The sequence below is a fragment of the Chamaea fasciata genome, unplaced genomic scaffold (genome assembly GCF_029207755.1).
Source record: "Chamaea fasciata isolate MVZ Bird 193981 ecotype frontalis unplaced genomic scaffold, bChaFas1.0.hap1 SCAF_3, whole genome shotgun sequence".
In the NCBI taxonomy this organism is placed as follows: Eukaryota; Metazoa; Chordata; class Aves; order Passeriformes; family Sylviidae; genus Chamaea; species Chamaea fasciata.
In genome coordinates this window covers 77255911-77327999 of record NW_027094088.1, presented here as the reverse complement: position 1 = coordinate 77327999, position 72089 = coordinate 77255911, and the positions used below count along the sequence as shown (strand labels likewise).

At 38.2% G+C, this 72089-nt stretch overlaps 1 protein-coding gene across 7 annotated transcripts; it reads right to left on the bottom strand.

The window, feature by feature from the left end:
* Positions 1 to 17737: 17737 nt before the first annotated feature.
* Positions 17738 to 65179, bottom strand: MAP3K7 (mitogen-activated protein kinase kinase kinase 7). 7 transcript variants are annotated; one of them, XM_066179549.1, is made up of 18 exons: positions 64757 to 65179; positions 53666 to 53776; positions 51994 to 52059; positions 51082 to 51127; positions 50302 to 50440; positions 49040 to 49164; positions 45809 to 45937; positions 43468 to 43598; positions 42953 to 43034; positions 41608 to 41759; positions 40826 to 40985; positions 38165 to 38245; positions 31981 to 32048; positions 26351 to 26459; positions 24445 to 24531; positions 23567 to 23628; positions 22911 to 23026; positions 17738 to 20816 (listed from the first exon to the last, which is right to left on the bottom strand). In XM_066179549.1, exons 1-18 carry the CDS (start codon positions 64844 to 64846, stop codon positions 20636 to 20638), a joined length of 1935 nt encoding a protein of 644 aa, XP_066035646.1. In that variant the 5' UTR covers positions 64847 to 65179; the 3' UTR covers positions 17738 to 20635. The 7 variants fall into 7 exon arrangements, with proteins under 7 accessions (XP_066035646.1, XP_066035639.1, XP_066035640.1 ...); XM_066179542.1 differs by lacking the exon at positions 24445 to 24531 and having other exon boundaries at positions 64757 to 65176; XM_066179543.1 differs by lacking the exon at positions 24445 to 24531 and having other exon boundaries at positions 31981 to 32045; positions 64757 to 65176.
* Positions 65180 to 72089: the final 6910 nt, after the last annotated feature.

Below are 72089 nucleotides of genomic sequence, written 5' to 3'. Positions count from 1 at the left end.
TGTGTCAGGAAAGGGAAATCCACACGGACATATTTACTAAAGGGCATGTGAGCTGGATTCTGGCTTTGCCCCTCCTCATGCACCCTGGAGTCCACCCAGTGGCACAGAGTCAGGGCATTTGGTGAGAGATGGGGCTGTGCCTTCTCCTGCTAGTGAACACCCTTTGCAGGACACTGGCAGCCGGGCTGCTGATAAAATGACCCAGAAAATGCTCTCAAGAGACTAATCTTGCAGGAGACATCTTCCCACAAGACAGAAAGAAGAATGAGAGAGGTCAATGTGACCTCTCTCATGCCTGTGGCGTGGCTGCCTGTCTCCTGCCCCTGTCCTCCATCTGCAGCCACCTGACATGGACTCTTTCCTGCTTCTCCTCTTGGTTGTCTGCTGGCCTTGCCTCCAGTGCAGCCTTCCCCTGACCCTTCTCAGTGCCTCACCAGGGACCCCAGCTTCCCTAATCCTGTCACCCCAGCTCTTCTCAGACCTCCAACTTGCCAGCTCCTCACTGCTCAAAGCTCCTGGCATTTCTTTACCCCCCGCTCAACCTGCTCCCCAGTTGTGTTTGTCTCTTTCCAGTTCTGTGGACATCACCAACAGAAATATTAGGGTTATGTTGAGTTTTCCCAGTTCAGGTTCCTCTTCTGTTTTATCTATCTTTGCACTAGCTGGTCTTTCTGCCTGCATTGAGACCTACACCAGCAGTTTCAGCTGCTCCTTTGGTCCAAGCTTACGTCTTCCCCTGTGGCCCTTTCTGCTGTCCCTTTCTGCAGAGCTCAGCAGGTTTTGCTAAGAAAACCAGTGAGCTCTGCTCTGACCTACCACCTCTCCTGTTCGACCCACTCTGCCTTTTACACAAGCACAGCTTTGATTAACACAGGCATTTTGGGGACTGCAACCTCTCCCTCTGTGAAGGTCAGACACAACAGCCATGCCTCTGCTGCAGAATTCCAGTGGCCAATGAACAGGGCCTTGAGCAGGGACATGTCATGGTCTGTATGGTTAATTAGCAAGGTCGTGACACACCAGAACACTCTCCTCAGTGCTGAGATGTACTCCAGGAGTATTCCTAGCAGACTGCAACAGCTGGACAAGGTTACCTGGTTGCTGTGAGAGGGTGGGTGTTGGACTCTGAAAGTAGTCTCAGGCAACATTTTATTTACTGAGGTAGCTGTAATCAGTCTGATCAAAGCTGTTATGATGAATGACTCACTCATCAGCCAGAAGATGAAACAACTCCTCACTGAATAGTTCTCTGCTTCTTTCCACTCAGCAAACAAGGGCTGTGCTGGCATGGCTGTGCACATCCCATGAGACCTGCCCTTCCCTGACATGCCTGTCAAAAAGGTGTCACACATTTGGGGAAGCATTGAGATAAACTCGCACCAAAAAGACCCACCAAGGAGCTTCAGACCCTTCACTCTTTCTTCGGAGATTCCCAGGCAACTCTGAGGTGAGAGGAGGATCACCTCATACCTGCCCTGTTTCTGGCATGGCTCACCAAGCATCCCCCACTGGCCAGTCTCAGAGTGTGGATGTGCCCTCCATGGCTGCTCCTCTTCACTTGCCCTGTATGCAGCTACAAAAGCAAGTCCAGAAACAAGAGTACTAAGGGGGATGTTTTCTTCAGTGTGAGGACAGATAGAATTATACACAATAAATGTCAATGTTAAAACAAGTCAGGCAACAACATTGGGGAAGACTCAGAGAGCTCATGTGCTGCAAAAGCCCAAGGGAGTTTTTTCTTATGTGCATACCTTATATTGTAAAGTATGAAATATTGTAGCTAATGAGTCCCATTTACCTGAGATGTTAATACATCCACATCCTGTGCCTCTTTATCTTTTGACATTTTAGAGCTTCCTTTTTTTTTAATGGAAGCCATAATTTTCTTGAGTGTATTATCATGAATTCATTTAAACACCTAAAAGCTCAGCTATACTTTAATTGTGACATAGATATTGGCAATGTGAAATCTGATTTTGCAATGCAAATGCCTGTCTATTAGCAGAATATTGTAAATTTGATTTGGAGTCTGGAGCAGCAGATGTTTATTCAGTTCGCAGGTTTCTTGCGGTTTGTGGTTTCTTGTGGTTTAAACATTTGCAGGGTGTAGACACTAACGAGAGCACTGAATTGTTTACGGTGATCTTTGAAGCAGAATTGCAGATTTGTTATGAATTTTTGCCAGGCCAGCAGAAACATATTAACCTCTCCTTATGCAAAGTCCCACATGCAGAGTAACCTCTCTAATCCAGCACTTTGGGACCATGACATCATGCAGGTCAGTGAGAGTTTATGCTGCTACTGTATGGCAGCTGGTCATGTCCTTTCTGCACATCTCTTATCTGGAGGATGGGCTTTTTCCCAGAATACATCATTCAGGCATTAAGCCAAAACCCTCAACAAGCCAACAACTACCCCAATTTATAAAAGTGCTCACAGCAGAAGCCCATGTAAGAGCACTGGATAAGGCAGCAGGTTAGTAGTCATCTCAGCAACTCATGATCTAGCTTTGTAAAGCCAACTCCGCACTGGGGATGAAGGGATGCATGAAGGGATCCCCCTCAAGGGGAACATGCAATTGTCAAAAAAATATTGCCCTGTGGAGGAATGGGAAAGTTATTCTCACAAGCCTTTTCTACCTAATTCTTAATGACATGCCTTTTTCCTTTAGGTACGTTGCAAAAGGGAGCCCTCTAGATTAAGTGTCATGTGGGAAGATCTTGGTTTCCAGATGCTTTGTAGTTGGTTTCATTTTGTGCTTCAGCATCTGTGAAGGTTCATGGAACTTGGTGATTTATGTTGCAACCTCCAGCTCAAAGGGAAGTACAAACTGTTCACATGGGCCCAGGACATCCTGCCAGCAGAAAGATCTCATCATCTGTGCCCTGTTTCTCTAAGTATCCATCAAAGACAGGCTGGAAGGGTTGGGAGACCTTTGTATTGGCTTTGACTGGCCATTCTCATGCTCCCTAAAATGAACGCGTGAATGAATGCTAGGGAGGAGACACCCCTTTTACCATGCTAGCTTTCACTTTTTGCATTTCTATGAATCTTTCACAGCTGCTGAAGTCCCATGTAAATGCAATGCTTCTCCTTTTCTCATTGTTATCCATCATGCTTTGTTCCCAGTCCCACTTACCTATGTGCTGCCAGTACTGCCAGGTGTCATGTCCTGTTTACTTCCTTTTTCTGTAAATGACCATGCCTTTTTCTCCCCCTGCTCTCAGACTCCTCCAATAAATCAGCAAATCCAAGCTGCTGGGCTTGTGTCAGCTGCAATGGAGGGGAGGAGCAGAAGGGCAGGAAGAGGAGTCCTCATGGTATTGGTGCTGTGCCAAGGAGAGACCTAAAGGAGGATAAAGGAGCAGCTAGAAGGAGTGGGATGAAAATTGGAACTAGAACTTTGGCCTTAGCAAATCAAGTGGCTTCTGGTTTGTGTATGGTTTCTTCCTTGCTGTTGACTGAATGCCAGACTCAGACCTGCTCTGCTCCTGTGACAGCAGCCCCAAGGGCAGGGGGGTGCAACAAGACCCTCAGTGCCCAGTAGAATGGACATCCTTCAAAGGGGGCACAGCAGACCTCAGCCAGCTACAGCCCTCCTGAGCTGCCTCTCCATCCCACCCATCCCAGAGGCACCACATCTGATGGGCCCCACAGCTTCCTGACGTGTCCTCAGCACAGAACTGCTGCTGTGCCAAGGCTAACAATGCCCCCTCCATTCCCCCTGCCATTTTGGCTAAAGCACAGAGCAGCAGCTCAGGTAAATTACAGGCCTGCACCAAAAATTACTGGGTGTAACTCCCTGGCCTGAGTTAAAAGGATGATAGACCTGGGGATTGCAGAGCTTCCTTGTGAGCCTGGGAAACCATAAATCACCCTGTGGAGCCTGTGGCTTTACACAGTATTGCAAAGTCGTCTCTTTTCCCAGTCCCTTTTGTTTACAACCCCAGTGGCAGTGCTTTCACTGTCTTGGGCAGCTGCACAGCTAAAGGGTTACGTGTCTGTTTATTCTCTGGTCTTTCTTTCTAACCCAAAACCACCATAGAGAGTAAGAAATTCTTGCTCAGAAATTACTCTCAGGGAGGCAGTGTAAGGCATTTTCATTTTAATGGGATTTCCCATTTCTTCTTTTTCAACTCTCACATCAAAGTAACAGAAACAAGCAATTTTTCCTTGGGTGCCAGCCTGTCGTGGCTTCTCCATCACGTGTGGTAGCTTGGCCTTAGGCTTCCACCAGGACTGAGTTCTCTGCACAGTGACTCCAGGCAATGAAATATGTGAGAGAATGAAGTTGGTTGGGTGAGAAAGACACCACAACTTCTGTTATTGTTGTCCTTTTTAATATTGGACTAGAACAAGGGTAACAACAGCATAACTAATTCCCATTTCTTTCCTCATCAGATGCCTCAGCAGAATCAGAGATAGTTATGTGAAAGCTTCCTCTCAGACTTCATTGCTGACCTGGAGTGGGCCTCAGATTTCAATGTTTTAATTCCTCCAAAATTTTTATCCAGTTTTGTCATGGCTTAACTTGGGAGACAACCCTGTGCCAATATGCCCCTCTGCTCTCTGCTGGGGTGCCTGGTGGGTGCTGTGGGCTAAGCCCATCGTGCTTCGCCCTCTGCAGGGATGCATCTCCTGTCACTCCTCACTCTCCCATCTGACTGAATTTCTGAGCTGCATCCTGGTTAACACACAAACACAGAGCGACTCCAGGCATGGGAACATGGCTCACAGGAGCTGGAAGTGCTCCACTGGTACAGCTTATAATGAGATCCATCTGGAAGAGAAGGCAAAGGGAGCACTGACTGGCAGGGCAAAACATTTTCAGGAGCTGTCATCTGGCACAGTGCCCTTACCTTCTCCTGATGGGAACAGCCTGTCTTTGTCAGAGAGGCATAAAAGGCTTCGTCTTGAGTCACCAATGGCATCAGTCTCCAAAAATACCTTCCTGCTTTTGGCACAGACCTGGTTATTAGGTCAAGCATATTCAATACCCAGTAACTAATACAGGAGTTTGGCTGTGACACATGCTGATTGCAAAAGGCATCAGGCTTCACCTGATGAAGAATTGCTCAATTAGTTAATGAGTTACTCTGAAGGAACAGAGAGTGTCAAAAGACCAGATTTTGAGGTATTAGCTGCCACTTCTGGAGAGACAAAAATCAGAGTATAAAATGGTGTACATAGACAAGTTACACTGTTTCCAACCAGTGTCCTTCTCTCTGGACCAGAACAAGGGAGGTGGGGATCAGGTATGACTGTCTTTTCTTTCAAAAAGGTCTTTCCATCCCAGAAAGTTCAGTGTTCCCAACACTTATGCTCTTTTCTATCCAAATGCTCCTTCTCTGTAAGAAAGTACTTTTAAAAGGATTTGGCAAAAACCCACCCAAGAACAACCAAAGACACCAGCAAGCAGAAACTTTGGGAGCTCTCTCAGGACATTTCTACTGCCTCCTGAGTTTGTGAGGCTTGTTTCCCATGGCAGTGGAGCGACACTGTAATGCTGAGCTGGGCAGGGATGATGCCACTTGCAAACTAGCATCAACCACTGTATTACAAAAATTGGTTTGTCAGATGCTCATACAGATGTTGTAGTGCCAGAGCATTTAAAGAGGCAAGGCGTAACTCAACAGCTCCAAATTGGCTTTTAGAGGAGGAAGCACTGTGCTTAAGCTTCGCCAAGAAAAGCAGCATAAGCAAGTCTTCTGAAAAAGCAATGTTGCTACGCCTCATGATGCTTGAGCCTCCTGCGGTGCCAGATGTAGCTAGTGTTTTACTATTTCTTTCTTCAAATAGCGGTGCTCAGGGGGGATAAACTTTACTTAACCTAATTAATTTTAATCACAGCTTTCAAATCTCATACTGTGCAAAGAATTACAAATTGGAATACATTAATAGAAGCCATGGTTTATGCTGCAAGCTAATCGGGAAGTGTGCATTTACATTTTCTGCATGAGTTTGCAATTACCATTAAAATAAAATTCAGTTATGTCCTTTTAAATTACTAAAATGTGAAGAACAGATTGAGCTGGTCCCATTTGTTGTAGAAAATTACTTGAAAATGGACTAGATTTCAAAGAATTAAATGATTCTTAGTGAATAAAAGGTTTTAGAAAATGATTTCCAGTCATCTAGAGTTAAGGTGCTTCCAGGCATTCTGGTTTGAACAATCTTTCTTTAAAAATGATTGATTGCCTACCTACCTCAGTATAGGTTCATGGAAGGTACAAAGACTTCTCCCATGAAGCCTTGGCTGTATCTTCCTTTAACAGTTAACCAGAGATGTAAGCTGGCCACATGCAAAATCTAACTCCAAAACACCACAGTACTGAGCACTAGGTTAGGAAATTTTCTTCCCAGTAGGGGGGTTCCTTTTCATGTTATGAAAGAGGGGTGGGTTGGGAATAAAAATACCCTCAAATACTAAAATAAAGCAGCTCTCTATTATCATTACTAACATGAAACTCCCCCATATGTCTTTGAAATAGTAATTCTGGTAGGACCAGGCAAAAAATTTTACATACACCCAATGATTTAAGAACCTTTGTCCCATTTAAAAAGAATAAATATATGTTCTTGGAAGATTGATCCCTCTGCCTGCTGATGGTGACTGGCGCCCATTCCCCAGTGCCTGGCTATGGGATCTGTGGACCACTTTTCAGCAATGCCCACTCTTGTGGGAAGTTGGATGTAAACTTCTGAGGTCCATGTCACCCCAAGTCCAGGGGCACCAATGACCACAGAAGAAGTAATAATAATGAGGCCCAGGCTTTGCTGATACATTTGCCAAGAGACCTGCATTTTTTTAATGGGACTGTTACTCCAGATAATAATGGTTTGGCCAACTGGCATTCATCTTCAAAAGCAACTTGATCTTTTAGGAATGCAAGTCCCATCCACTTCAGTGAAATGTAGGTTTCAGGGTGCCAAACACTCTGCTGAGCATGGAGCTCAGATCCCCAAGTTGTCCAGTTCTTTGAGAAAGTGTTATCACATTAGAAATGGTCTCATTTGCTAGAAAAGTTGAATTGTTTTGACAGGAACATTGTCCTGAGGAGTGTATAGTGGTGCAGTCTGACAGTGTGCAAAATTGGTTTTAATATAAAGATTTACATCATAGTGACGATGCTCAAGAGAGTATGGCAGTGTTTGTATTTATTTTCTGGCATAAACCTGCTGCTGCAATTTTTATTTTTTTTAAATTCAAGATCATGTAAAACTAAACAATACAAACTCTACAGGGAAAACCACAATGTCATCATAGTTTGTACAGAGGCAGAAACAGTTCATTCTTTTCTATAGGAAAAAAGTCAAAGTGCACAACTTGGAGTAAAACACAAGCAGATGTATCTATTATAGATTATAACCTTGAGCTCAGCTGTAAGCTCCACACTTATTAAATAATTGATGTTACATCACAACTTCAGGAAAGACTTGTTTAACATGCTGAGTTTAAATAAAACGGTTTGTCATAATACTTTTTTCTAAAGCATAATCTAAAGAACAAACACTGACATGGAGACCAACAGGATGAAACATTTCCATGAAATTAAACAGATCACTGTACCTAAAATAGCACTAAACCTCACTAAAATCCCTGAAAGAGAAAAATTAACCATGTTTTCATGGTGAAATATCACTTCAAACTTGTATTTGCAAGAGGAATCTTGCTGAGGGTTTCTACTCTTCAAAAATGCAGCCTAAATGCCCTATAGAGTGCTCATAACCACAGAAAGATATAAGTAGCTTTAAAGGAAATGATGAGCTGATTCTTAACTGATGTAAATCGCCAGAGCTCTGCTAGAGTAAATGGAAATTTATTCAGTGGACAATTTTAATTTTAAATAAGATACAGATTGCAGATCCACCAAAATAGTTTCCATATACTTTCTTGAAATTGCAATGAGAAAAGGAAAATTCACTTTTCCACCCTCCCAGTTTCCATAGGTGACTGTGAGACTGTGTGCTCATTTAGCAGAAGGAAATGTAAAAACACACCTCATTTTCCTCCCTGTCACGCTCTGGTAAACTGTTGGTAAATTTAAAAAGGTTGCAGTGCTTCAAAAAGGTAGTCAGAAGAAGCATGTAGATAAATGCAGAGATGCTTCACCTCCATGTGATTCATCTGCATCTTTTAAGCCAGGTAGGAGGATGAGAGCGGTGCAAAAGTCCCACTTCTGTCTTCTAAAGAGCCCTGCCCACTGCTGGAACAGAAGCTGGACTCCAGCAAGTGCTTTTTGAACTTTTCAGGGTTAGAGGTAAGCAGCCCCTATGGATATGGAGGCTTACACCAGGGCTTATGATGGAGCAGGAGAGCCCTGCACTTGTCCTTCTGCTCTTTGGCAGCTACTGCAAATACTTCAAGCATCCTTTGGTCATTTCAAAGGCTACTCTAGTGATTTATCTTTGTGACTTTAGGTTCTGTGCTGTGGTTTGGTCAGGTTTTTTAAATGTGGAATTTAGTAAACCAAAAGAAACACACAAGGTATTTATTAAAAAAAATACAGGTTAATTTCAGATACCTCTGAGATGAATGCTTCTTAATGGCTATAATCCAACTTTTTTTAAGTTCAAGCCTGTCCAACTGCAATCGAGGTCAGCCTAGATTTTAAGTAGGCTCTTTGTAGCAACTGCAAAGCCCAGCCTCTCCCCAAGAGCACATTTTCCTTGTTCTTACATAATTAGCAATGTCTGATTTCAGATACAAAAAGAACCGAAACAATTTTGCACTCGTTAGAGAGACTTTGTGCATAGAATAGGCTCCTTGTGATGTTCCTTCCCAACAATTCCAAACCATAAGGAGGAAACAACTGCAATTCCCATTTCCAAGTGGTAAAGCAGCTTTCAGCACCACCAGCTGACTACTTAGTGTATTTTAATTAGCTCAAGAACGTTCCCAGGCCACTGCGTTGAAATGAAATGTGCACACAACTGAAGACCTGCTCATTGGCAATCAAATTTTTAAGTTCCCAAGCCTACTGGGTTCTCTTTGCAGAGCAAAGCCGCTTCTTCAGAAGCAGTGATATTCCTCTGGGGGCAAGGGGGTGGAAAAAGGCCATATTTTTGCATAATCTCAGCTTTCAGCAGTACAAAATTCACGGCTCTGTGGGAAATGGCAAGACAAAAAAGTCTTAGTAAATACGAAGTCCTCAGTGCTCTGGCATGTTAATGCAAGGGAAAAATTGCCTTGCACAAAAGAGATTATGAGGGCTATTTGGCAGCATTTCTCTGTCCCCAGGTCATTACTCAGGGTCTCATCACTGTTGCAGAGCAGAATGCCAGGGTTTGAAGGGTTCTGTGAGTAGTATAGCTCAGAGAAAGGGCTTTGTCCTGCTGCTCAGCTCTCCTTCTGCAGAAGTCTCTCACCTCCAGGAAATCCAGGTTATAGCATGACATAATTTAGTCCCTGCTGGCAGCCTCAGTATTGTTTAATTAATTTTTTCAAATTTATTGCAGTTTCGTGCAGATCCAGCATAAATGGTGTCTGCGTCTTGGCTACTGCAAAGCTGACACTGAGAAATTTTGCAGAAAAACTACTTGCACTAATGATCACTCGCATAGTGAAAAAATATAGCTTCTGTGTACTGGTGTGCTCAATGAAGAAGGAATAGTGCATTTTTCTTTTTCACTTTGCCTGAATTGAGAGGCTAATGTGTGTCTATCATATGTTTATGTCTTGGCAAATAAGGTCATTGATTAGCTAGTTAAAAACTCACGTGTGCCCATATCCAGTTTTACAACAAAGATTACAGGCAGAGGGTGACTCAAAGCCTCTGTACTCAAGTAAGCTTCAACAGTGAAAAATACGGGAAAAAGAAACCAGAGCTGGGCATGAAGAAAACATTGATCAAAACATCAACTGCTCCTTTCAATCAGTTTAGGGTATAGGTGGCAGAGGTTGTGGGCATGTTCATCTGGACAGACATTGGCCTTGGCTGCCTCACTGGCCAGGATGGGTAAGAGAACCCCAAGATGAGCATGCACAGAAATTTCTGCAGGACCCAAAGAGGTCCTCCTGGAGAGGTCAATTCTCCCAGTAAGAGATGATAAATCAGATCTTCACTAACACAGCAATGATACACTGGGAGTAAACACAGAACGCTGCCATTCTGTAGTATGCTGGATTCTGGCAGTACATTCCTGAATTCAGCTGTGTGCTTTGAATTGTTGCAAGAAACTCTGGCATTAATATTTTATTTTTACTTTTTTTTTTGAAATAGAGGGAGTTTGACCTGGTTTCTCAAGCCAAGTAGGCCACAGTTCTTTCAAAATGATGGGCCTCGAGGGAACCAAGAGTAACTAAGTCAAGAGACTCCCACAATTTACTGTTCTGTAGAGCCCTAAAGGTTTTCTGCAGATGTAAGGGAAACATTTATTTATTTAATTTTGGTTTGCTCATTCATGGGCATCACAAGAAAGAATTGCATTTTTATTTACAGCTTTGCAATCACTGCTAGATCCGAAAAAGAAAGATGATCTTACGTTTCCTGTGTTCTAAATAGCAGAGAAGACAGAATTTGAGCTTGGTGAGAAATTCTGCTCTTATGAGCACTACATGTGGAGATACAGCTTTAGACACATTCTTTCTTAACTGCACAACATTTAAATGTAATTAAGCACTGTCACTAGTACCAACTGACGATCATGAAGTGTATAACAAATAAATCTGTTAACCTTTTCCATTAACAATAAATTATACCTTAATTTTAAAAGTTTTGCAGAATTTTTAACAAGTAAGTTTGGTTTAGAGTATTTTACTCTCTCTTTGAACTATAAAGTTCCTTGAAGTGTCACCAGAAAGTTGTCTCTTAGATTTTTTATTTCATTAACAGTTATGATCCTGAAAAAGATTAGGCACAGTCAGCTAGTTAGTAGCAAGCCCAAAATTCATGGTCTTTTATTAAAGCCTTTTTTATGTAGGAGATACCTTACCTCATACTAAGATATAATTTCATCACCCACCCTGCCATGCATACCCCAAAGATGTACACATTCATTTACTGTTATCCCACTTTCACAACAACAGCTGACCTGGTATGTAATTGGTTTATTTCCATTTGCATCAGCTTAATCAACTCAAACATTTGAGTAATTAAAAAAGTTCCCAATCCTCGCTAGCTGAAAAGATGTTTTCTGGATCTAGCCAAGCTAGATCCAGGAGACCTGTCTTGACCTGTGCTGCTTAACTGATTATTATTCAGTGACAGAATCACTGGAGCCCACCACATGTTATCGGAATAACAGGCAGGAAACATGAATATTATTCCCAAATTCTTATTCCTTTCTGGAAGGTCGGCTGTGCTCCCTCAGGTCTCTGTTTTCCCGTAATCATCTTTCTGGAAAGCAATTTGAAGCCTACAGGTGAGAAATGCTCTGCAAGCATTATATATCAGTAATAAAGGTGGGCCTAATGACCACATCTTTTCCCCTTAAAGACTTACCATGGAGCCAGCATCACCCATGGAGATGGTTCTGCAGGATTTTGCTGGTGTTTTTACCCTAGGAATCATTGCAAGCTGGGCTCCAGTTACTGGTTTATCATTATAAGCCTGTGCTGAGACTTGCTCATCTAAATACTGGTGAAAATTCAATCACCAATGTAAATTTCCTTATTACTTATGCTCTGTGCATTGCCAAACAAGCTTTTGCTCCTGGTTGCTGCAATGACATTTTTTACAAGGCACTGCTGCTCGTGAGACCAGATGACAGTGCTAACGACCCATTTCCTTGTTCTCTGTTTCCCTTGCTTACGCCTCTTGTTTCTCCACACTCAATTAAGGCAAAGGAATTGAGGTTAATATTCCCGTCCTTGAAATTAAATCTACCCTTGCCCCACAGTGCAATTAATGAAAACACTCGGATACAGAGCCTTTCATCTCTAGTTCACCGGTTTATTTAGTAGGAGTTGACAATGACTCACGCCATTAAGTTCTCTGCTGAGTGGCAACCACAGAGTGAATTAGAGAAGTTAGCTGGATTGTAGGCATAAACCTTGCAAAACCACTGCCACGAGTTAACAACCCTGCTGCTCTTTGAGGTGAGGGGTTCTGGTGACTATGAGACTTCTCCTTGTATCACAGGTCCAGCCTGCCTGCAGACACACAAAGGGTATGCACGGACTTGCTGCTCTTGATAATACTAATAGTAGGGGTAATTAGTTAAAAATGGCTATTGTACATCAAACATTGGCCTTGGTCCAAATAACAGGGCAAGTTAGGCTATGCACTCATACTATGAGAGGTGTTGATGAATTATGTGTTTGGCTATTAAAAGATTTTAAAGTCCAAAATAATGTTCAGCAGCAGAAATGTAACAGATGGGTCAAAATGAGTGTAGGTCTCATCTCTGATTTTCCTTACCGGCAGATGCTGATGACTGGGGATTTCTCGAGGTATTCACAAATGCTAAAGGCATCCGAGAGTAATCTCTTCTGTATCCACCTGTGTAGCCTCACTTGTAAGGCAGAGAGACCGATTTTCTTCCATTTCAGAACCCTGAATTAGGCTCACAGCTTGATTTACTGGGGAGGAATACGTGTCTGCCTTATCTGTGAAGCAAGAGGGAGGAAGTGTCTTTATGAGTACTTCTACCAGCCCTCCAGATACCTGCTCCAAGGCTGAGCTCTGGGAAAATGGTTGGTATGGGAAGACTAACCACATACTGAGTAGAGACAGCACCATCCCTCTCTGACAGTGAAAGGGTCTTGGTTCTCTGGGAGAGTATCTCTGACCAATTGTCAGAGCAGGACAAAAGCAAATTTTTCGGAACACCATCTCTCTGCACAGGTGTGAGGGTAATGCATGATTTACTTCCTTGCCAGTTTTAGATATCTGCATTAACATGCCAAAATGATTGCAAATTCATTTTCATTGGCATTTTCTTCCATTTTTCTTGCAAATTTTTGAGATTTCAGCATTTTTTTTGATTTCAGAAATGGACTAACTAGGTTAGCTGTCTCTGATCCCAAAGCTCTGCTTTGCCCCAGCAATTTCAATATCCAGACTAGGAGCAACTGTTCGGGCCAGGGAAGGCACAGTGCTGCTACAACAACACCTGCCATGAGACTAGTGTTCTACCTGATAAAGATATTCTAAAAATCACTCGTGAAATCTGCACCTAAATAAATCAAGTCAGGGATAAACCTCATTAGAATAATCTTCTTTAAAATAATATTTTGTTACTTTCTTTAGCAACTATCTAAACTCTCTACATAGAATCACAGAATCATAGAATCATTTAAATTGGAAAAGACCTCAAAAATCAAGACCAACCATTAATCCAGCACTGCAAAGTCCAACATTAAACCATGTCCCTAAGTGCCACATCTACACAGCTTTTAAATAACTCCAGGGATGGGGACTCAGCCACTTTTCTGGGAAGCCTGTTCAGTGCCTGACAATCCTTTCAGTGAAGAAATTTCCAATCTAAACCTCCCCCGGCTGAACTTGAGGGCATTTCCTCTTGTTACTTGGGAGAAGAGGCTGAACCCCACATAGCTACACCCTCCTTTACAGGGAGTTGTAGAGAGCAATAAGGTTCCCCATGAGCTTTCTTTTGTCCAGGCTAAGCACCCACAGCTCCCTCAGCTGCTCCTCACAGGACTTGTGCTCCAGATCCCTCACTGAACCTCACTGACAGAGACTAAACTTGTAGGAGCTGGATAGAACACAAATTACATTTGCATCTTTTCTCACCCTGGGACTGCGCACCAAGGAAGGAAGAAAAATCACCAAAATCTGAGTTTTGAGATGATTAAAACCAAGATAGATTCTTAATTTTTACCACTTTTTGCACCATTTGTGATTTACCACAATAGGATTTTATTAAATAGATATCAAGTTCTTAACCTGACATCCTGCTCCAGGAATATTTAGATAAAAACTGCTTTACAGAGGGGCAAATTCAGCTGTGAAGGCCAGGTGAAGGCTGAGGTTTATCCAGGAGGTGCAGATTACATGGTCATAAAACCACTGAATTAAAGCAACTGAGATTGAAAACCTAGTTTGACCTCTAGCACCTTTTGGGGGCATCATGCAAAATTATCAATAAACCAGCCACATTCAACTACCCTGCTGCGTTAAGGCTTTACCCCTCTTTTTCCTCTTCTTTCTTTCAGGTCTGAGAACTCTGAGCACTCAGGGAAGCAACCATGAAAGCCTTTATCACTTATTTCACCACATGGTTCTTTTGATAGCACAGAGAAGGGCTTGCGCCAAGGCTACAGGTGCACTTCCCTGCTCTAGAGATGTGGGATACAGCACTCTCAATCATCCTCACCCCAGTTTTTTTCTGCCGCAAAACAAATAAACAAAACCCCTCCTCAGCCATCTCTTTTGAACCAGGGTTTTTGATAAGCATAAAACTATCACCCTTAATCTCACACTTCACAGTGGCTTTGGTGTCTGCCAGCACCCAAGGACACCCAGAGGGGTGGCTAAATGTTGCTGATAAAAAGCAGCAGCCCTGCTCTCACCACCAGCCCTGTAACCTCAGCCATGGCACTGTGCTCTGGTGCAAAGCACAGCGGCACTGACCAGGTTTCACTTTTTGGAGACATCTGTTCAGGGAGAACTCCAGTGACAGGCACAGGCAGCCTTCTCTAGGACCTTGGAGAACAATAATGCTCACAGGAATATATTCCACAGTGGTGGCTTTGCAAATATGGATATCTCCAAATGACAGGATGATTTATTCCCTCTTTTAGTCTAATCTTTGTAACTTTGCCTGTTCTTTGGAAGGGAGTCTGACTAGTCTAAAGCATCTACTGTACAGATAAAGCAGCAAAGCTGCATGAAGTGCTCTCCATTTCTTATGCACCTTTTTGGCCACCCCTCTTTCCACACTGCAGGAGCTACCAGGTCAGTCATGTAGCTTTGCACAAGACTCAAAGGTGGCAACAGTTGTGACCTCCACACTGCTACTCTCAATGAGAAAGAAGGGGAACTGAGCCCGACAGAGCTCTCCGCATATCCACCTCATCATAGAATGGTTTGTGTTGGAAGGGGCTTTAAAGATTACCAAGTTGCAACCACCACGCCATGGGCAGGGACACCTTTCAACCAGGTTGCTCAGACTCCATCCAGCCTGGCCTTCTACATTGTGAGGAATGGGGCATACACAACTTCTCTGGGCAATCTTCTCCAGTGCCTCACCATTCTCTGAACAGAGAAAATGTAAAGATTATATAATCTTCAAGCTGCCTACAGATATGAATTTTTTTCTGATTTTCTGGCATAAACCAAGATTTTGTTCCACAGCACATGCTAAGCCCATAGGTTATATGAATGCAAGTCTCACCACTTGGTCCTTTGCATAATGACCACAGGAGAGCAGTCTATGTGCAGTTGCTCCATTGCTTTTCCTGTTCAGTATCAGTGAGAGGGAAAAGCATGACCAGGCAAAGGGAAGACCAGTGCATTTCCACCAGGCCGCACATCAGCATTAAGGGATTCACAGAATGGATAAGGTTGGAAGGCATGACAGTGGGTCACCTGGTCCAGCCTCCAAAGGTCTCCCAGACCACGCTACTCAGGATTGCATTCAAGCACCTTTTGAGTATCTCCAGTGAAGGAGACTTCACACTCTCTCTGGGCAATATGTTCCAGTGCTCAGTCACCTGCACACTAAAGTTTTTCCTCATCTTCAGGTGGAACTTCCTGTGCATCAGTTTCTGCCCACTGCCTCTCATCCTATTGCTTGGCACCACCAAGAGCCTGGCTCCATCCTTGTCACCTCCCTTCAGATACTCACAGACATTGATGAGATCCATTCTCAGTCACCTCTTCTCCAGGCTAAATAGGCCCACCTACTTCAACCTTCCCTCATCATCTTCAGCCCCATCATCATCTTCATTGCCCTCTACTGGGCCTGCTCCATGTTTCTTTTGTCCTAGGAGCCCAGAACTGGACACAGCACCTCACCAGGACTGAGTACAGAGGAAGAATCACTTCCCTAAATCTGTAACGCTTTTTCTAATGCACCCCAGCACACCATGTGCCTTCTTGGCGACAAGGACATTGCTGGCTCACAGACAGCTTGTTGTCCACCAACTCTTTTCCAATGTTAATGATCCTGTGATTCTATGATGTGTTCCTCTCCATCTGTCCGTAAAAAGAAATGGTTCCCAAGTGCATGACTGCCTTTATTCAAGTTAGAAGGTGAATACTGACAAACTGTGTGGAATTATGCAGACAGAAGCCTGCTGTATCCTTTGGAGTATCTCAAATTTTTAGCTACTTAGTGTAAAGCACACAGCTATGAACAAAAATCTTTTCTCCATTAATGCCTGTTTAGGCTAAAGCCCTAGGATTAGCAGTGCTCTAAGTATTTTAAGACAGTATTTTATTAATAGTTAAAAATTAAAACTACTTAGTCTAAATTTGGTTTTGCTCTTTCATCAAGTACTGCTCCTTGACCAGAGAGATGCAGGTTCAAAGTTAAAAACATTTGTAGCAAACCTCTCCAAGTTCAGTGGGAGGTGTGAATTGTCCCTGCAAGAAGCAGTAAACTGCTAGAGGGGTACAGAAAATAACTGATGCACTCTCACACCTCTATTTATCTGCCTCTAGAGAACGTGATCTTCACAGGCATAGAATATCACCCATCTAGTGACACTACTGAAGTAAATAAAAACTAAAGAAAACTAATTTTGGAAAAATAAAAGGACATCTATCAATTCTGATTTGATATATGCAGCTCTCTACAGAATCACTGAATCAATGAGGTTGGAAAAAACCTCTGAGATCAAGTCCAACCTATGACTGAACACCACCACAGTCAAGCAGACCATGGCACCAAGTGCCACCTTCAGTCTTTCCTTAGGCATCTTCAGGGACAGTGACTCCACCACCTCCCTGGGCAGCCCATTCCAATGTCTAATCAGCCCTTCTGTGAAAAAATTCCTCCTGATGTCCAACCTAAATCTCCCCTGGCATGTCTTAAGACTGACTGTGTCCCCTGTCCTGTTGCTGGCTGCCTGTGAGCGGAGGCCAACCCCCACCTGGCTGCACCCTCCTTTCAGGTAGGTAAGAACACGTGAGTATGTAACACCGTGCTTATATTTGCACATACGTCTACACAGGTTTACTTTCCTAAGATCTTCCTCATCAACCAGTTCACCAGGGAAATCTGTATTCTGAGGGGTTGGATGTGCCACACCTTTTTTCTTTACCCTTGTTTTTTCAAACTTTCCCAACAAGTTACAGCAGGGTACCTGAAAGGGGTCAAGTTGTTCAGAACACTTCAGAACTGATCTGAAACACAATTTTGTGCTCTTCACAGGCAATGAGACACTTCTGGGGGTCGTGTCTCTGGTACAGCAACAGAACCTCTCAAGCTGTAAAATTCAGTACGAACAAGAGACAAGTTTCAGGGAATGGAATTTTTCTGAACTTAACAACAGAAGACAAGCACTTATGTCTTCGCAGAACATCCACAAGGAAGATGTAGCATTCTTAAAATATCTTTATACTCAGTTATGAGTAAGACTATTCATCCTACACCCTAGTTCTGCATACAGGAAGGGACAAGCTCATAGCAGAAGAATTTTTTTTCGGCAGTGGGAACAACTGCATGATGATTATCTTCCACCCAGTGTGGGATTCCATAAGAGATCACGGATGCTCTGGCAAGTGCTGGGGCATTACTGCATGTTTGTGGAAGTCTCTCAGCTTTTATTAATTAGACTCCTGACAAAGCAGTAAAACCCAAGTAACAAAGCCACACTGCTCATTCCTGAATAATATGAAATCATTCACCATTTTATGTACAAGTTTTGAATTACAATCTTCAACTCCTCATCAGAAAAAATAACAAACCAAAAAGCCTAAAAAAGCATTTTTGGAAGAACTGCATAGTATACAGAAGCACACCTCAATTACACAATATCTTACAGAACACAGACTGTAACAAAAAGCAGAGCCTGTTACCTTTTCTGAGAAGGCAGTGCCCAGCCAAAATTAGATGCTTCATCTCCATTATTAGAGGAACAGCTTTAACTGAACAGAAGAGTACATGAAAAAAAGTTCCTGAACAGTCCAAATAGCTTAACAGAAAAATAAAAGTACATTTGTAAACAACTTTAAAATGAGCCTTATGAGAACAATAAAGGTCACTGAAAGTTAAGCTGTTAAACTCTTCTTCGACCAAACTGCTGTGTTTTACCCTTGTAAGTCTTTTTAATGATAAACAATTTTTTTTCATGTCAAAAACCTCTGTGAGAAAGTATTTTTTAAATTTTTGGTAAAATTAAGAAAACGACAATTTGAAGGCAAAAAGTCAGACTCCAAATTCCCTTTGAAAATTAAAAGAGTGATAAAACCAAACTACTGATTGAAGCTAACAGTGCATGGTAGCACAGCACTTATTTTATAATCTGAGACCCTTTTTAAAGTAAACCCTGAAAAATCATAAGCAACTGCTAGAAATTACTTTTGTATTATGTACCATTAATTTATCACTACATTCACTTTCATTATTCAAACCTTGCCATAAAGTGAGTTTTCACATACAACACTGATTTACCTTAAGCGTATCTCTTTTACTACACAGCAAAATGTAAAAACTGTCCTGTGAAATGATTTTGTGTATGTAACTATCAATGCCTCTCTGAATTTATCAATGCCTCAGTATTTATGCTGCTCTACTTAATGCTTCAGCATATGTTAAGTAAGCTGCTGATCACTGAGTGTCTCCATTCTGGTACATGGACAGATGAATGTGAACAGCAATGCTTTGGATAACTTGTGCTATTCCTAATACTAGAGTTATTTTCTCCCCCAATTACATTTTGCTATAAATATGTGTGCCCTTAAGTTGATCCCAATATCAGTTTCAGCTAACTAATCAAATTATCTGTTAAGGTTTTGGGAATGAGCACTCTTGCTTTATTTAAATAAAACGAGGGAAAGGTTCCTAACTCCCAAAGGTTTGCCAACAATAGATTTATTTTCAAGACAGGATGTTCAGTAAGTTGTTCGTCCCCTTTGCTGTTCACAGATAAGCACAACAGTATTAATGGTTTTTATCAAGTAGGCAGGAAGAGAAATAGTGTGATGTTTTTCCCCTTAAGGTTTTTCCAAGTTCTGCTCATGGGTATTAGTAACCATTCATTTGAAATAAGTGTATTTCAAATTTTAGATTACTTCTATTTATAGGGCTCAGCAGCTAAACTTCAATTTCCTATTTTAATTTTGCAAACAAGTATTATTAAAACCCTGCTTGTAACTCAGAACATCAAGAACTTATGTATTTATGTAAGGAGTAATTCATCATTTTACATAGAAGTGCCTCGTTTTTGTATCAGTTAAAAGTTAATTTATAATCCAAATAATCAATCTGCAATGTAAATAAGTAATTATTTTCTCCTATGTAATAATGGTAAATAACAACACTGAGCATCACATATTCCACTCGAGTTCATTAAATGCAATTCTTCAGTCACAAAGACAGCAGGCATTCTGTGATGAACTTCCTTTAAGCTATGTTCAAATGAGTGGAATAACTGAGATTCCTGATAGAGATCTAAGCTATTTCCCTCATTTTCTTAATAGTTTCTACTATCTGCATACTCAACTCCATTTTATAATTTGTTATTTAAAATAAAGTCATTTCCCAAAACTCTCCTCTCCCTATCTAAAACAAATTTATTTACATTTATAGTAAATGCTTTTCACCAAGTAAGTTTTAAGAAAAAAGCTCCTAAAACAAAATCAATAAGGGAGCAAAACCATAAAGGGAGCAAGTATTTCAAGGTCTATATTATTTTTCTTTCTGAATTTCCTTCCAAAGATTCTACAGGGATAAAAAATTTAAAGGTTTAAAACATGCTTTTACATATTTTTGATTACATCCCTTTTATACAAGGAACCAACTCTGTCCAGTGATCGATCACCTTCCTAACTTCTGGCCAGTATTTAAATGAAACTGCATGTCATTCACCCCAAGAAAGTAAACAAAATACAGCTTTTTACTTCAAATATTTTATGAATGCAAGACTACAAGAAATATATTAGTCAAAATGCAGGGCTATCAAGCACTGAACCAAGAATGCCAGCATCAGTTTGCCTACCATTTTGCATGTGGAAAAAATACACTATGTCTACAGGTAAAAGGCATCACTAATGCATCATGAATTACTCTGGTCAGCCAACATCACCTCTGCAGCTTGGTGCATGTTTCAGTTTATTATGAAAATAATCATCATAATAATAGTTTGAGATGAGACACTGGAACAAAACCATTCTTAAACAGGAAAGTTTTGTTTGTTTTTTTTTTTTTGCTCTTACTGAGGTTAACACCAAAATCTAAAAATAAGTTCTCACAATTTAGCAGCCTCCCCAACACTTGTTAGGCTAGCCTTCACACAAGGAGCATGCAAACAGCCACTCTTCTTGCTTTAAACTGAGGGCTACGGGTTAATTCAAGTTACTGTTTTTTCACCCTATTCAATTAACCTGTTGAACTGGATTTCACCTAGGAAAAAGAAAATTAAATGATGTTAAGTGTAGCAGACAAGTACAGATCACACCAAGAAGCTAACACTCATGAGCTGTCATAATAAGGGATAATAATAACAATAAAAAAAAAATCAGTCTTTTCTGTGCATATTTTTCATTTGAAAGGTCCCAGGAAATCATGATGTGCCTGGCCGCTTCTGTTGCTGATTTCTGATGACCTCTAATTGTTTTTTGCATTGCTGATAGTATGTTGACAGACTTTTGTTTTCATCTAACAGCTTTTTATGTTCTTGTACTAGACGGGATGTGTTTTGCTGGTCTTTTTCATCCTGGTCCAGTTCTGCTATTAGTTCTTGTCTGAAATAAAAAAAAAATATGTCAGTGTCATTTATATTCTATTTTCATTTCTGAGTAGATGACTTCATATGTTTCAAATCAGTATTTGATTATTGATCTGAACTCACAGCTGGCGATATTTTGTGCAAAAGAAATTGACAAAAGAATGTTATTCTTTAATGTAGTCTGGGGAAAAATTCCCTTCCAAATCAAGTCCACATTTAAACTTTAAAATAGCTGAGAGACTGAGCCTCAGTCTCTAAAACTGTCCTTTAGATAATGTCTTTCAGATGTAGTTTTACAGGTCACAGTAAAATACCTAAGGAGCCACACAAAATTTCATAAATATATTCAACTCCAATTTTTGCTATCTATATGTACGTTTTAAATCTCTAGAAGGCAACTTAAAATACAAAATTGCAGTAATTTTTGTAACTTTTTAGTGAAGTGCTATTTTCTATCTGGACTTGAACTTATTAAAGCAATGAAAAAGTAGAATCAAGGAAATTACTTCTGTAACTGGCATTTCACATTACTTATGCTGTAAATGTTCAACATGTTTTTTTAGCAAAGATTTCAGAGGCCCAAACACACTGATAATCTGGTTATAATTTTTTCTGCAAAACTGATGTGGCAGTTTGTTTAACTATTTTGTTATGAGGTGACAAGAAGGCAAGCTGACAGCAATATTTTTGCAACAGAACAGCAAAGGAGAACGTTCATGTTAATTAATTGCTGCCATATGGTTTTTAATTACAGTTAAAGAAAATTTAGTAATTTTATGAGGGTTGAACTAATAACTACCTTAACCAGCATTAAATTCATCCATCACAACATCTTCTTTTGTTTAAACGCCTATGGACAATTACATTCTGACTAAGAAAAAGCAGTTTTGAAGAAATGTGAACACAAACTTCCTAGAATAAAAAACCCCCACAAAAACAGTAGGAATATAAAAGTAGAGAACTAGCTGTTTTGAAACAAATATATTTTAAATAATTTATTGACCATTGGTGTGACATAAATAGAATCAAAATTAAGACATTAACTCTAGAATCATTATCTCCTCATCAAATCTTAGTTACATCTGCAATCACCTTCACATAGTTACATGTGAAAAAACCAAATTGTTCACAGAATACTAAGCTTGAGTTCAATCTTACAGTAACATTTTCCCCCTCACTCTGTATGCTATTTCTACTGTACAAAAGGTTTACACACACATTTTGCTCATTAGCTAATCCACAACACCAAGGCAAGCTCCCTGTTAACAGCTGCTTGCTTTCCTGCAGTGGCTCAGACACTGGTGGGTCACAAGCTGATTATTTGGCCTAGTGTACGACTATGACCTCTCTGAACTGGTCCCCAGCATCAGGAAACAGAATACAACAAACATGTCATTCAAATTCTGAATCAGCAATGATATTTGACCTAATACAACAATATGTGCAGCTGCTTTACTTATACGTGTAAGCAATGCAAGAGGAAAGAGTTTATTTCCAGTGCACAAGGAGAAGGTACATAACTGCTTTTAAGCATCAGGTGTTAAACCCACGGCAGAAAAAATATAAGATGAATGTTGATAGAATTGCTGTAAATGCAGTGCTTCACAAAAGTCAGATACATGACTAAAATAAACTGCAAAACGATTAACATTGACATATTACCCAAAATTCTAGAATCTGGTACCTAAACAATTATCTATAAATTACAACTGAAAATATTTTAATGGACAGTGTAGCAAATTAAATTCTAAGGTTCTTTAACAATTCAGTCATTTCATTTGAGATGATACAAACAAACATTACAAGTCTGCTACATACAGAGATTTGCCATGATCTTATGTAGGACTTGTCCAGAAGAACAGTCTTGATATTGATTAGAACTTTCAATTACCTGCTCTAAACATTGCATCTGTACTGAGCAGCTCAGTATTTCTGAGTTTAAGGCTGGAAAATAATTATGCCCTATGAAATGTTACTTCAGAAAGCAAGAAATAATAGTCACAGTGACTATTATTTACTTTTTATTATGTATTTTCATTATTATTATACAAAGACTTTGTGTATAGGAAACAAATAGAAAAACAGAAAAGGTTAAACATATTTCACTTACTTCCTCTGCAACAGCAATGCGATTTCTGTCTGAACTTTCATATATTCTTGTGCCATTTTGCAGTGCTGTTCAAACACAGCCATAGATTCTTTGGAGTTTGGGCATGGTGCTAGAGGCTGAAAATAAATCAGACATGTTAAAGACTAATGAACTGATATCTTAGTAAATACTGTGTTAGAATGTCTCTGCAGTGTATTTATAACAGTCTTTTAAAAACCAGTAAGCTTTTAAAAATAAGTGTTAAACCATGCCCTGGAAAATATTACTGCACCCATGTCAAAGTTTACTCAAATCTGGAGTTTTTAATCTGACACTTGCCACAAAAAGCAAAGCAATGTTCAATCCCGTACACAAAAAATAAGGTGTATACAACAATTTGATTCAGTAACACTCAAGCAAATAATGTCTCATTTTGACAGTCAAACTCAGCTTACATTTTGGTTTTAGGGATCATGTTTCCCAGGGCTTGTTTTTAATAGCTTGATCAAACCTGAGTCAACCAATCTCCGATTACATAATATATTATTTTAGCCTTGGTCAAAAATTAGACAGAACATAAACCCAGGTAAATATGTGGCACTATATTTTGCAGCCTCAAAGTCACATGCTAGAATGAAATGCAAACTTGAGAATCTAATAAACTGTGTATTTATTACCTGTAACTGATGATCTAACGTGAGATATGCCATTGGGATGGAGTTATCTGACCCATTGGTCTCTGTAACAATACCAAGAAAACTTTAATGTACTTAAGAAGAGTTGATTCTATTCTTACAGGACAAAAACAAAGAAGTCTAAGTAATTTCACAATACACAATCTGAATGTGGAAAAGCAGATGGAAATAGCAGCGTTCCAATCCCAAGGCAGATGAAACATTTTGTTTTTCTGACAGTTAAAAACATCAAAAGTATGGTCTATCTTATCAAGAAAAAATAAAAAAAATATGGCTATCAACCTACATTTCTAGAAGCCATGTAACAGCATACAGATTTTAAAAATACTATTTTTGTACAGTTTGTGATAATTTCTGTTTATAAAAATTTGCCATTTCATTCTTGTTTATGAAGGATCAGCCAGCCAGCCCATGCATCTAATGACTTTAAAATTAGAAGCTGTGCAAATCAGCTCTGCCAAAATAAAATAAGCACAACCTCCTGCTCAGTTTTGAAACCTGCTCCCAGTGAAGTCTCTAAGTATCTTCCTCACAACATGCTCTAGGGCATCTTCTCTGCTCCACATAGATACTTTGTGGGTAGCAAGGAACCCAACAACCAGTCTGTCTCCTGGGCATGGCTGCTCTCTTCTTACACAGCAGTTACTTTGGATTTCTCTAGAGCTTTCACTCAATATTTAGTATGTTTCTGCATTCTTATCTTTCAGTAGCCCACAATCTGTGGATCACAAGGTTACTGCTAAGATTTAAGAGACACAGGAGTAAAGACACATGGAGAAACTACTGATTTTACAGCCGCATAATTGCTACTAGAGGGTTATATGGAGAAGGGTAGGTGGGAAAAAAAAGGGGCTGCTTACCCATACCCCAAAAGCACCTGCCACAGAGTAGTCGTGGTAGAGAAACTAAGGTGTTGCCCTCAAAGACTATGCTATTTCCAAGAGCAGCTTCAAAAGGAAACAGAAATAAGAGGGTGGGAATGGAGAAAAAGTGGTTAAGTGTATGCTTGTAAGGAAATTGGAAGGTGGTAAAAACAAAAAGGAAAAGGAAAAAGAAAACAACCCTAAAACCAGAGACTTCATCACCACGGTATCTTAAATGCAATCAACATGAAAAGTCCTTCCCTACATTAGACCACTGCCATATATGGACATTGTGACAATGAAGGAGTCATTGCAATGCTTCAAAAATACATCAGTACATGTAAATGTTTCAGGTGACATTCCCAAGCGTTTCAGCACTGCAGCACAGAACTGCAAGTTTTTCTTGATTGACCAGATTCGGCTGCATCCTCGTTTCATCACTTTGCTTCACTAACTTAAAAACGTAGCATCTTTTAGAGAAAACTAGAATTATTTCTCTCTTCAGAAATCTGAACAATTCTTTGTGCATGTCCTACACAGATGTAGAAAGAAAAAATATACATATGGCACATTCTGTATTTACCTGAGTTTAAGGTGAATGATTTCTCTGGGCCAGAAGACATACTTGACTTTTAGCTCCAGTGCTGTGCTGTGTTTAAGACCAAAAACTTGGCACAAACTTTTGGTGCACTGGTTTAAAATTTGCAGCTTTCAGTTCCCAGTGAATTCTTGATGGGGTAAGAGCTTGCTTCCAATAAAAGGCAGCAATTCCTGTTAATGCTCTCACTGCCTAAAGCAACTTGGGGTCCATGCTGCACAAAAGGGCCCAGGGTGAGCTGCAGCAGTGGACAAGGGCTTGGGGAAGTTGAGTGAGAAGACACTGACTGTGGTCAGGCAAAGCAACAGAAAGAAGAAAAACACAAGAGTGTGTTGTCCTCCCACTAACAAGGGAAAGAAAAAAAGCGCATCTTACATAATCTCCTTATATTTGGCAAACTGAAAGTGTGTTTGGTAAAAAGCACATGTATATATACATAAAAGAAAAGAGCCTGATCATCCAGATGAAAGAATCACAAGAAAATGATTACAGAATTTGAGGTACTGTAAAGTAGCATCTTGAGACTAAGTTGAAGTTTGAACATGTACATTTTGGCAACAAAAATGTAATTTTTATTTATATTCCGTAATGGAATTTCTGGGGATCCATTTTTTTCCTGCAGTCCAGAAATGCATTCTTTTCATAACAGAATGCATTATGAATTTTAAAATCAAATTGAACTATTTAATTTTCTTCAGTCTTAATCCTATTTCATAACAAAAGAACAGCAACGCTACAGTAGAAGTATTTACTATGTTTCTACAGACACGTGTTAGTGCATTTAAAACCAGCAATTTTGTGTGCACATTACATTCTGCATAAGCAAAACTACAACAGAGATGGTAAACAGAAGCAACCTACTCCAGCTGATACTCACCTACATAACATTTAATTCCAGATGTCAGGGCAATGAAATCTTTAAATGTGTATTCAAAATACAAACGGACAAGACTAAAATGTTCCAAGACGTCTGTTCCCCTAATGCCCCAAAACCACACTATAGTAAAAAACCACTGCTAACAAGATCGTAATTAAATATTACTATAACTGCAATTTACAGTACTTTCTTACAAGCAAAATGCTTACAAGTTTATGTAATTTAACAATCTATAAAAAAACACTCTTAAAGCATACATAAAAAAAAAGGCAGTGACGTAATGATTGGATTTAAGCAGAACTTAAAAGAATCATGATCTTAATTTCTTACTTCTATTAATGTCTGAGCACACACCCCATACCACAATCAAATAAATATTTTAATTTATTTACAGGCAAAAAAAAATTACATAATAAACAAAGGTTTACCTGCATCATCTGGTGTCCATGGATTACGTGCTGGCTTTTCAGAGGTTGGTCCCGAGGTAGTGATCATTCTCACACTAGGACTAGATGATCTACTGCTGTTTCTACTCTCCTGAAAGGACAAAATAAAACAAAATGACAAGTTAACAGATGATTTTTTGAGAAGTTCATTAAAAAAAAAAAATCTAAGAAATCTGAACTTATAATCCTCGAAAATACTCTCCCTTCCCAGGCTTTTACCCTGAATGCTCTCCTGATAGTTTGGTTAACTTTACATGCATTGCAGGGATAATTTCATACCCATTTCTTCTTTACTGTGTAAAAGAAACTGATACAATTTTGCTATTCAGCATAACAAAAAGCAATACTGAACAATGTGTCCATGATCTTTATAGAAAATGGTAACAATATGTCTAGTGATTTTCACATCATCATTCAGTGAAATATAGCAGTTCAGTGACATAAAGAGGAAATAAAATTTGTTTCCAACGCTGAATCAATGAATGGAACTACATTCAATTAAAGAAATACAGCTTAGTAGCTGCACTAGACTACCATGTATTAATCTACAGTTTTCTTCTGGTTCTTTTGTTAACTCAGAAGTTATGTGACTGATCTTCAGAAAACATGAAAAAAGAGCTTAATCAAAAAGGACCAGTCAATTGAAGCACATCAATCAGAAAATGAGTACACTCTCTCTCGTGACGCAGATTAAGAACTAAACCAAAATTCTGAAGGATGTTTTTTCATGTATTGCTTGACTCCTCCAATTCTTTTGTTTACCAAAGCACACAAACATAATACAGACTTCATTATTCTAAGCTGCTTTTTCAGAAATGTTATTTACAATATGTATGTTTCTATTTCACGTACCCCCTCAGTGACATTAAATTAACAGAGTAAAGAATTTAAGACTGTAAGCCCCAGCAAGTTTCTCAGAAAAACAATGAAGTAAAAAGGAAAGATGCCATTAAAATGCAATTATTTTAAACCTGGTGTATTTATCATGAAATGATTCATTTAGTGAGTCCATTTTTCAAAAGAAGCACTCAAATATATATTAACTAGAAACTGTATTTTTCATGACTTTATTTCCAAATATCGTACTTTAAGTTTTGAAATTCAGGATTCCAGCCAAGTAATGATCCAAAGAATAGCAAGATTCTACACACTGAATATCCGTTATTTCAAAGGCAGTCTTTCTTCTGGGATGTTGATTAAGCATTTCATGTTTTGTGTTAATATCTAAAAACAAGAGAACGGACTGTAGAAATAATCTGATGGGTAGGTTCAAGATGATGGCATCAGATATTTTGAAAAATCTTTTGTGTTGGAGCCTTTGTTGACATTAAGTAAGGTTTAAGTTGCTGAGCTTACTGTTAGTGTCCTTAGATATGTATGATAAACACAACCTACTGATGTAAAAGATCAGAAGATAGAGAAAGCACTTGTAACAGTATAAAAGTCCTTTAAACAAAAAGAGATTTGGTGAGTATAGTAGACAGTGAAGGGTACCTGAGATACTCTACTTACAATAACTTCTTAGTGCTTTACTAGATTGTTTTGGTTCAACAATCAAAAAACATTTCCTTGATATCACTATTTACATGAAATTCAGCAGATATAGAAATGAAGGAATCACATCTGAAGCATAAAAAGCTCTACAAAACTGAAGGGAAGTTTCCCAAACTGAGCACTGGTTAGATTACAGTGTTAAGAGCGTGTGTTGAGTGAGATGCTTTAGGCTACCTGGACGGCAGCCCTTCTGACAGGCTGTGTCCTGTGTCTGGACTTTAGCAATCAGTTTCTGCTACCCTTTCATCCTTGCTTCATCCAGACTTGCTAGCGGGTTTCTCTCAAATCATCTTTGCCAGGTGGTCAAACCCACACGGCATTCTTAGCTTCCGTTTCTCAAAGACTTACAGTCTTGAAAAGCTTGCACACTCTGAGGAATAATCCTCCCTGAAGTTTCATTTAAACAGGCAATACAATTTAAAGAAATCATCATTACTAGTCCTCATCTCATCTGTGAATTTTATCTTACTGTGAAAGGGGAGAAAAAGCCCCGAATGTGCATCTGTGACAAATTTCACAATCTCATGGACAGAATGATTCATCTGTGTAATATCAGATCCCCAAATTATCCCACTTAGCTTGCATGCTTGTGGGCATGTACATTCTGACATTGCTTCTCAACTGTTCATGTCAGTACATGGTTTTCTTTAATATAGTAATTTTTTTCACTTCAAAGTAAATTGTAAGAGTTATGAAGGCCCAGCAATGGTTATGACACCCCCTCTCCGCCAAAAACCAACAATCCCAAAACAAATGTTCAAAAGAGGAAGCAGATAGTTTCTGCACTTATGATAGTACTGTGAAAGATGAGAACAAAACAACCAAAACAATAAAAGATACACTGGCAAGGAGATGGATACCACACTGGGCATCAAATCACAACTTGCAGATCTTGAGTCATTATGTTAGATGTTTCTCAGTATCCATATAAAACATTAAATTTTGTAAAGACTGCATGCAGCATAAATAGCAATTTGCTGTGTTCCTTCAAATCTCCAAAAATATTAGTAGTTGCAGTTAAGAGACTGCACATCTGTTTCTATGTTACAAAGGTGTTTAAGCAAGAGCAACAGCACTAAACAGATGACACACTAAAATGTTTTGAAGTGTGTGTACAGGGAAATAGGCAAAAGAAACAATTCAGTTAAAAAAAAAAATTAACAGAGCATCACAGTATATGGACAGAAACAAATGAAAATGTAGCATTTGACTTTAGAAGGGACAGTTGCATCAGTGCTGCCCATGTCACTTGGAGTAAGGACCAGTCTAAGGTCACCAACCGCTAAAATATGTGAAAGTTCACACCTAAACGTGTTCTCAACACCAAATCATTCTAACAGCTGATCCAAAGATGGAGAAGTTTTGACCTAGCAAATTTTCCTATCTGAACTGTTGATGCTGAGTAGTAAAACCCTCTGCAAAACAGTATTACTGTCTGCTGTTGAGAACACCAGTACGAGCAATACCCTAAAGTGCCTTAAGTGTCTCAACAACTTAAACATAGTAATTTTCAGCCATACAAGCCACACAGAAAATTCTTCTAAGAGCACACAGACATAAAAATGACATACAATCATAAAACATACAAGGTGGTCAAATGAAAACAGACAAAGAGGTACACAGGACCAAGAGTCTTGGTCCACCCCTTTCAGGTAACCACCCAAACTTTGGTATGTGTATTATTAAATATTTATTTGCATATATATTTTTAATTGTATATTAATTAATATTATATATGCATATATTTGAATATTTCTACACAAGCCTGGTCAGTTCCTTCATCTTAAGAAAAATTCCATTTTGAAATGGAAAAACCTTTCTAATTAAAACCAGTAGTTGTAACAGAACCATCTTCTATTGACATGGCAGCAATTTTCAGGAAAAACACGTTCAACAAAAATATTTCTGATCAGCTTTACTGTGACAAATAGTTAAAAGTCAAAGAGGTACTGTGGCAATCCTTCAATTTTGAGCAAGATAGGGCCTTTCACGGCCTGGGTGAGGGAGCAGAGGCACATGGGGCCATGGCTGCTTGGCAAACAAGGCTGTGCTGTGGAGTGGGTGTAAGGGAGAATGGAATGTGGGGAAGAAGGATGTTTGCAATGAAGGGAGAGAGGGGGAAGGGGATCTTCACATTAGAAAGGATAACCTATATATGGTATGGTGCATATGGGGAGACTGGATAAACTGACCAGAGCTATGCCACTCAGATGTTTTTCCTGCTTTGGCTTGTAGATTGCTTATATGGACAGCAGCTCAAAATTTTTAATAAAAAATCAAGGTACTGAGGTCCAGACCTATAGAAACCCATAAAAATTAATCTTAAGTACTTAGCCACAATTACACCGTGCTCTGTTTCTTCACTGTTTTCCAATTTTTTTTTTAAAATATACAAGCATGTGTACATCAAAAGTTAGCGTTAGTTTCAGCAGACTTTTCTTTCTCTCCTCACACCAAAAAGGGGATAAAAATTCATTATTTGTTTATATGGATAGTGCAAAAATATCTTTGAAACTGCATTTTTCATGCATGTTAAAATACTACGTTTTCCGGATTTTATCATGTTTCCAAAGAAACTGCAGGATAGAACACATAATTGTAATTCTTCTCCTTACATTTCCAATGTGTACATTATCAGAAGCAAGAAAGTAAAATGTGACTCTGGTACTTCTATAGACCCACAGGAGAAATTGACATAAAACGAAATTTCTGTATCCTTCCGTTCACCAGGACAATTCAGCTAAAACACCCATACAAGCAGTTGAACAGCTTTCAAAGAAAGATTATAATAGTTATTAAGATACGAAGCAAATGATGAAAATTGAAATATCAACCATTCATTAAAATGAACAGAATGAAAACTTTTAAATAAAAAAGCTATAATTAAATATATTCATACATCAATCAGCACAATTTGGTATAACTGATATATTGTCACTTAATTTTTCCCCTAAGTCTTGCATAATTTTAATTCTAAAATTAAATGAATAGGTTAAATTAGTTCCTAAATTTTGCAGATTGATTTCTTTCTAACAAACCTGTCTTCTCTGAAGATGTTAAAATATATTATGTGTACTTGTTATTTTCTGATAGATGTACACAGTAAATTTACTAATAGCTATGGGACTGATGAAGTTTCTCTGGCTATCATACTCCATGGAATTAAAGAAAAATCAAAGGTTATCTCCCCGATAATTACACCCCCCATGAATTACCACCTACTTTAGGTTATTGCAGGTCGTTTAAGGAGAAAACCTGATGAACCTCATGAATATGCTAAGCACTAGTATCCCACACTCAAATAATAGGGATCTCAAAATTGCCTATTCACACTAAGGACCAAATAGCCTCTGTGAACTATTGAAGCAATTAAAAACACAAAATAAACACATCTGAATGAAGCATTAGCTATACTTTTCTCATTTAAAACCGAAATGAAACTAGGAGCATGTTATGTAGCACATCACTGTTTCTGTTACCATGGCATTTATAATACCAGACAAATAGCTATATTATTATAAAATATCTTTTAGAGATAATATTTTTTTTAAACAAAACTTTGTGACAACACCCTGCTGTAAAGCTTTCACAAGAAATAGAGAGATATCCCTGTAGTTTACTATTCAGGATTCAGAGATTGATAATAATCATTATTATACTGATGCACATGCTTTTTATTTTCATGCAGAAAGTGAGTCTATATGTAACTGTTTTATGCAATCAGCAGTAATTACAATTGTTTTCTATATACAGAGAGATGAAAAGGCTTTCCTGTGTAACATGTGCCCTCAGCCAAACTAAGTGGTACACAAAAAAATGCGTACATAAAAGTGACAAATACTGCATAAGCTACACAGAAAACGCTTCTCATCTGGAGCTCATTCATAGTTACCCTCAAGGAATCTCATTTCAATGCAATACAAACAACATTACAGTCTGCCAAGCTTCCACATCATTTCTATGAAAACATCAAAGGTGAAGGTTTCCAGATCGGTTCCCCAGTACAGACTTGGTGCTGACTTTACTGAAAGGCAAAGAAGAGATGAGAAGGACATTACCTGACTGGACTCTGTTCCAGCAACACTAAGATCTTGAATAGATCTGCGCCTCTGCTGTCCGTTTCCTGCTGGGAAAAAAACAAAACAAAAACAAACCAGTGAAATATATTCAGAACAAAATAAGAAGGGTGCGACTGTTGCAGAGGAGCTTGGAATTTGTACAAATCCACAGAGACAAAGTGAGAGAGGGGGAGAGAGAGACAGCTGCAGAATTTTAACTCAAAACATGCTGGCCTGTCCACAAAAAGTACATCCTAATACAATAACCACTCCTACCACATGAATAGCTGCTGCACTCTACTCCACCATCTTCTGTCACATGTATTTGGTCAGGCTTAGTACTCGGGGCAGGAGCTGATGACGACATCTATTTCAAGTACGTTACGTTATGGGGATTTCTAAAAGCTAAACCGCGAAGATAACAGGCTGCCAGCTTTAACCTGTTGCTCTTTGGCTTGCTCAAGGAACACAGCAAGGACTTCTGCTTGTGTGCCACTCCCCTCAAGAAAACTAAGAAGTGAAAGCGCTTCCTTCTGGTCTCCTGTCTCCTTCAGAGGAACAAAACTATGTCCTGTTCTCATGCTCTGAGAAGTGTGAAAAGCGGACCATTCAGCTAAATCACATCTCACCATCAACCTACAAAGCACAATGCTGTAATCTTTTCCTCTTCTCCTTCCACCTGTTTGCAATTATCCACCAGTGACAGCTACATAAAACAGTTTAAATTTTAGCACTGACAAGCAATCAAAGGCATTTTCAGGAAACAAAATCTCCTTAAAAATAAAAGGAGATTATGCAACAGAATCTCCCTGGCTACTTTGATTTTTATTACAGTGATTGTTTATATTATCTTTTGAGAGCAGGTCAGCTGTCCAAAAGGAAACACCAAAATGTCCTGAGTAACAGCTGACAATGCTCAAAATTCTTGCTCTTAGCTCTGCATTACGTAACTCTGCTACTGGAGGGGAGCATCTGAAACATGTACTGCAGCCGTGGCAGCCCCTCGCCCAGCGGCCCTGCACTCAGCCACCAACACAGCTCTCAAAGCCCTGTAGAAGGCATCACATTGCTGACCTTTTAGATACTTCTCATTCAGCATCATTCCCACGACCCCAAGCCTATCCTGACACGTGTTTTGAATTGCAACAGTTACTGCAAAAATATAAGACAACTTCATATTCATTATTTAATAAGCCTTTAAATTTTTAAATATATGTACCATTACATGTAGGAACACACTGCCACAAAACAGCAACACAGAATGTTTAGTGTCACTTTATCAATTTGTCATATTCTAAAATTTATAGGAGGTACTGTAAGAAACAAGCATATAAGAAAATCAAGCAGGACTCTAAAACAGGAATACACTTTCTGCTCTGACTACAAATGGATTTGAATTGCAACTGTTCTGTGGTCTTGATATTTTGCTTCTGATATTCGGGGAAAGTATATACTTACCTAAGCAAGAACGGTTAAGTTTGTTTAATACTTTGATACTAGGGATTTTGTGAATGACAAATCCATGTCAAAATGTTTGAACTTGTTCATTTGCAGTGAACTTTTTCACTATGTAATCATTTAACAAACAAGATTATACATTTAAAAGAATTCTGTGCTGTGGATACTTCATCTGGCTGCCACAGCTCATCTCAATATTCAACATATGTGCAATCCACCCACAAGTGATACAAAATTATGTGCACATTTCATTCAACAACATTGTTATAAAATTAGCTCAGCTGAAATAGGCTTGCAAAAATATCTGAAATTCTCATTTCAGATTAGCAACATTTGTGAATTTAAAGAACCCAGCACATGTGTTGCTGAAATATTAGAACATGGCTGCCAAAATGTTAAAATAATCAGGGTGGGGTGCAAGAAAGAAAAGAAAATGCCTTGCGGGAAGTGAAGGGGTGGGGGGGAAAGAGGGACCAAAACTACTGTTGTAAAAAATGAACACCTTTAAATGAAATATCTTCAAGTTAGTAGCATGAGGGAAGAGCAAGCTCTACTAGGCAATGCCATTTTAATTAGTATAATACTGCAGACATCTGGCAAATAGCTTCAACAAGGCAGAAACAGACTACGAATCAACAAATACTTATTGCTCCAGATTCAAGACAAATTTCAGTTGAAAAATATACAACCCAACAAAAAATATTTATTTGAAAAGATCATGTGTACTTCTTTATGCTTTCCTCTCCCAGTTTTGGTCTTGTTCTTACCCCTATGTCCATTTAAAAATAAATTTTCCTCATTATAAAAACTAAGAGATTTGTACACGGACGGAAGTTAATCCACAGTAACTTGATGCACAGTGTCAGGCTTTTGGAGGTTTACAGGATTTTAAGATTAAAAAGCAAATGCCACAAATATACTTCATGGCCTCAGAAAAACCTGTTTCACGTAGTGTTGTTTATTTTCTAAAATTAAATTCTAAACGAACAGGAAACTTCCATCACGTCCTGCCCCACATACTCTAGGCAAAAATAAATTGTACAGCATATTAAGCTTTTGATCACCACCCCCACCCAGCCGCCAAATATCCAGACCAGCTATGACCTCTTCTCCCTGCCCTTTAGTAGATACTTGCATCTCCTTTTACACTTTCTTATTTACTCACAGCTCTCTCTCTTCCTTACACACCTACAAGGCTCAAGCCTCTCTCACAGTGCAGGATGATCAGTGACTGCAACAGTGCTACAAGACATTTTGAAGAAGTTAAAACATTGATCTGAATTCCAGAAGATTTTAAAAGTAGATAGAAAAGCTACAGACCTACAGCATCCATAATTTATATCCACCCTTTAAAGACCCTCTACAAAATGTGCCTATCTTGAGTAACCATTTATGCAGTGTCAATGCTATAAAAATCGCAACTCTGTGGCACTGTTTCAGATTACAAAATTACAAAGCCAAATGCACACATGCTAAATGCACGAGATGTCTAACATTGCCAGTGAAAAGAAGCATACTTGTAGGTATATTTGCTAGATTCTGCTTGAATGGCTTCCATCAAAAAAATATACAAACTAGAATTCAGATTTTTTTTGTCTCTTTAAACATGAAGATACTTAAAACTTTTTGTCCTTACTAGGGTTTTTATTTTTTATATATGAATATGTATATAAAAATAAAGTCAGTGCTTATAACCTGTACTATACATACTATAAATGAAAAAAAAAAATTGATACGTCACTAGGTTATCTGGTTGCTGGATACCACCAGTGTAAACTCAGTTGCTAAGTTGTTACACAAAGGAGGAATTATTTGACTCATTTTCAGTTTTTATGTTTTGTAAGCTAGAAACACAAAATAGCGTCTTAAATGAACAAATAGTTCTATTCACCCTTATTGTGCTTATTTAGAAAGAAGAGCAAATATATTCTAAAAACTTCCCCTTCTGCCAGTATTTTACCTTTAATTGATAAAGTATGTATTTTACGACCTTGGAAGCATAATCAGTTCATGGCTGAAATGCAGTTGAGGCAACACATTACGAAAACCCCCAATGACAGCAGATGCAGTATTCATACTTCCAAAATAGCCCTGGCCAAAGCAGCTGACTCACGGTAACATGCCTGCCTGGTGCTTCCCCTCTCTGGGCAGCAGCTGCTCTACCATGTGCTCAGCACAACTCCAGGCAGCAGCACAGACCAGCGCTTCTGCGGCTCCAAGGACGGGGAAGACCTGCTCGCCCCGCCAAGGGAAGCACCCAGGGAAGTCCGGAGGAGCTGGGTCTGTGGCAGAAGTACTATGGAACATAACTGGGTGGGATTGAGATGGTGGTGACGGTTTGGGGGTGTTGGAAGCTTAGGGGTCTAGAAAGCAAAAAGTGTTAAGAGGCCAGAACTGAGAGCCTTGTGCTGGGAGAGTAAAGAAAGGAAACAAGTGAGAAATATACAGAGGAATATAATTAGTTTACTGGGCAGATAATCACATTCTGTCATGTAATGATTAATCTCATTTTTTTTCTGGCTTTGGGATTATTACTGGAAAGCCGTTCAGACAACCAGAAAACTTTCAACATAAAGCCCAGATTTATTTCCAGACAATTTACATATTTTTTCTGCAGTGCCAATACTGTCTTTTAGCTTAAGTAGTTCTCTCTTCCTAATTTTTAGCTGCAGATTCATCTATAGAAAATAATTATTCATTCTTACCATTCATTTTGTGGGCTAAAAAAAGCCAGGATTTCAGATTTGTTTTTATACTCTCTATACCCCTCTTCCCCTAGTAACTCTTTTTGATATTATTTGAGTGCATATATGTTTCTTTTATATGGCTGACCAGAACAGTATGTTCAATTCCTGATTCAAACTCAACAAGGGCCACTAATAGTGTCAGTGCTTCTTTATCTTTCCTGGAAATGAAACTTATGATTTCACAGTTTTTCACAAGCACATTAGATTTGTGGCTCATACTACCTGGGATTAATCTGCATGCATGTGCTATGGTGCCAAGTCATCTTATTAATAGAAACTGTTGTTAGTGCATGACCCTGGATTTTATCCTGTTTCTATTCAGTCACAGCAAAATTCTCCCTTTGTGATACTCTAATCCTCCCCTTAATGAATAGTTGCTTCTGATAAAACATTAACAGGGAATTTTATTATTGCTCATTTGACTTAAATACCTTAGGAGTAAATGTTGAGAAAACTCATTAATATGCTTGCTCCAACCCTATACCTTTTTTTATTTCTACAGATTTTTATTTCCTTCATATGTATTCCACGTAATCTTGAAATTCCCATCCTGTCAAGTTCAATTAAAATAAACCAGGTGAAAAAATTTTAATGACTGCCTCTGCCTAACTAAGAAACCAATAGACTGGTACAGTCTGTTTTGTGAAAACAACATGGTATTTTATTTCACTGACTGCTTCATTATTGCCTAAAAGTTTCAAGGTTTCTTAGAAGCTTCAATGCTGTTATGGGCAGACAGTATACAGAGACAAAGTGCATTCATTAGCTTCTACAGCTCATGCACCAGGCTCTCATCATGAGTTAACACTGAAACTGGAGAGATGTCTTCACTTTCACATTCCTTGCTTGCTCAGGATTTCATTTCTGTCAGTGCAGGCTAGGACCGCTTGAAAGGTATAGTGGAAAGCTACTCTAGTAAACTTTTTTTTCCCAATTTGTTAGCCTCAATGCCAAAGAGGCTTTCTTTTAATGGGTGCTATTGCTCTTTGGAATCTACTTTTTCATATTCTGTATTTTTACTGTAACCTTCAATAAAGTTATTTGAAAGAAACTTTTGTACAAAATTATCTTTTGCATTCAGCTTTGTAATACCTAACAATTTCAAGATTTATAAAGAAACTTCCTCAGATGACAGAAATTTAGAATAGGAGTGCCACAGTTTTTAGTGGATTTCTAGATACTGTCACTTGCATTTCCTGCCCCTGACATATCATTTTGAAGCGACTTGCATACTGTAAATGGTATGCCTATCACAATTTGGGATGGATTATACTTATTTTTAGGCTTTGAGAAGTATGAAATGAAAGAAAGAAAAATGTCATGCTACTAATTAAGAAAAGACTTGGGATGCATGAGAATTATTCAATAAATCCCAAATGATATTCCCATCCATGGTGCCTGATTACATTAGTTTTTTTTTTCTATTAGAAGCCTCTCCTAGTAATTTTAGTTTGCATTAACTTAACTCATGCACACACATTTTAGCCCTAGAAAGTGTAGTCGAATATAAGAATTACAGAGACTGTTAATGTTTTAATCACAAATATTATGGATTTAAAGTTCTGTACATAATTTATCTTATTTTTTTGTTCTCCTATTATCTGATTAAAATTGGGAGCCTAAACACAATAAAGATCAGGGCAAAACAATTACCTAGACAAGAATTTTTCAATTAAGCTCCATTTTCACCAAATAATACAAGACTGCATATATAGTTTTCCTCTGTAAGAATACTCTGAACATCAAGATCGTTAAGGGGAAAAGTCCTTTATCCGTAGAAGGAAATTTGAATTAGAAGAGTGAATAATTTACTGATAAAAGTAATAAAATATCATGCTCCTCTTGACTGAAGCATTATGAAAAATTTAGCGGGATAATTTCTGGGCCTGTCCTAAAGCAACTGGAGCAAGAAGTATTTTAGCAGTCTGATCATTATTCCGGCATCTTAACCAATGACCCGTTCACCTGGTCTGCGATACCTGGTATGATGATCTCAGGGACATCCAGAATGTTGCCAAATGAAGCAGTTTTACGATGGCCTCGTTTAGGCTTGGAATAGGCTGAAAAAATACACATATACAATACACATGCAAAACACTAAAACGGCAAGAGCAAAATTATTAAATCCCTACTACTGCATTGTTCATATACTTGGTTAAACCAGAGTTCATGCAAAAATGTGTCATGCAGAATAAACTGCATTGCCTTCCACTCATGCTTACACATAGTAAAGCAACTGTTAAAAAGCAAAAAATGCAGAACTAGCCATCATTACAACACGGTGTAATTAGTTATAGTTAGCAACACAAAAGTCAAACACAGAAAGCAGCATGGCAACACAGAAGGGAAAACCAAATGTAATTAACCAAACAGAGAACAAATTAAATTATTTCAGTTCACCTGTATATTCAGAAAAAAATCTTGACTGCCTGAACTTAACTAATATTTTCTTTCTAGTGTTGGGTACAAATTATTTTATTACAAAGTCTAACAGCTAGGTACTTCTGTTTCTTTAAATCACCTCCTTTCAAAGCAAATCTCATCTACCTCTGAAAAAACGCTTATTTTATTACATTTGACAATCATTCCTGCCAGTTATTCTTTTATCCTACTAGTTAAGATTTTTTGTTTTAAAACTAGCTATAACTACCAGCTTTTTCATTTTTGAATAATGTTCAAGAAATGTTTTACACTTTGAAATAAAATCTAATCATGTTTTTTTTTTATTTTACCATTTCTGTAGTTTAAGATAAATTGTTCCTATTTAGAGAAAAATCTGAATACACTTCCCAAAGGCAGAACACTGTAGTATACTCATCTCACTAAGTAATGGTGATATGCATTACATGATTTACTCTTACATTTAATCTACAGGATGATGGAACAAGATTAAATACTTTTCAACCTGATTTAACAACTGCCAAATCCTCACCCAGCCATGCGATTTTTTTTCGGGTTCACAGCATATTATTTCTGTCACAGAGTTAACAAGATTAAAAAAAAGAAACCAAAACCAATACAGAGTTGTTTCACCTCTTTTTGAAAAAGTTATGGTCAGATGTGCTTGACCTCATTTCTCATAGTCCACTACTGCATGAAATGATTTCGCAAAAAAATACCCAAAGAACCCCAAACCAAAAAAAAGTATGTTCAATATGTACTTTTATTTGAAGAAAAAGAAACCCTACAGCTGTAACAAAAAAACCCACAAAGTCCTTAGATTATTCTGAATAGTAATTATTATTTCAGAGCAATGTACAAGAAGACAAACTAGGAAAATTAAAAACTCGTACAATGGAGGGCCAGGTTATCTCTGCTAGTGTCAGAAAGTTACATTAAGAATGTCAGTGACCAAAGTGAGTCCTGACATGTTTTAAAATAAAACCAGTATGGTGTTATTACCAGGTAAGTACACAGCTGCCTTCTGTGTTAAGAAACCTTTAGAGATATTCAGGGTGAGATGTGCTACACAGTCATCCAGTCAAAGACTGACAATACAAAAGACAGATTTTGGAATAAGGCTTTAAAATAAAAACATGAAAATAAAAAGAATTTAGGGCAAGATAAATATTATTTCAGCACCTCAGTATTTAGTAAAACAAGATCCTGGAGTAATCATAACACAATGAAGAACAAAAATGAAATAGCCATGGTGCACAAGAAAGCCAGAATTTTATACGTAATTTCTTTCAATTGCAGCTATTTGGCTACCCTAATTTTCATACTGATAGAAAAATATTCTAACAGCTAAATAACCCTGAACTAACTGAAGTAATTTTGTCTAATTATTTAAATCTGTGGTTATATACCATAACACAAAAAACTTTCACATATGAAACTTAAAACCTGAAGTTTACATATATTAGCAAGCAATATCTTTGATGAAGAAAAGAGACAAGAAAGTGTTTGCCAAGCGTATACATGTTTATTAATTCACTCTTCTGGGATGAATCAAAATTGCTTTCACCATAAAAGTATGTATTTATACTTACAGTTAAATTCTAATTCTCTCAAAAATTTAAGGTGTAGAAATGACAGTTTCTATCTGAAGGAAACCTGGCAAAACACCTGTAGCTGTTTTTTTAACAAAAGACAATGGTTTCTTAACCTGGTGAATAAAATCTAATTACGTTTCTCATTCTGTAACCTGTAGATTTTTAAACTTATTTGGGAACATGCTGAACTTTAAACCTACCTCTTAATTTCAAAAGTATTATAGAGACAACCCTGAAGAAAATGTCATTATATAAATAATTATACTAGCAGAGATGTAATAACACTATTTCAGATAAAAAGGAGGAAGTTGTGCATTTGGAATAGGACTCATATTTAGAAGTCTCATGATGCATTTTTTAAGAAGATAAAAAATCTAATTCAACAAGATCGCTAAAAATTTCAAATACTCAATTAAAATAATCAGTCTTGATGAGTGTATAACTCATCAATAACTCAACTCATAAATAAAGGCAGTTTCCCCCCACAATTAATAAAGGACAATCAAGACTACAGCAATACCTTACGTATTTTCATATGGCTACTGTTGTCAACTTTCTGTACGACTATGCATGTTTTACATTTTCCTTCTTCCTACATTTCTTTCCAATTCCTTACTCTAGTCCCCAAACATCATAAAATTTTACCTGTGATGGAAGCTATTCTTGCTTCTATTTCAGACATGTCAGCACTCATCCTTTTGGCTTCTCCGGAAACAAGGGCTGACGGTGGTCGTGCGCGAACATCTGACAAGCTCTCAACACTGCTCCCACGAGATGGGGGTAAACTCAAACGGCCAGGATCACCCTGTTTAACAGTCACATTTGGTAAAAAGAAAATCCTGCAGAAGCCCCTCCATAATATGCACCAACATGTTTCTACAATGTGCATTTTCAAAGTGACAAGATTTCAAATTTGTAACACAGTAAATGGCAATAATTTAATATTGGTATATACAAATGAAATATCTGCAGCTTTGAAAATAATCTAACTTTACACAGATTAAAAAAATCAGAAGAATTAGGCCAATATTGTCATAAGAGAATCTTTGTATTTTTGCATTCTACTTGAAATAAACCAAGGTATTTTCAAAATTCACTTAAATGTTTAATCCCTTCATGGCATACAAATATTTAGGCTATAAATTAAGACAGCAATTTTCAAAGTCATCTTTTTAATCTAATAAATCCCTAAAAATACCATGAACCGTTCTTTACATTTCATTGGAGATCTTACTAGAGCCTCCCAGTATACCTTTTTGGAATCATACAACATTTTTCCTCCCCTTTTCATATACTTCTCCTATAACCAACTGGATCAAATTTTGCACTGTTTTGAATGAGGACACATGTTTCAGAGCAGATACAACACTTATGTCTACTCGTGCCCATTTTGTTACTATGGTTCAAAATTACACTCGTTGGCGTACCGGCTGCTTGGCTGTATTTTTGATTTGCTGTGCCAATTTTGATTCCAAACGTTTAATAGTGTCATTGGTAGAAGCTCCTTGGAAGTCACTTGGTTCCATGTTAGCATCGCTCTTGTTACTGGTGTTTGTTGAAGTGATGTCCATGAATGAACCTAGAAACCGGTAACAATGAAAAGCATTTGAGAATGTCCACTAAAAATACTGAAGGGCATCTCTTCCCAAGAAAGCTCTCAGAAGACTAACTTGCCTTTAAAGCAACACTTCAAAATTTCTAATGCAAGATCAGTTTCAAGACTGCTACAGAGCAATTAGTATAAGAAGCATGAGGAGTGAAAAAAGAATATGTAACTAAATACTATGATAATATTCTTAAGTCAATCTTCACCTCTCTTTGAAATTGTTAGGGTAGCTGTTATATTAACAACACAACAGCAAACTCATTCACAATTAATGACAAAGACCATCATTAACCATACAGGAGCACAAATACCTGAAAAATATCAGCCAATATATATTCAGAGTTTGAAGTGATAAATTACGGCTTAAAATCATATGCTGAGAGGTGGAGAAAAACTAATAAAGTCAGTGAAATGCTAAAGCTGGAAAGATTTTGTTAATATAAAGGTCACTAAACTGCAAAGCAGCCAGTGAGGCTTTATCCAAAGTAGCCGCAATTTCTTTGGAGATAGAAAATAATCCAACCAAGCAGAGGAAGCTGACGACATGTACGATTAAATGGAAACTTGTAAACTTAAATGGAAAAAATGTACTCTAAAAATGAGGAAACTAAATTATCTTTTTCTTTTATTATTAAAAGGATTTCTTTGAGGGCAAAACTACCTGAAAGTCTAGCCCACATTTTGTTCCATCCACCTTCCTAGTAATTTTTTCCTGCAGTTATATTAAATGACTCCATTTACTACAACTTATCATAAAACAAATGCAAGTTTAAATTGTGGAGATTGCAACTTAAAGCAGGTGCAGCTTTCAAGAACAGTGAAAAGTTTTAAATTGACAACTCCTAAACATTACATATGAGCTAAGGGTGTCAACTGCTAGCAACATTCATGAGGAAAAAATTGAGACATTGAACATGGGCATTTGGAGACAGCTTTTATTATAAGCTTTTTTTTCATCCCATGTACACTTCAGCAAAACCATTTGACTGAGAACACTAAATATGATGTGGAATGAGGCTTTAACAAAATAAATAGGGTCTGCTGATGCTTAAGATGTTGGAAATCTTTTTCATTTTGAGTTCAAAAATCAATGTAAGAATATGTTTTACAATCTATCTGCATCATTTCACGTTGCTATCCTTTTCCTCTAACTTACACAAATGTACCTGTGCTAGTGGCAGAGTTGCTTTGGCCTTCATCTGAATACTGGCAGGGATACTGCAGAGGTTCATCAGCTCCCGGAAAGTACTGTGAAAAAGCAGTAACTATTTGATAAAAAAGTAATTAACAATTGTCTTTAAAATATTTAAATAGTACCTCATAAGTGTAAATTATGCATTACATTGATAATTTATTTAGAAGATAAATGAATACAATTATTTTTAATAATATAATACATTAGATACACCTATGACTTTATTTTTTCAAATCTATTATGAGTTATTATACCTCTCCAAAGGTTATATTTATATATATATATATAAAAATATATATATATATAAAAGACAAATTATTTCCCTTCTCTACTACAATAACTAGATAATTTTTGTCAAAAAGAGAGGGGCAAAAGAAAATATGCAAGACCACCTTCGGAGTGGGATGAAAAGCGTGCCTTTTGTAAATCCATTTCCCAGCTCAATAGTTTCAGAAATGATTAAAACACTTAAATAAATTTTTATACCCGCATCAAGTGTGTCATTATTTTAACGATTTCCTCCATGGACGGCCGTTGTGAGGGATCCTTGGACCAACAGCGGGTCATTAAACTCTCAATTGGTTTCGGTAAATTTTTGATCAGTGGTGGCCGAGTACCTGCAATTGAAATTAAATTTTTTAAATTTTTTAAACAGACTCTGAAAAAACTGAGTGTGTGTGATCTCTCTCCAGTATTTTGCTAAATAAATAAAGGAAAATGCAGAGTTAATTGTAGTCTGGATGAACTGGCTTGTACTTAATGTTCTCTCTTACAAACAAAAACTGACAAGTTCCTTCGCACTACATAGCAGCAGTAGAAAAAAAATTAAACTTTTCCTTCACTACAGGTTTGAATACATTCACTGACTGACCAAATAGAGCATATTACAAAGGCTAATGAAATGTTACTTCTTTCTGAAGAATAAAATTCTAGGCCAAACTGGGAAGCAAGTAATAACAATCTTTGGTTCCTAATGCTGTATTCACAAGAAAAAAACAAAAACAAACAAGCAAACAAACAAAACAAAAACTCCCAAACCAAAACCAACAACAAAAAACCCCCAAACAACCTCCCTCCCCCTTCAAAAAAACAAACAAACCCACACCCAAAAAACCCAAAAAAACCCCAAACTAACTCAGAAGTCTCCAAGTATTTTTGAAAGCTGATTTTGCTCCTAAGAACATCCTGAAAAATTATTAGGCACTGGAACTTCCAATTTTGTGTGACTTTTTCATGGCCTATACTCATTTTTAATAACAATTTACTTCAATTATTGTATAACTATTCAGCTGGTTTTTGCTTCATGTTCCTCCTCTTACTACAATTTCAATGAGAACAATTAACGGACAACCAGTTGTGTTTGATTTATGAGACACAGTGATGGTGTGCAAAGAAAACAGTAAGTATTTAATAATAAATTCAACAGAACAAGTAATACGTGAAGTAAGAATGTCACAATATTAAGTGAGATGAAGTGCACTAACACTTCCATCTTAAGAAGAAGGAAAAAGAAAATAGGAAAAGATAAAAAAGATAAAATTTTATAGCAAAAGTAGGTACAGATAGGGAATTTTAAAGTATACTCCCACACCTTACTGAGGCTTCCTGATTTACCACTAGATTTACACCTAGTTTTACAGTTAATGCTTTTATGCAAGGCACTTATCACTCCTAATCTCAATGTCCAATGTCCTTAAAAAACTGGAGAATCTCTTTCTTCATTCAAAAATGGTATTTGCATACATCTCTCTTTGTGCATTATTAAGACTATAATATTAATTGATTCTATTACTGTCTGCCCCATTCTCTTCTTTGAACAGGATATGCCTGTGCTCATCTTATGCTTCCATCATTTACTACTGAAGCAATGACACTCAGGCAGAGTACCAGCCTTCATTGCTTGTTTGTTAATTTTTATTTCCAAAAAGTTGGTGCTTGCTTTGATGTTGTCTCTCACCAATGGCAGAAACTCTTTGCAGACATTCACTGAACTACTTCACTATCATTATTTTATTACTCAAAAAATTGTTTTGCCACAGTACCTAAAAACACAGCAGTAAAATAGTTACACCTCTAGCATGAAGATACTACAGTCTATTACACTGACCAATGTTGCACCACTACTTTATAAAGAAAGCAGTCCATCTGAACACAACCACTGTGTCCTGTTCATAGCCTAAGCTCCTGATAATCTGTTCTGTATAGTATCTAGCACAATAGAGTGCTACTCTATGAGTGCAGGTACCTAGATATAAAGGTAAATTCATTTGAACACCAAAAAAACCCCCAAAACCAAAACATCACAGATGAAAAACAAAAGTAATATTTGTAATGACTTCTGGCCATTAAGTAGGTTTCATAGCTTCTAACATTTCTAAACACAGGTTATGTTACTTAAAATTACACATTTCTTGTAGATGGTTCAATAAAAAAAATAAAAGACAGATGATGTAGCTAATAAAATCATCATTCAGCCAGGTAAGAGGTTTCTCTCAGATCACTTTTAAAATGGAGTGTTGTAATAATGAGGACACAGCTCCTTATCCTTCTTTGTTCATAGACCAGTTACAAGCACTGCTGCAGCCAAGTAACTCAAAACCCACACTGACACAAAAGTGGCAGTGTCCAACTATTTAGTCTTTGTGACAAAAACGCATATTTAATGAAGCACAAAACAGAAACACTAGACCAGTAGTTATACAAACAAGAAACACTAGTACTTAAAGCTGTACAGCTAAGAGCATTTAGAAAATTTATAGGTTGTATACACAACTTCAAAGGCATTGCTTTTCAATAAAGTAGAAGTTGAAAAGTGTTTTCAACTCACCATTGTGAACTGCCCACATAATTCGGAAAGCTGGACCACCAATCTCATCAAAAGGTTTCCTACGGGTGATTACCTCCCAGAGAATAATACCCCAACTGAAAACATCACATTTTTCACTGTAATTGCTACCTGGAAGAAAGCCATCAATATAATTTGACTCTTTTCTTTGTAACACATTAAAAAGAAATATAGTTTGAGCAGATCATAGAATCAGACTGGAAAAGAGCTCCAAGATCACTGAATCCAACCTTTCACTAAACACTACAATGTCAACTAATCAAGTGGGACTCAGTACCATGCTGGGTCATTTCTTCAGTGTTTCCAGGGATGGTGACTCCACCACTCCTCTGGGCATCTTGATCCAATAAACAAATAGCATTACCCACTTACTTTCACTTCACACTTATTATGCTCAAAAAACCCAGTTTTCTAAAGCTGGCTGATTCATGCTAACTTAAGTCAGAAATCACTTGACAGTATGACTGTTAAGGATGCCCCTCTGTGGGAATCAATCCTTGAAGTCATCTTGAAATGATAAAAATGCATCAGTTCCCTTATGTAATATAAACCACAATTTATTAGGTTTTAAAAAAATCTGTTGCATTTATGATCTGATTGATTATTTTTGTTTCCTCTAAATATTCTTCAATTCACTTCTTGCAACCTTAGTGACAATATGCCAGCCTGTAACATGTGTCATATCCATCACTCTTTATTAATTACAGGTCTTCAGAAGATCTATTAAATTACCATATGAACAAATTCAGGAGAGTCTTCAATTCCTCACCAACTGATTTCCTCCTGGTTTATTATTCTTATTCTTTTGTAATGTCATCACTTGATTAAAATTCTTTGACCAGAAGTTCAGTATTTCTAAGACTCCTAAGGTGCTCAAGACAGGTAGGTGACATAGAATAATAAATAAAAAATGTTCAGAGGCTACAAAGAAAAAATGTATGCTTTGTAACCATAACTCATGCAAATGCTAGGAAGATATGTGAATGGCCAATGATATGAGAATAAATATGTGAATATAATTTATAGGAGATTTGCTCACCTCTCTTCAAACAAGGATTAAAATTGGCATACAGAGTTTGTTTATACCTAATCAGAAAGCTTATTCAGACAAATCATTTCAGTAACAGTGGAATTAAAGAAGTCTAGTTTCATGTGTATACCCACCACATAGCAACAGGCTCCATCCACTACCTGTGAGCCAACTTCCTGTGCCCCCATACCTGTGACAAACTCTGCAAGGCAAACAGCCTGTTCTCTGGCCAGTTCTTGCAGTCCAGCCAGTTTGCAAGACAAACACAAGAAACAGGCTGCAGCATGAACCACAAGCCTTCTTTAAGTGAAGGCACTAATACGGACTTTACAAAACTCTCTAAGAATGTGGATCTCAAAAACTCTTTACACCTGTATCAAAGTAGCTGAATGTGGCTAATGAGTTCAAAAGGTACGAAGAAGAAAAACGAAGTCAGCTTTATCAGTCAGCTTATTTTCAAAGATGGTGGGGAAAAAAGTAATGTAAACAGCACCATAATTAAGATTAGCCTTTATTCCACTATTGAATTTTGATGCAGTAACGCAAGCAAAGAAATTTTTCACAATTCTGACATTTGAATTGGTTATTTTAGTAGTTTAATGATTGTTTCAAGAGTAATTTTATATGCTGCATTGTAGAAGATGCATCATACTAGATTCTTTCCTTTCCTTGATACTTCTGCTTCTATAATGATTTGAATATTTATGAGTAAATGCCTTCAGTTAAAAGTACATAAAAACAAATGTAAACTGAAGGCTTATTGCTGCTGTCCAACAATAACTGTATTTCAAGATTTCTTTGTTCTACTTTGCTGGATTCATACACCAGAGGAATTGTAACACACAGATATGGACTGTAAATCCCTACTATAATACACTTATTTACGTCCATTTTAGATTAAGATTTTTCACCAAAAAAACCCCTAGCTTTAACACTGATTGTTCAATTGCTTATTTCTAAAAGAAAAAAATAAATCTCCTATTTATACAATTTATTTTAATAATAAAGAATTGTGAAGAAAAGAAGCAGCCCTGGCTGAAAAAATAGAGGAAGTGCCTGAATATAAAATGACATAATGGAAAATTTTCAGGCATCAGAGTGAAACAAATAACCCTTGGGTTATTGGGCTGGTACTCTAAGCAGTATGTGGGAGAAAATGGTACGTTCAGAACAAAAGTTCCAAAGGTAATGTTTGAGAGGGATCCTGAAACTGTATATGGATAGTCTCTGGAATAAGGACAGTAAAAGAAAAGAGGCCATTTGGATCCAGAATCTGGGAAACCACTGCTGCACATAGGCACTTGCCAAATATATCAAATCAAGGACACCTGCTTCCTAAAGCAGGAGAATAACTTTTCCAGACCATCGCTAAACTGCATTGATAATTAAGGTACAGACAGGTTAAAAGGTGTTTAATCTGCAATTTAGTATCTATGGGATTATTTCTTTGATAATCATGCAGCAATTATAGGTATCTAATTATTGAGTATCATCAGTCTTCCCCAATTACACTCCAAGAAATAGCTTGCTTTCCTACTTAACCAAATTAACTGGTATTTTAACAAGTGCCTCAGTATGTCGGAAAGAGGAAGTACATCAAATCTCTAGATTACACAAAAAGCAGATGAAGATGGGAGTTACAAGAAAGTGGGGGATCAAAAAAGAAGGCAATTATGTTCAATTTAGAGACTCTAACAGGGAAATTCTAAAGTTAAAAGCTGATCAGAGTAGGAAGGGAAAGTAATAACAGTGTATCTAAATGACAGAAGAGTTTGAAATGATTTAAGAGTCTTAGAAACAGCAAAACTGTGGGGAAAGAGCCCCCTGGCTGTATTTTACTTACTTACAAAATAAGGAACTGCAGCTGTCTAAAGGTACTCCATATGTAAATCTCAGCAATGACAAATAAAGGTTCCACATCTTCACGTAATTAAATGTCTAATATTAACATGAGAAATTTGGTTCAGTGCTGCTCTTCAAACCTCTGCACAGTTATGTGACAGCATACACTTGTATAGATTTAAAAAAAAAGTTAGACTTCTGCCAGAACTCTTTCAGTTGTTACCTCAAACTTCAGTATATTTTATTTTAAAGATTACATGATGCCCTTATTCTTACATCACATTAATTCACAGTTGCATCCCTATAAAGAAAACGTAATATTCATGCTGAATTTTTATTACCTTCAAAAACTTCAGGTGCCATCCAAGCAGCACTTCCTTTGTTGTTGGTCATGTGTGTTTGAATATCACAGGCTGTACCAAAGTCACAGATTTTTAGAACTGTCCCCCCAGCTACCAACAGCAAACTGTCAAACAAACAAGAAAGGATATTAAAATTGTAGAATAAAATAGTCTGATAACATATCACGGATTTTTTTTTTTTAATCCCAACAACTATCATTCTAATATAGGTGAATATCTTAGGCATTGTATCCCAGCGTTTTGTTTTATATTATGGGAAATACAGAAGGTCATTTGTGTCTAATGTGAACATATTACATATTTTAAAGTAATCCAATATATGTTGTAATTTATTAATATTTCTACATGGTAGGTTTTAAATAAATACCTTTAGCCATAGTAAACCACGAAGAATATATTGACAAAAGTACACTTTCAGATGCCAGGGGCTGAAAATCAACAAGTGCTGTAACAATTTTACCAGAAGAAGAACAATCAAGACTCCCACTAATGTCAGTCAGTGTAGCTATTTATTTAAATGGAAGCACTTGAAATTACATGTGAACAACTCTCTAAATCAAAACTGGGGAATACAAGAAAGAACTAAAGATTTAAATTGCGGCTTCATGTTATAAATTTTACTTGGTAATAACTGCAGATTACCACCAAAAAGGGATGATTATGCTGATCCTCAAATATCTGTTTCTATCTAATCTGTGGAGCCAGATCTGAAGCTGTAAAATGAGCCAGATAACAATCTGACTGGATAGAGAAGTATTAAATTTTGTTTTAGAGGAAAGTGACAGGAGCTTCTTGCAGGGGTAGTGGACCAGGCAGAACAAGGGGATACAGGAGGATGGCCAGGTGGCAAAAGAGCTCTAAATGCAACAGATTAAATATGGCATTAGAACCAATCAAACCCCCCCCAATGCTCTCTTTTGAACACCACAACCATTCCGAAACCAGAAGATTTTAACTGCCTCTGATAGAAGCTCTATTCCTAACGAAATCCTCTTCTACGATGCAGGGCAAGAGCAGGATAATTCTCCAGTTTAACAGAAAGTAACTGAATACAGTTAATTTTCTGTATCATAAACTGTCATTCTGTAACTGAAGTTTAAAATGCACAGCTTTCATTTGGAATACAGTACATCCAAAAGTTAGCACCGATTAAAGGTAATTCTTTTAAATGCAATAAAATTATTATAAATCATCTTAAATACCAATTGTAAGAAAATATGAAAAACAAACTATAAACCTACTTTGGTGGTTTCAGGTCTCTGTGAATTAGAGCCTTTGGTTTCATACTGTGGAGATATGCCACTCCTTGGGAACACTGTAAACACCAACTCATGGCATGTGCAGCAGTATAATGAGGCAGAGGTTCAGCACCATGAAGCACTGCAAAACAAAGGCACAAACTAAAAAGAACTTTATTGCATATTACAACAGATACAATGGAGTTAACAAAATAACAATCAGAAAGCTCTATGGAATCTAAGTAATCACCAACACCTCATTACTGCAACTAAAAATGTCCTTCTGCAGACTGTTAAAATAACAGAAATGTCAAAATATTTCCCATTTTTTTAGTACATTTTCCATAATCACTTACGTTAAATTTCAATATGAAAAGTGTTGCTTGTTCTCAACTATCCCTGGCAAAGTCTTAAACAAATGCCTAGGGAATTTACAAATTTAAGAAGAATGTTTTCAGATGTTCACTGGAAAACCTTAAATTACTTGTATAAAATATAAGAAACTGCTATCAAGAAGAAACCAGTGAACTGAAAGGAGGTTTTAAAAGGCACACTCTCTTCTCCTTAAAATTATTTTAAGAATTTCAAAGAACCACATAATAGTTGGAAGAGATCTCAGGAAGTCCACCAAGCAGGTCAAACAGGCTGGTTGCCCTGAACTGTGTTCAGGTGGCTTCTGAACAGCACCAAGAATGGAGATGAATTTTTGAAAAAACTTGTAGTCTTGATGATGTTTGCCCTAATACTAGCACTTCAACTCCAGGAAGTTGAAATGATACTCACCATTGTACAGAGAACCTCCTTCAGCATACTCCATAACAAGACACACCTTTGGGGGGAAGGGGACAAAAAATAGGCATATTTTCAAGGCAGAGGCAGAGAACAGCTTTTGTAAACTGAAAGAGAAATTCTTTGAGAGCAACTGAAAGGCCTCCAAACCTAAGCTAATGGAAAATACATCAGACAGTTTGAAATATATGTATTTACATCTAAGAAAAATCAGTTTTACGCTTAGTTCTAATTACAAAATAAAAGAATGACCTCCCTCCTCCTCAGACTTAAAAAGCAAATACCAAGCTGCAGTTCACTGTCCTTTACCTTATTCCTTTAGTGGCTTCCAAAAAAATTTAATTAAATACCATGCTAAAATAATTCCACTAGTATCAAGAAAGAAAATGGATGCAGCATTATTTTAAGCAATTAAATAGCCCAAAGAAGAATTAGCTAAGGACATATCTGTCCTTAGCTAATTCTGCTTAGAGAATTTGTGAGACTGTTTGCAGCTGTGGCAGAAAGCAAACAAATCCTGAAAACTGCATGTATGAAAACAGGAGCTGATTTACAAGGCACAATCATGTGCTGACAACGCATTTCCTTTTTGTATTGATTTGCAATTAATATGACTGTAGATATGAATATAACTACATATGTAATAAATACATTTTGACAAACTGAAGTATAACTGGTGTTTAGAAACAGATTTGGGATGTTCTTGAAAGAATTTATTTTTCATAGCAGTAGAAAGGAAAAATAAATACCTGAAAATATCAACCAACCTAAACATCTGTATATTTCCTTACTATGGCTAAAACATGAAAAATATATAAAATAAATATTTTTAATATAAAGTACATGTTCTGTGCATTGACGCTTGCATATGTTAAGCTAGTCATACTGACATAAGCTGTTACTTACTGGGTTGAGACAGGCTCCATATAACTTGACAATATTGGGATGGTTTACTCGTGACAGTTGTCGAAGCTGCAACGCAAATCACACAGTTTCAAACCATGGGGAAAAATGGATAATGCTTTATTTTCATAGCTATAAATAATACACCACAATAGCAAGTACAGTTTTCTATGTCTGTATAACTCCAGATAGTGATTTTACAAATGACAAGACTTATGTCACCCTTTGCATTTTAATTTATGTAATGAGGTTTGTGTCCAACTGGAACTGTGTTTTAAAAGAAAGTTCGAAGAAATTCCATTTAAACAAAGTATTTTTGTCAGGCTATAGTGAAGTCACTCAAATCATAAGCACTATGCAATTATGACATCTATAGATTTGGTGCTCTTCCTGGAGCCCTCAATTTTGGGACTACATAAAAATTGCCTGAATAAATAAAAAAATTTCAGAATCATACTGTCTGTTTTGACAATATAGAGGACAGAAGTTCTAAAATCCCCAAGTCCACAACCCTATCAAATAATTTAATAGTAAAATGATATAGTTCCAAGAACATATTACTACTTGTACTGACAATTGCACTATTTTGCATTGAGGTTTTTTTACCAGTACGTAGTAGAAGCAAGCAAAAAGGAATTTTTTTCCCTTTACACAGATTGCTGAAGTAGTTTATGTTGTCTATGGAGCAAACACCATTATTTCTATACAATTCAGAAGATCTAAAAAATCAGAATGAAATATTTCAACTGATGCTTGCACTATGCAGGGTTTCCTGAAGAGCAGTAATTACTGAAGCATTTCTGGAATTATCTACTCAGATCTCTTTTGAACACAAAAAACCCAAGAGACAGATTGGATCTACTCAGCATTAGACCAGACTCAGATTAATAACCTTAAAAACTTTCCATCTTAATGAACAACATATAAATATTTACAGAAAAGCCTATTACAAACATATTTTTTCCAGCACTTTAGTGTGTCACATTTTACTAGAGCTAGTTCTAAATTTAAGAGTTTTATTTTTAACATATTTTCTGTATCCTGAACATCCTAAGTTATAACTGAATAAATACTAAGCAGCATGTCACAATATATCTCAGTTAAGTGAAACTTTTGATTCTAGAAAATAGTATGTGTCTTGGCAATTTTATCAATACATCTGAGCTACTCAAAACATTTTTAAAGAAGCAAACATTGAATGAAAACAGTGATAGCCTTTAAGGTAGCAATGTACTTATACATATGAAAAAACTAATCAAATTATTAGAATTGCTGAAAGACCTCAGAAATAATTTCAAATATCAACCTGATTGTACTGGACAACCTATGCTGTGGCCCCTGGAAGTGTTAATCAGCTCTAAGGCTTTGGTGGGTAATCCAGCAGCACCCTGACTTCAGACAGGGACAGAATCCAAGAACTGTTATTTCCCTACTTTTGTGCCGTTATCTCTCCCACACTCTTGCTTTTCAGTTTTTATGAGAAGCAAACTAAAGGAGCTGCAATGTGCTTGGATGGGTTTCCTGTTCTGCAAGACAAGGGTCCAGTCCTGAACTGGGAACCACAGGCAGCATTTATCTTGTCTTAAAGACATAGCTTTTAGTACACTAAATGTACCCATGAATTTCAGAAAACAAGCTCTACCAAACCCTGTATTTTCCATCAAACATACTGCACCTCTACAATGAAGGCTTTTCTTTCAGATTCACTTTCTATCTGTTTAATGGCAACATCTTTAGCTCGCCATTTTGCCTTGCAGACCACACCAAAGGCTCCTCTTCCAACAACCTAGAACAAAATACAAAACACTAGAGTTAAAACTTGAAATGGTTTCATTCACTGTGCAGGAATTCACAAACAGAAAAGAAATTTAATATAGAAAACTGAAGATACATAGGCTTGAGTTTTGCAGTAGGAATGGAATACTATGCCATCAAAACATAGCTGGTCTTAGCTAAGCTTGCTCAAGTGATCATTTACAGAAAAATTGGAAAGCATGCATACAAAACACTTTATTACTAATGTGCAGTGATAGTATTTCAGAAAAGCATAGTCTCAATTACTTAGAACAAGATTTGCAGAGAAGGAAATTAGAGGAATGAGACTAATTCTTTTTCGGTTTCAGTCATGAAATTATAATTATCTGCTGTATTTGCTTATTCTTGCTAAAAACAGGAATTAAGACTTCTGAAGTTTAAATGGATACACAACTGCACAGGACCATGATGAAATTGGGACAAGATCCAGTTTGCTCAAAGTTATCAGTTCATTTTCTCACAGATCACTCAAGAGTGCGATAGCAGTAAATTATCCTGCAAGTCCTCCAAAAAAGCACTGTGTCTATAAACTAAGCTTCTCCCATTTCTGTTGAACTTGGCTTTCTAGCTTATTTAGAATTAGCATTGACTAAAACCACGAAAAAATGTAACTTTGCAAAAGTAGTAGTAGCAGCTTCTGTATACTAGTGTTTAAGTAATCTTTAACCTTTGCTGTGAAGAAGCTTTTACATCACCATTATTTACAGGAGCTCTTTGAAATCAAGTATAGAAATGAAAGCAGGATAGAAAGGTCACTTTCAGTTACTGGTGAATTACACATGATGTTTAATTGAAAGTTCACTTCTTTTAATTGTTCCTCAGAGGAAAATGGCAACATACAGGAATAATTAGAAAACACGCACATGAGATGTAAAACTGAGATGAAGGCATTGACAAAACAGTGTCTGCAGCCACTACAGGAAAGTACAGACAAGTGTGTTGTTACTCATAGGCTCAAAAGAAAATGCTGAGGAGGAGGAAACCGAAGGCACATACAGACAAAGAAGGAAAAGGAGCTCCTCCAGATCCAAAAAACGTAAAGCAGGCAAGATGAGAAGCAGGAGAGGGGAGGAGAAACAAAGGGCTGACTACCTTTATGTAATCCATTCTTGAGTTAGGTTCTTACTAAGTTCTTTCCAAAAAAATTAACAGTGAAACTGATTTCCCCTGGGAATGGGATTAAAAAGGCTACAGGTGCATAACTCAAGACTGGCTAAACTATCATGACGGATATGAGCAAGTCTGCAATCAACACCCCAATTCGAAGAGATGAAAAATATAAATTAAAAAAACCCCATCAAGATCTTGCATTAAGAAAGATCAAAAAGGGGAAATTAGGCTTAATATTTCTTAAAAGTTTCATGTGGATTTAAGAGACAACTGCCTGTGACAGCCATGGTGATCAATGACCTCTGTGTCTTTGGTTTCCTTATTACGATAAGAAATATTTTTCTCCTTTACATTACAGCGTGCACTTAGCCTTCCAGGAGCTCCTGTCATCTCACCTTTACCTCCCACAACAGTGGTTCACAGACTGAGTCTGTGATAAGATTTGTACAGGAGATGGACAGAACATGCCCCGTTCTGTTCCATTAAAGAACAGGACCTGCTGACTATAACCCCATCCCCCTGCCAAAGTGCAGGGCCTTGATTCTTGTCCTGACATAACACACACTATTTTCTTGCATTCCACAAGAGAGGTTGGAAACCCCTAGCCATATGAATGATAGATGAGCAGCCTACAAAAATAGCACATATAAACAAATCGGAAACAATGAGTCACTAGAAGACATAAAAGTCCCAAACAGTCTTCCTTGATGTTTCCTTTTCTCTCAGACCATGTTTTGAACAAAAATGGCCATTTTGTTGGGGTTAGCAGACCCCCTACCTTCTACTGCTGCAAGAGTCGTCCATTACAAAGCCTCTACCCACCTTGCACAGCACATGACCAGACCTACAGAATAAGGAAGATCTCGTCAGTCGGTGTGTGTGCCATAAAGTCTGCACTTTGCAGAAATGGTGATTAGTGAGCACGTAAAAATCCACTGTGCAAGCACCTGGGAAATACTAAGGAGAGTTAATGAGAGAAGAATGCCACAGAGCAGCTTCTGCAGGATGAAGTGTATTGGCAGCAGCTATACAGTTCCACATCTGGTGCTTCCCTACACGGTGAAGGACTCCAAACAGGGTTACCCAAGTGAGTGGGAAGAACTCTCCCTCCGCCTAGGGAAAAGGAGATGGGCACATAGTGAATTCTTCTAGGTGGATACAACTGGCCTTATGGTGCAAGCCTCTATGAGACACCTTTTAGAAGGTTCCTTTTCTTAACGTATCTTTTCTCATACTCTTTCACAGTTTTCAACTACAACTCTGTTACATTTAATCCAGTGACAGAAACAAAAAGAGTTATTTCAGAACAGTGAATACAGGTCAGTTAAAAGATTGGTCTCAAAATTTAATGAAGTAATTTGACTTTTTTTTTTTTTTTTTTTTTGACTTAGCCTGAATAACTTACAACAGTTTGTGATGGGTCAGGCTTACTTTTTTTCCTGGCTAGTCGTATCTTTCCCTGCTGAAAAGACTCGTATATGTCAATATGTACAAATACACTATATGGATTATGTATATGATTTTATTTTATAACTATGCAATATACACTATATATATTTTTATACATTAAATATGTTTATTTTTCAGATGTATAACAAAGAAGAAAGCTCATGGATCTGTTCCATTTAATTCCACGTGGTATTCAGCTCATAAGTCAATATAAATGCATACTGCTCCCCTAAAGATAAAGCCATGACTATTTGCAAGTTTCATCTTGAGAACTGGTACATGTATTTCCAGTTCATATACTAAAGAAATCATTATTTTCATGTTGTTGTATTTTTAAATGATGTTTCTATTAAATGAAGAAACTCACAGAAACAAATATACTGTCCAATGTAGTGTTTTACATTGAGCCATGAATGTCACAATATTTGGGTTTTAGCTGAAAAGTGGAATAAATTCCAAGAATCAGATGTATTTTAAGAAGTCCCCCTGATGACTGGAAAAAAAAAAAAATCAGTGTCCAGCACCAAGAAGAAGAGTTTCCAAGGCAATCTGAACCTTAATTACATTATAGAAAGCTGTGAGACCATCAGGTATGTAAATTTTATTGCTGGTGAAAAGAGTTTTATAAATGATCATGCAGTCAAGGTTTCATAACAATTTATCAGCAACCTGGTGGCTGCTCAGGCAGAGGGTTGAACTTGAGAAGAGGACATGAATGCAGAGAATATTTACCTAGGATACAGGGAAAACAGAAGAGCTGATCCTCCATTAAAGCAGCTCAGGCTCTTGGATAGTACATGAAAGGAGCAACCATCAGAAACAATGTTAGATCCAACGCAAATTGAAGTTTTCCATACATGAAAACTCAGTGTGTTTTTCCTACTTAATCTGGAGAGAGTATCTTACTCATCGCAAAAACCCCTTTGCAATTGACAGAATGCAGCTTGTGGTGGAGTCCATTTACATATCATTGTCCTCCCTTAAATTTATTCTTTAAAGAAGTAAGTCTTAGATACTGTCAGAATGGGTTTAAACACTACATAATTTCCTCCAGCACCGCATGCTGGAACTAAGTAACTTAATATCACAGGAGGGAGGCACTGCCTGAACTTTAGTTTCTTCTGCTCATTTCTCCTTGTCCCCTGCTTTTGGTGCCACACCATATGTTTGGGCAATAGTACATATTTGGAATTATATGAAGCACAGTTAATGCAATTATTGACACAACAAATCAATAAACAGCAGTTGATCTGTAGCACTGTGTACACTTGGAAAATTATCTAAAAATAAACACATTCTTTTGGTAAAAGATGCTGTTCCTTTAAATATCTTCTAGGAGAAAAAAGGAAAACATAGGGCAGATGAGACATTTAGAAACAGAGTAAGAACAAGTCTGTTTCTACCTTTCTCACAGAAGAGAATTAAGTTTGTCAAAAACCACTCGGTACATGACACAATAGCATTTTAAACTGGAAGCAATATTTAAAGACATTCAAAGTTTGAAAAGCGCATTAGAATTTATTCTTCTACCTATAAAATACATACCAGTAAAAAGTTACATTTTACTGTGTGACAAAGTGACACGGTGAAGGACAGTGCCATTTGCATGTTTTCCAGATAATGTATTTAGAGTCTTATTTAAAGAATATGAACTATACAAGAACCCTGGAACAAGCATTACCTCTGTCTCTGTGTACAAATAGTATCAAATGCTGTACATAAACAAAGATACATGATACTGACTTGTAAGTATGTAGACTATACTGACTGTTAAGTTATGTAGACTAGAAATCATGCAGGAAATAGAGACTGCAGATATGTTAAGACCTTAAGGATGTATTTTGTCCTAAGGGATGTGACCAAAAATTTCCCCTCCCCCAGTAAAACAATAAAAATGCATCTGTATTTATTTAGATACACCATAATCTCCTAACAAATGTCAAAACTTTGGAATAAATGATTTCAACTTTGCATTAACTGCACAGGTTTTCTATTAACTCAAAAACATAAAAATGCAAAGTTTTTCTCCACCCATAAAGCTTCCATGTAAGGTAGTTCTGCCTGCTGAATACCTAGTGCTTTTCTTTCTAAAAAAGCCCCCTTGCTGGATATATAAGACAGCAATAAACTATAATAGCTCCCTGGTTAGCAGACATAGTATTCTTTGGAGAACTGACTTCCTAATTTGCAGTATCTACTGCATGACATGCTCATTTACGATTTAGGGAAGCAAGACAGTTACAAAAATCCAACAACAGAAACCCAACAAAACCTGTGCTTCCAAAATGACAACAGGCTTAAACTTCTATTTAATATCTATGTTGCTTTGTTTACTGGTATATTTGCTAATGAAATGGTATGTATGCAAATAGAACGTTTGGATCTCTCCAGCTCCAGACACTCCATAAGACAGAGTAGAAAAAAATGTTCTATAATGCATTCTAAAATACAAAAAAAGAATCACATTTAAAATACAGTTGCTTCTACTCTCTCTGTCTACCAGAGCTCCAGCAGTACCAATAAAGTCTACTAATATTTTCAGTTTTTCACACATCTGCCTGTATGGCACACAGAGCATAAATTAACAAAAAAGCGCCAAAAGAAGCCATGAACAACAGTTTAGAGCTTCTAAAAATATATGCCTACACTTTCTATCATTCATTCAACTAGCCTCAAATTCCAGCTTTGGTTCCTCTGTGTGTGCTATGCTTTATTAAGTAAGTTGAAGCACATAGGCCCTGTGCCACAAATGACTGTGGCCAATACCCTGGCAGCACTTTTAGGAAGGAGTTTGGATCTATCTGCCAATTCTTACAGCTATGTTGTTTGACTGGTTAAGTTTATTTGTACTAGCGTCAGCACAACTCTAAATGTTGCTTTTCCTTTCTGGGATTCATACAGCAGTGAAGAAACCTCCAAATCCTTTCCACTCCCCCACCCTGAAAATCCCTGTAAGCAATCCTATTAATTTGAAGTAAACTAAGTCCTTTAGTTTAGATTTAGTTTCCAAGTTTCAATTTAGAAGCTATGCAAAACAACATAGGAAAAAAATATTTCTTCCTGAAAGAAGCTGTTATTAAAATCAACTTAGATTGTTAATAAATATAGGCAAGTTCTGCTTGACAAACTCATACAGTTGGTCCCTTTCTAGGGTTTCATCTGTTAGAGCTGTGTAACACTCTGTACAGTTTTCATTCAGTGGCTTGTATATCTGAATTTAGTTCTGTTTTAAGAACCAATTCTCTTTTCAACTTCTTTAGAACACGTTTATGAAGAATCCAAGTATCATCTTACATATTCCTGAAATTATAGAATCATAGAATGGTTTGGGTTGGAAGATGATCTAGTTCCAACCCCTCTGCCATGGGCAGGGACACTTTCCACTAGACCAGGCTCCTCAGAACCCCATCTAGCCTGCTCTTGGAAATTATGTTTCCAGAAATTCTTCCTTTGCTCTGAACATGCAACCGAACTTCCCTGCGTTTTTACAGCTCAAGTCATTCCAAGAAACGCATGCATCTCAAAGATTACAGTTTATCAACTTATAGTTTCATTCTGGCTTATCACATACTGAAAAGCTTTTATGCACTGATAGGGTTTTATTCATTTGTCTCAAGAACTGAACTCACTTTAATTACCAGCAATTTAAAAACATTAACAAAACAACTGTCGGATGCTCTAGTATGAATCAATTTGTTCTGTTAGAGCAGCCCAGAGTGGATTGCTGCTTCAGAAACAAGATGTTGGGTAAAGAGGCACTCAGGGTGCAGGACTCTAAGGTGAGCTTTCTGGGCTGGCACTGTCTAAAATTACTGGTCTTTGGAAAAAAAAAAAAAAACCAAACCAAAAAACAAACAAGTATTCTGCAACCAGTCAAACACTGGTAACAATCCACTGGGTGGAACAAATAAGGGACATGTGAAACTTGCTCTGTTGTTTCAGATTTTTTTCGTTAGGGAAAGGTATTAGACAAAGAACTCTATTATTATCTCATAAATATGGATCTTGCTTTCATCACTGGAACAGGAAGATCTGTGGGGTTTCTTTCCCATGTGTGCTTTATGAGAGTGAAGTATGAGTCTCTTTTGCAGGACACAAACTGATTCACTGAATATATCTGCACGTGTAGAAATGCGTGTAAAGTGCCACATGAACAGTCTAACTAGCTTATTAGCCATCTTCTAACTCACTGCACAGTAAATTTCATCCACACGGAATTGGTGTTGCATAACTACTGCTATAAATTCACACCCCAGCTGACACTTCAGCTATTTTCTTATGTAAATGAATGAAGAGAATCTTCCATTGGTGTAACTTAATTACATTTAATTAGTTATTTGAATTAATTCAGAAATGCATTTAAAGTAAAATCAGAGAAAATACTGGCGTATGTTTTCACCATGTACTTATTTTTTGCCTTTGTTTTTGAATACCCAGCTTTGCACCTTGAGGTCTTACTGAAAAAGGCTGAGAAATTCGACTGACTTCAAATGGATTTCTAACTACCACTCTTGGTTCATGAGAACCAATCCCAGATCTCAAATCACATCTGGTTCTTCTCCAAATTTCTTCCAATTTTTCAGACTGGTATTCTATAACTGGGGATGATTCCCCAGAATATAGAAACAATGGAGGTAGTAACAGCTCCATGTTCAACAGTAGCTTACACAAAACCGCTTTACCTTGAAATGGACATCCATCAGTCACTGCATCTAACTTTTTAGAAGTTAACTATATAAAGGGGAGCAAAACCCAGTTGCCTTGCTGTGTTGCTCATTCTCTTGCCTCTGAGTTCCTTTGCTCCAGAACTGGAAAGAACACATGTAGTTCTCAGCACACTAGTCAGTTAATGAAATTATTCAACTATTTAAAAAATATCTAAGATAGGTGGACATACTATAAATTGCATCTCCTTACTTGCTGGGACCTTAAGTAAATTTTCTAAAATAAATATTTATAAAGCCCAGCCCTTAATCTCAAAGAAAAATTACCCTAATTCTCTTAGAATTAATTACTGCCCAAATAGATTGTTGAAAATAAACTTCACTGTAAACTGCAATATGCCAGTAGAGCATTAAACAACAGTTTTCAAATAATTTACTTTCAGACCATCCAAAAGTAACTTGCAACTATGCAAATATGGCGTTAGTTTTTTAACTTGTCTACATCAGGCAGTGAGTGACTGGGCAGGGTTGCAGTATACATGACCAGACATGTACCTCTGGCTGTGCAATCCAAGGATACACACATCATGTGATGAAGAGGTCCACAGTTTGGTCATGTATGGGACTGTTACCCAGTTACCTGGTGGAGGAAAGCCTAGGGAATTTTCAGGAAAGAGTGGCAGGGAGTAGGCTGCCAGAACAATTAAAACCAAAGTCTGTTTGTTGCTTAGATGTGGAAACTCCTCTGGGAAGAAAAAACAGGAGTTGTTCTATATTTAAATACGAGATTTTAAAACAAGGCTATTAGGCTTTTTATTGTTGACTTAGTTTCAGTTATGTTAGGGGTTTTTTTCACTTTCTAATGATTTGTCTATTTAATACTAAAATTTTTAAATGGACGTTTTCACAATTGAAAACTTGCACAGTAAAATAGAGAGCACTTCTGTTGAACACAAGTTTTATGTTGTTTTTCCCCTTTCAGTTTTGAAGATGCTCCTGCTGTGTCACATCAATTTTGATTTGACTCCAACTCTTTCATAGTAATTGTCTCTATGCTTTACTTCATTTTAAGCACTTGAAATAACAAAAAGGCAGACTGAATGAAGCTGGAGACATGTTTGACTGGTGAGAAGAAACACTACAGTTAGTCATGTGCATGGTAGCTAAAGTGAAATATGGCATATTCTTGTTTTATCTTAGTAGAGTCCAGACAAACCTAAATGAAAGTGCACTTATAGATCTCACATTTATTAGCAAGGTCTCTGGGCCTGCAAGTATTCCAGAACTTCAATATCTATTAATAAACCAGTGGCAGAGTGGGACTGCTATCTGCTGACAAGACAGCCTTGATAATACAACAGCAAAGCTATGATTATAAAAGCATTTGAGTTTCCAGTGTAGATTCCTTAACACTCCATTTTGAAACATTTGAAGTTTGCCAAGCATAAATATGACCATTTTGAGATATCACAGCCACTTAAAATCCTTGAAAACTTCTGAGCCTAAAGTGAGAGCACAGAAAATCCTCAGTAACGATGTGTGTTTTGTTATGACTACGAAGTTGACTATTTGTGCTCAAACTGCATCATGAGTAAGAGGCCAACACCCACAGCTCAGAAAAGCAAGGTCTAAGTATGATCTCCAATCCATCTGTTTTCTTGTAAAGTAGGTCTTATTTCTTCCTCTGTGCAATGACATTTAGACTGCGTTCAGCACTAGGGTATCCCCATTGCCTATAAGAACTTCTGGGAGGACAGGGACACTCAAAATGTTATGCCAGTTGTGACCAGATTTTTTCATGGAAACAACACTTTATCAAGTTCTCTTGCTTATAACACATGAGTTTTGTTATGTCTACAAAGATACTGTGTTGAGAATAAACAACTGCATTAAACAAATTTCTACTTGGACATTGTCTCTAGACACATTTTTGTGCTGACAGTCCTGTTTCTGCAACTGCCAGGCGCACACGTGCGGGACGAAGTCAAGCTCTGAGCACCAAACCTTAGAATGCTAAACTCTAGTTACACCAGTTACACACTATGCAGCTCCACATTTCCTTTTTGCAAAACAATCCTTGCTAACAACTTCCCCAAGGGTGCTGTGAGGATTAAAGATTTGTATAGAACTTTATTCATTCAGAGGGCTATGACTAACACAGCAGATGTGGTACTCACTTCTATGAGCCATCACTGGGCACCTTTTCACGATGGATAACCTGCTCAAACTTTCTTCACTGGGTGAGAAACGCTATTTCTCCCAAAACATGTGATTCGATCCCCGGCTATTAGTAAGTATTGCAAAAACAACTAAAATACCTTCACTTCAGAATAGTTAAATGCATAAAGGGAGGCAGAACAACTAGACTTACAGAAACAAAAATCTTCATGATTGCCAAATTCATAGAAAGAGACGAAGGCAATCTTTTGAAAGATATTGTCTCCTGAAAATTCTCAGTGCCTGCTATGGTGAAAGCCAAAGTTACCACAATGCTACCTGAATACAGCAGAAAGTGTCCTGGTGCTCCATGGAAACACAGATTTTAAGGTCCCTGAACTATCCCCAGGAGACCCAAGCCCAGCAGGATTATTATGAACAAATCAGTATCTAGCAAACTACTCTAAAAACCTGAGACGCAGGTTGTCATACCTGTCAAAGCTAACACAACACTCCATTTCCACAAAAACTTTTTAAGGAAAAGAAGGCAATTAATACTGAAAGAGAAAGATGGTAATCTACAAATAAAAACACAGAGACTGTTTCAGCTGTATTGTTAGGTCCAGACTCTACAAGCTGGCCTCATCAAATTTGTTATGGATCTACATGAAGCAACTTCATTCCTGTAGAGAATTTAGGAGGGGACAAAGGAAAAGACAGCAGCAATATTTTTGTGTAATTCTGAGAGTCAAACAACACTGTAGTATATAAAGACTACTGAGCCTATTTATTAACTCACACAAGCCACCCTAGATCACACCCACCCTACTTTCACAGGAACCCCAGACTGATGAAAGGTACACCTGAAATAAGTTCTCTATGTGATTTTCACAGAAGAAAATCTTCCTTCCAGCTTTGTTATACAATAACTGAATGTCACTTCTTGGGTAACAGGCACAGGTCACAAATGAAATGTTACACATCCACGACTGCGACATCACTAGCCCAAGTGAAAAAAAAATAAAAATCTGTTTATCCTTACAGCTCTGTGAGCTGTAAATTTAGAAAATAATTAAGACTGGTATGATCATTATATATACAATGCCTCAGCTTGGTGGCAGAAGGTGAAAGCAGGGGCACAGAGAAACAGAGATCTGAAAGAAACAGTAGAATTAACAGTTCCCTCTTGACAACTATGTTTGCCACCCATACTGAAGTGGGTGGCAAAATGGGCGGCGAAACTTTAACATCCTGAATAAATCAATCGCATTTAAATAAAACTCCACAGTAAGGCATCGAGCAGCAGGGCCAGCAGAAGTAAGTTGGCACCTCCGCTCCCAGCTAGACCGCCTTGGTTCGCTGGTGCCGGCCGCTGTAGCATCCACGGGGAGCACAGAACGCCCGGTCAGGCACACCGCGGGGGTCCCGGCGCACCCGGGACGCCTCGGCGGCCCCTTCCGCAGAGAGGGACGGCGCCGGGGAGGAGAGCCCGGGGGCGCTCGGGGTCTGCGCGGCGGGGCCCAGGCTGGCCGCGCCCGAGGAACGAAGGGGACGGCGGGACCCTCACTCACCTCTTCCACCTCGATCTCTTTGTAGTCGATTTCTTCGAAGTTGAGGACCGGGGGGGTTTCAATCATTTCAGCGGAGGCGGCAGCGGACATGCCTCCTCCTTAGCCGCAGGGAGGAGAGCCGGCCGGGGCTCGGCGGCGGTCCGGTACCAGGCAGCCGAGGGCCGGGGCTACGCGGGGCTCGGCGGCGGTTCCCGGCGCAGGTCGGGGCGGGCCTGGCCGAGGCGCCGCCGGGGCCGCATCCGCGGCGGCCTCGGGCCTCACTGGCGGCGGGCACAGGCCCCGGCGCCGCCGCTGCGCATCCCGCCCCCTCCCGCAGCCCCGCGGGGCGCCGCACTGACTCCCCTAGGCCGCGGCCTCTGCGCAGCTCGGCACCGTCTCGGCCGCGCGTCCCCGGGCGAGAGAAGACGGCGTCCCCGGGGCCGCAGCCGGGCTCCTCCGCCAGCCCCAGCGGCGGCAGCGGGAGAGGGGGCCGCGGCGGGGGTGGGGGAGCCGCTCAGAGCCGCGCCGCGGCCGCCGCCGCTGACATCAGAGCAACTTCCTGCTGCCCCGGCCGAGGAGGGAGGGACGGAGTGAGAGAGTTAGGGAGGGAGGGAGCGCCAGGCGGGGGCGGGCAGGGAAGCGCCGGCAGCAGCGGCCTCTCGGGCGGCCGCGGCGGGGCCACGGCCTGGCGGCGGCACCGCCCCCGCCCCGCCCCGCCCGCCGCCCGCTGCCTCCAGGGGGAGCAGCCGCGGCCCGGCGCCGGCCCCGCGTTTTGCTGCAGCCGCCGGCGGGCGCGGAGCGGCGGCAGCGCGGCCCCGCCCGCGCGTCTGGGCTGCGGCTGGAGGGCAAAGTCCGGCGGGGCTCCCGCGTCCCGGGCGCCTGCCGGGCACGGCCCCATCCCGGAGCCGCGTGTTACCGCCGCGGGACTGCGGGGCGCCGGCCTTTCCCTCCCCCCCTTTTATATATATACATGCTCGTGCCTTTTCCCTGTATTTATGCATATATTTCTTCAGGGCAGGAGGTATTGTATAGGGTCTTGGGACGAGGGCAGCCCTTGTGCTCTTTAGCGGTGCTTTCTCAGGGGAAACCTGTGTGTGGGAGGGTGGCTGTGGAGGGTGATGGAGCAGTTGATGTAAACACAGTAATAAAGGGATCGGACTCGGGAATGAACGTATACCTTAACCGCTCCTTCTCCAAGGCCGTCTTGACCCACTCTTTGCTAGGGCTGCTCCTGCTTCTGCTTTTGGTTGGAGCATCTACCCCGTTAGTGTTTTGGTGGTAAATGTCTCAGACTGACGCTTCAGGGCAGTCCATGGTGTGAAATCAGTGATGAGATCAGTGAATAAAACTTCTATGTTCTCCTGAAGCAGCTGTGTTTCATTTTGATATGTTTAGCCTTTGGGCTATATATACAAAGTTATGTTATTGTACAATACTATTAATAGTATGTAATTTTAGTAGATCTAGTAAGCTTTCCTAGATCTTCCTCTGCTAGCATGCTAGTGAATGTCTGTACCTCACAAAGAAGTCTCATAAATGTAGAAAGATCTGGTTTACAGAGCTAGCCTGAGAAAACCACTTAAAAAGTTAACTAGGAAAAAAATATCAAGGATGAATATGGGCAGTGACCTAATCTTATGGTGGCCTCAACTTATCTGTTAAAAAAGCCAAACTGAAAGTACCTCCATCAGAGCTGCTGCACTTTGTGACAAATTGCCATTATGGGTTGTTTGCTCCCCTCTTGTATTTTTCTGTCAGCTTTTGTAATTTGTCCAGGATTTTCAGATGTCCACCAATCCAGAAATCCCAGCCAAGCAGTTCATGTTGACTCTGTTGCATGCAAGATGAAGCTCCTATGCAGGGCTGGTTGGTGCAATTACATGCAGGTGCAATAAGTGCAGGTGCAATTACATCGCTCAAGCAATCTGTGTATGCATGGGGAGCAGACTTGTATGCTGAATGTGCAGAGTTTCTGCTGCTTTTTGATTTTCTGATATGGTTTAGTCTAGAAAGATCTAAAATGTCTTCTGTTAGACAGGGGAAGTTTCCAGGTACCACAAAATCTGGCTAACATCTCCTTAATCCAGCACTGTGGTTATTCAGAGCCCCTACTTTCTCAGGTTGTTTATAGGTTTGGTTGTTCATACTGACCCTGGTATCCCCTTATATCCAGTAAAGCATTTGATTTTCATTTTCTCAAAAGCCACATCTTGGTAATACTGTGACCAAGAACCAAGTCATAAAGAACCATGTTTATGCCTGAACAACTTCTTACAGGAAAGTGTATCACTTATGTAAACAGCTGCTACTGTCTCAGCTGTTGACTGTGCAATATATTGATTATTGGAAGATGAAGAATATGGATTTCTGAGGTATTGAAAACTGCAAGTCCAATGAAAACTAGACGCCTTTCAGTCTGGTTCATACACCTTCATACTGGTTCATACTGGCTTCATATTATTGGATGAATTGCTTCAGTTCTCTTAAACACTTGTAGATCAGGACAAGGAACCTGTAAAGTCAACTAAAGCCAAGGAAAAAGGTGTGAATGAAAAGAAAGGGAGGTGTGAAAATCTACCACTGCTAGTCTTGATACCTAGTTGCAATCATGAGCATGGTCTCAGGCCAAAAGCTTAAATTTTTGTTTCGTTTTTGGACACCTATGCATTGGGGAAGGTGAATTACATCAGTACTTTTTAGAAAGATGGCCAAGTGGGTGGATGTGCTTTAGGGGATGGCAGTTGATGATCTTTACTGATGATCAGTAAATGTAACTGAATATTTGGCCTTTTGCTATGTTTCACAGACCTCTTTTGAGGGTATGTATCAAGCAAATGGCAGTTGCAGTCTTCTGTTTTTTAGTGGAGAGATTTTTCTGTTACCTTTGTTATATTTTTTGATGGGTATTAAGACAGCAGAGGAGAGCATTCCAATCATAGTTGCTTGTAAGGTTCATTTCCTTTCAGAAATTGATGTGGAAATAAGTATCTCAAAAATAATGAGCTCTTTCTTTGTGAAGGCAGAGTCATCATCATTATCAAAATGTCACTGCTGTGAAGATCAGGAGGGGTTTTAAGGATGTGGTAATTTTGATATTACTTTTTTTTCCCTTCTTTCCCGACTGACACACTCTTAATTAGTTACAATTAGCTGTTTTCTGGACTGGATATTGGTTGTACAGCCCCAAAATATTTATTCAACAAATGCAGGAGAAAAGGGAAAAGAAAAGCTGCACCTGCTGTGCTTATCTGGGAGGAAAGCTGCTCTTGTGTTTAGAAGAAACACCTAGAACCCGGGAAGTCCACATTCTGGGTCATAGTAGCCTCTCTTTAACATTGGAAAGTGGTCACACTGGGTGACCACTTAAGGGTGATCGCTTAAAGATTGTTGGAAACATCTGTTGAAACATCTGTGGCCTGAGCGTGCACAAATACTCAAACCTGAGACAGTTGCTGTGGAGCTCTTTGTCACACCTGTCCTGGAGTGTAGGGCTCTGTTTTTTCAGAAGAGGCAGCAGTAAGTCTGATGCAAAATATAAACAAAGTCTACCTGGACAGCTTAACAGAACTGAGATTTAGCTCTAATATCTACATATCTTAATGAAAGTTTATCCAATATAATATTGAATTGTACAGCTTGGAATTTGGACACATTTTCATGAATACAGACAAAGGCACAGATACATTATCCTGGCTACCCTTTGTCCAGCTCCCTTAAAATTACTCTGACAAATTTTTAAGAGTGAACAAGCATTATTTCCCACTAAGTTAGTTTAGAAAAAAGCTAAGTGATTTCTTCTTTCAAAAGACTTTAACTTGTGGGTTTTTTTTTTTTTCAGTATGTGCAATTTTTAAAAAGTTGGTTAAAATGTCTCACTTTAGACGATTGAAGATCGATACTAGAAAACGGTGGTGGAACATACTGGATAGTATCCACAACTGGAATGCCTACAACAAAAAATGTTCCCTTCTCGATTAAGCATGAGAATATGTTTCTGCCAAGTCTGACTCTATTTTGTCCCTGTTAAATATTGTCCTGTAAGTATGAAGTTATGTTATTTCAGTTTGTGGGAACCCTCTGTGGTTAAAGAGCAGGTTCCTGGTGACAGGAGTATGGAGAACAATATGAAACACATGTGCCCCACAAATTCATGTCCCAGCTGGGAGGCACCTCAGAAGAGCCCACTGCTTGTTCCAGTGCATGTACAGTGGAAATATCTCATGAGGACAAATCACTGTGATAATATTGAGAGATTTCTGTGTCTCAGCATGGCCAAGTTGTTGCCTAATCCATTTTTCTCATGCAACTCCTTTGGCTTGTACATTAATATTTCCCAAGAGCAGGTTGCAATATTATGTGTGTCAGATTCCACTTTGAATCTCAATGATTTCTTCAATTATGTCTTGCATTAATGGTTTGCAAAGTCTTGGAAAACAGCACAAGGGTGTCTTCTGCCAAATACACTGAGATAGCAGCCCCAGCATGCTTCATGTATTTTTATTGCTTCTTTTGCTCTCTGGGAAGACTTCCCCACAGTATGTAAAACCTTCTAAATAGCTATTAATTCCTTCAGTGGTGGTGTTCCCTATTATTTGTGATAAAATGCATATATTAAAAAAAAACCCAAAAAATGCCTCGCAAAATAAATGCATGAGCTGCTTTGCTAAATAACAACCTCAGTTTGCTGAGCTTATGCAAGGAATTGTATTCACTTTGGTAAAAGGAAAAGTTCTATTGTATGAATATTACAGAAACTCAAATGATCGCAATTGTTTCTGAACCTTATTTTACCTCCTAATCTGAGGCGTGTTACATCTCCTAGGGTTTTCCAGCAGTCTAAACCACCAAGAGAGCCAGGAAAGGCAAGTAGTGCAGCCACTGTGCAGTAAGGGCAAAGTAAAGGTGAGAGACTCTCCAGATTCAGTCCTGTAACCAGACACATTTTCTCTGTTGCAGCTGTCAGCAGCTGGGCTTGGCTAAGTGGCCACGGGGGAAAGGATAGTAACAAATTTAGCAGAGAGAAGAAGAGATGGCTGAAGACTGGCTCATCTTGAACTGAGAGGTCTGAAAGATATGGTACATGAAATTGCTGATAGAAGATGCATTAGAGAGAGGCGTAATGTAGGCAGCTATAAACTAGCAAAGGTATTTTAGAAAGATGCAAAACCAGATCCAGACATCTAAGTGTCTTTTGCTCTGCTTTCAGTAGGCTTTAAAATGAAATGTGATGGAGAGAATAATAAAGAGCATGGAGGTAAATGGAATGAAATGTCACATCTTTTTAATCAAAGGTAGATTATCTCAGATTAACAAAAGATCATTTTTGATGCATTCAGTGATATTTTTAGGCAAGGAGAATGGGTAGAATTCTATCTTGAATGTATTTGATATATTGCCTTGTGGGAAATCGTTAATTAAGCTGGACATGATAAGAGTCATTAGAAGAAAGTGGATAAAGAAAGTAGGGGAGTAGTTAGGACACAGTAGAGACTATCTAAAGGGAAGTTTTGGCATGAAGTTACTAATAAATTTTTTTCAGGATTGAATTTTGAGAGAAAGCTTCTTAGCAATTTCATTAACAGTGTTGATAAGACAATTAGGAGTATGACAGTGATTCTGAAGACACAAGTTTAGACAGCATAGTTAATGGAGAGAAGGATAAGAATATCAAATGGGAAAAATTAGATGACTCCAAGGATAAGAGAAATAAAGAGGCTAGTGTTTAAAATATTAGAGTGAACGGTCATGAATTAATCTGAGAACTCATAACATCTTGTTATCCTGTAAAAGGCTTATGAAGAAGAGGTGAAAAAGATTACAACTTGTATGTTTTAATGGGTTTTAGGAGGACTGTGAGTCTTGTAGGTAATGCACCTAGAAAATGTGCAAGCTTATATATCCTGTATGATATATCCAATAAAGCTATAAAAGTTTATGCAGATCTCATTTGAAAGGCTCTATAGTGTTGGTACCTGCTTTCCAAGAAAAATTGAGACCTAACTAGTTGCAGAGAAAAGCTACAAAGATGGTCAAGATAAGAGAGGGCTTACCACAGATGGGAATATAAAACAACTTGGCATGTTTAATCTTGCGAAACAAAGACAGAGAGGAGGATATATGTTGCCTCTATTTAAAGAGATTGGAAAGATAAAGATATTTTCGAGGTAAACAGTACTGATGGAAAGTGATATTCAAGTAAAAGGAAACTCCTTTTTGCACAAGAACCCTGTTAATTCATGCTGATTGGAGACCTGTAAATATTCCTTACAACTGGGGCAAGTCACTTCACTGGATGGTCCTGATAAGTGAAATAATTTATTTGTCATAACAATCTGTGAAAGCAAAGTATTGTATTAATTTCCTAAGGAGGTGTCTGCTAATCATATGTTGAATAAAAATGTGCTATTAAAAGTGTAAATAATATAACAAATTCTTATTGAGGTATTTCTTTACCTGAGTATGGATTGAAATGAACTGTATGCTCTTAAGATTAAGTAAAATTTGTGTTGAATTGTGTGAGGAAGGTGGTGTTCTAAAGAGGAAAGTGAAATTTAAAGCAGGAGAATTTTTTGGTATTTTATTTCTTGGAGAAGTAATATCATAATCTTTCATATATTAAAGCTTCTAACTCATGAATCAGCTCATGTGAAGGGAATTGTTGCAGGAGTGATTTTTAAACAATATTGTGAAAGGGCGTTTACACTCTTGCATGTTTTATACAAGACACCTAGGTGTCTGTAGTATCACCAAGCATGGGAGCAGTGGACTGGAAATAAGAGGGGACACTGTTCAAGATCCTCATCACATAATGGGGATGAAGACATGTAGTCTGAGAGCATGTACGCTAAGGCCCCTGTGTATGAGGAACCTACTTTCAAAGTTTTTCTTCTAGAAGATCTGTTCTGCTATTTAAATGAGAAACAGGAATAGATGCTCTGTGTGCTTATTTTCTGATTTCATGCCAACTAGAACTGACAGAAACAAGGAACATATAGAACTCTCTGTCAAATGGAGAACTTGCCTATGAGGAAAGTCTGAAGTAGTCCTTTCTTCCCTGAGAAGAGAAGACTCAAGAGAGAATCTCATCACAAGTATTCTAGTATTTAAAGGATCTCCAGAGGGGATGGGGTCTCTTTCTTCATAGGGAAGAAAAGGTGTAATGGGCACTGGTTGTGCCAGGTTTCATCTTGATACGAGAGAGAGTTTTTTTACAGTGAGAATAACCATTGTCTAGAACAACGTATCCAGGTTCATGGTGAAGTTCCCTTCACTGGAGATTTTCAAGACACAGCTGGACAGGGTGCTATATAACCTCCTCTAGCCCCCCTTTCCCACACAAGGTTGGACCAGATAA

Bases quoted from the DNA above. Each gene is read 5' to 3' on its own strand.
- MAP3K7 (XM_066179549.1), bottom strand. From the start codon at position 64,846: ATGTCCGCTGCCGCCTCCGCTGAAATGATTGAAACCCCCCCGGTCCTC. The intron at 40,986-41,607 runs GTACGCCAACGA...ACTGTTAAACAG, and splicing joins AAAATACAGCCAAGCAGCCG to GGTGATCCTGGCCGTTTGAG. The intron at 26,460-31,980 runs GTAATGTCCTTC...TTGTCCTTTCAG, and splicing joins CTGGAACAGAGTCCAGTCAG to GAGAGTAGAAACAGCAGTAG.